General features: G+C 40.1%; 3 protein-coding genes across 6 annotated transcripts; 1 reads left to right on the top strand and 2 right to left on the bottom strand.

Moving 5' to 3' along the window:
- Window positions 1-24,642: 24,642 nt before the first annotated feature.
- On the bottom strand, window positions 24,643-31,006 carry CRIPT (CXXC repeat containing interactor of PDZ3 domain). The gene is made up of 5 exons (XM_082047961.1): window positions 30,955-31,006; window positions 30,664-30,729; window positions 30,221-30,275; window positions 29,314-29,417; window positions 24,643-26,564 (listed from the first exon to the last, which is right to left on the bottom strand). The coding sequence occupies exons 1-5, from the start codon at window positions 30,968-30,970 to the stop codon at window positions 26,500-26,502; spliced, it is 306 nt and encodes a 101-aa protein (XP_081904087.1). The 5' UTR covers window positions 30,971-31,006; the 3' UTR covers window positions 24,643-26,499.
- A 10-nt stretch (window positions 31,007-31,016) lies between these two features.
- On the top strand, window positions 31,017-53,599 carry PIGF (phosphatidylinositol glycan anchor biosynthesis class F). 3 transcript variants are annotated; one of them, XM_082047952.1, is made up of 7 exons: window positions 31,017-31,087; window positions 31,763-32,013; window positions 33,623-33,714; window positions 35,135-35,251; window positions 40,622-40,730; window positions 51,924-52,057; window positions 53,400-53,599. In XM_082047952.1, the coding sequence occupies exons 2-6, from the start codon at window positions 31,786-31,788 to the stop codon at window positions 52,035-52,037; spliced, it is 660 nt and encodes a 219-aa protein (XP_081904078.1). In that variant the 5' UTR covers window positions 31,017-31,087; window positions 31,763-31,785; the 3' UTR covers window positions 52,038-52,057; window positions 53,400-53,599. The 3 variants fall into 3 exon arrangements, with proteins under 3 accessions (XP_081904078.1, XP_081904076.1, XP_081904077.1); XM_082047950.1 differs by lacking the exon at window positions 53,400-53,599 and having other exon boundaries at window positions 51,924-52,219; XM_082047951.1 differs by lacking the exons at window positions 31,017-31,087; window positions 53,400-53,599 and adding an exon at window positions 31,368-31,660 and having other exon boundaries at window positions 51,924-52,219.
- On the bottom strand, window positions 45,661-70,425 carry RHOQ (ras homolog family member Q). 2 transcript variants are annotated; one of them, XM_082047953.1, is made up of 5 exons: window positions 70,171-70,425; window positions 69,958-70,016; window positions 54,194-54,358; window positions 53,368-53,463; window positions 45,661-52,638 (listed from the first exon to the last, which is right to left on the bottom strand). In XM_082047953.1, exons 1-5 carry the CDS (start codon window positions 70,310-70,312, stop codon window positions 52,483-52,485), a joined length of 618 nt encoding a protein of 205 aa, XP_081904079.1. In that variant the 5' UTR covers window positions 70,313-70,425; the 3' UTR covers window positions 45,661-52,482. The 2 variants fall into 2 exon arrangements, with proteins under 2 accessions (XP_081904079.1, XP_081904080.1); XM_082047954.1 differs by having other exon boundaries at window positions 45,661-52,634.
- Between the last annotated feature and the right edge of the window lie 1,311 nt (window positions 70,426-71,736).

The following is a 71,736-nucleotide window of genomic DNA, read 5'->3' as shown; positions in this document are numbered from 1 at the left end:
CACGTAGAAGGAAGTGTAATTTGCTATCACAGCAATTTTTTCCCATTCACACTTGGCTAACCACACTGTATATTTCACACAGATCTTTTCACTCAGCTGCTGCAAGTAGCGGTCCTGAGGTACCAGAAATCAGAGACTATGCTGTCTCAGCCTTTTCAGAAGCCATAGAAATCTATGCTAAAACTATACCTGCTTTACTTATCTTATTAAAACAAATGTTTTGGTAGCAAGCTCACGAAATATAAACTGTTGACAGAACAGCTTTGCTGGTAGATTTTTTTGCAGAGTAGCATATGCAATTATACAGTACATATATATATATATGTAATTATTGTTCTGTTTCTGCAGAACTCCATGCAAGAACTGGAAGATCAACATCATTCCCTCAAAAGGGGAATGTTCAGCAGCTACATCTGGGATGCAAACAGCTGCTCTTATGGTTTGGGTCAGAAGATGTCATTATCTAGACCAGGAACAGAAAGCTATTTTCTCCATCCAAGCCATGCTTGACAATTTATCTAACACCACCCTTATTTCCATGAAAAGTACTGTACTTTTGCTACTAGTGGACACACAGTTGTCCATTTCTGACACTGAATTGATCTATTAGTTCCAGTGTAACATCATGGGAGAGACAACGGATTGGAAATCATAAGCATGGAAAGGCTTTTGCGTATCTTGCTCTGGTATATTTGTATTTTGTAACTGGAAAAACTAAATTGTGTGAAATTCATTAGGTGATGGCTCCCAGCACCACTAGCTTTTATTACGGCTGAAACCTTTTTGTAGGGAAGTTCTGTGCTCAGTGGTCTAGATTTGGTCTACATTTTCAAACACTAGATGGAGCCAAGGGTCCACACATGAAGAAAAGCTGTCTTTAAAAGGAAAAAATGTTCTATGTACTGGCAATACCGGCATAGCTTGGTCTTTGTGCAGTTCTGTGAATTAGTTGAAACGTCTCATTTCTAAGGAAGTGATGGAAAAATATCTGTACAAGAAGACAGTAACCCAAGTAAACTCAGAGGTAATTTGGTAGTGGAGTCCATGGAGAGGATAACAATTCAGAAAAGAACTTTCAATACAGAGATGTTACCAGCATGGGCAGGTCCAGATTCCTTTAGTTCAAAACCATTTCTCTGACAATGACTGGTACAAAGTGCTTCAAAGAAACCTCCAAGAGCCCCGTGGCAAGCAGATTGTACCCTTGGCCTTAGCCTCGTGTCTAACACCTAGAGGTTGGCTTAAGCTCTAACATACAAAGCCAAACTTTCAAAATATGTGTTTCTAATTCAAAAATGAGTTGAGATATAAAAATACTAGTTGACCTATTTTAACAAATGCAAATGGCTGCAAACTGTATCTGTGCCCACATCATAAGAAAGATGCTAAAAATCTTTAACTTTTTCTAGATTTAGTGCTTGCTAGAATAGAAAATATGTTTGTCCATGTGATAGTCTTACTGATCTCACTATATGACCAAATTCTAGGGAATGAAAACCAAATTAGCATAACTGTAAATGAGAAATGCATAATATCCACTGTGTTCTGCTTTACAGCAATATTTGCAGAAAAAATCTGTAGCTATTCTGCAAGCCCGTATCATACTTTCCAGAGGCAGTTTGTATGAGACTGTTATCTGTGAGATACTGATCTTGATAGCTTGCAGGAAGACTGTTATTAAATTACTAGCAAGAAAGGGAAGAAAAAGAAGGGATACTTGACAACTCATTATCATTCCTATTCTGATACTCTTATTGTTTCAAGTTATTGATGTTGTTCTCTTTTCCCCATCCAGACTCTTCTGTTTGCACACAGTTGGAGTTCTGTGGGTAGAGGAATTTCTGCCTGTCAAGGATATGCAAGAGGGTACAATTATCTTTTTCAAAATCTTGGGGGAAGGGCTCAGTTCATGTAGTTATTTGTCAGTACCGATGCTAGATGCTGGTCCTGCTATCAGAAGGGTTATTATAGGGAACTTCTCATACATGTCAGTGTAGCTGGACAGAGAGTCTCTTTCCTCAGTGGAGAAGTAAATACCAATTCTTAAATCCTTCTGACATGAGTGTTTAAGAAGGTTTCTTGGATCCACTCTTGATATAAAATTGTTCTCTGAGAACTGGGCTGTGATGCCCACACAGTTCTGTGTCTCTGTGTCTTTTGTGTCAGCAGCATGTGTGTAAATAAATCAAGTTACTTTCAGGTGACTGGTCTGCAAGACTACATGTATCTCTTACCAGCACGCTTACAGAGTGAGGCTCAGTCCATAGGCAACAGAAATGATGTGATGTAGCCCACCGTAAAGCAGACTGAGCAAACAGAAGGTACCATGTCCCTGTTGTTTTTACATCTTGCATTTACCAGAACTACGCTGCCTCAGGAAAATAGTGTGCAGAAGCTGTGGTGGGAGGATGCATAGGACAGACAAACATACCGAACGGAAAGCACAGGATACCTATGCCTAACTGATTTACTGATTAACATGATTAACATTTAGAGACACCACAAAAATTACAGGAGTTGTGAAGAATGAAGAAAGGTCACTAATACAGAATAATCTGGGTGGCATGGTCAACTGGAAACAAGCAGAAGATACAATCAAACATAAAGTTACAGATCTAAGATTAAAGGATGCGGATAATATTCAGACAACAGGTGAAGGCTGGAAGATTTGTCCTCTGAAGATGTGACATTGGAAAGAATTTGGCAAGGAGTAAGGCAGATTGTCTGCTGAGCATTCAGCTTCTGATCTGATTCTGTAGCCAAGAGCACTAATGCAATCCATAAATGTACTTATAAATCAAAAGTGAAGAGGCCTATTTGACATTTGTGTGATTGAACTCCATTAAGTTCAGTGTTGAGACACTGAGCATGTTTAGAAAAGACAATTGCCTTTAAAAATTGGAAAATATTTTATAGTGAGTATTTCAGGAATTTGCTTTGTTTTGCTTATGAAACCAATGTAACTCCATAACCTTCAGTGCAGTTCCTCTGCAGATTAACATTACTTCACATGCCCACTGTGTGCACATTTTCAATATCATTTTGACACCGTTACATTTTGCAAAGTTAAGTTAAATATTCTTAAAGAGAGAGAGGGCCAGTGGCAGGAGGTGAACCTATTACACGTTCATTAGGGATCTAATGGAAATAAGGACTTTGATTAAAAAACCCATTGTGAGAATCAGCTGCCTCAAGGCTCAGGTCACACCTGCCTGAGCAGCCAATTGCTGTGACATGACTCCCCAAAATCCGGGGAAGCCCTGAGTACACAGGCAAGTACTGCTGACACATGACTACGATACATGTGGTCTGGGGATGAGCACAAGCTGGAGGGTCGTACTGCATTTGTGGGCCCAGTGCATCCTTGATGCCCAGACATGGAGCAGTCCTCCCTTAAGCCCTCCTTCACAGACAGAGTCTCATTTCCTAACATTGTAACTGGAGATCATCTGCCAAAAACTGATTAGCCTCAAAAGGCTAACTTCAATTTCTAGGTGTCCTTACAAAACCACCTACGCAGAATCAACTCAAGCCCAAAGACAAGAATCTGCAAACTAAATGACACTGCTGCAATGCTCAATAAGCAAAACCTGCCCACTAGAAAGCAAAACATCAAATAAATGGTTTTAATTTAACCCTTTTACACTGGAGACAAAAGGTAAAATAACTACATATCCACTAGATATGCCTGAATAGTACATAATGCACAGGTCAACCACATCACTCCCAATATGAGGCTGGAAATAGATTCATCAAAATTCTCCTCCAAAAGCTATCAGGAATGGCTGAGGTAGACAGCGACTGCTCACAGTTCCATGTTCAAGCTCACAAGGGATGAACTGATGGGTGCATCTATGAGCAGCCTGTAAAAAGGATGTTCATTCTCTAGACTTGGCAAGCAGCTTACAAAAATCAAGCATTTTGTGATACAGACCACATGAGTATTTTCAACCTACAATACAGAACTATTATAGAGCATTAAAATGGCTATGAGTGTCAGAACTGTGTTTCCTAACTTTCCCAAATTAAAATTAAACCTGTTATGTGATACAGATCATGCTGAATTTTCATCTCCAAAAGTGTGAGTTTTACACACATGTTCACCTAGGAAACTTTGCTTATGTGCTAGTAAGTAGGAGTTAAGCTCAAATTAAGGAATAATGAGATACTGAATCAGATCACATCTCATTTACCAGTTTATAACTATTGAGACATTTTAAAAGTTATCCACATCTGAATTTTTTATTTGAAAAAAACCCTAGAGATCTTAGTATTTACATGCTTTATAAGTGAAGTTATAAGGTCTAACCTATTAAACTGTAAAGTGTGATGAGATCCTCAGCTAGAAGATATTAGAAACAAATAAGATTTATTTGCAAGTAGAGAAAATTATCTGAACAAAAAACAGATTCGGGTAAATTAATAGGAGGAAAATATACTCATTTTCACTCTATTAGGATGAATGGCATTCTGCCTGGAATATGAGTCATGGAGAACACTATATTCTGAGTGTAAGAGATAGCTAGGCAAGAAGGAAAGGGGAATAATAATCTGGAGGATGAATTGCGGGAAGAAATAAGTGGGAATACACAGTAGTGATATCAATACTGCATAAAGAACTACTTTAAGATGAAAAGCTAAATTGTATGTTATCACATTGAAAGCCATGGAAGTTATAAAAGGTTCAAGGCTTCTGCTGATGGAACGAACCAGATCTCAAAGGCTGGCTACAATGCATGAAAGCGCAGGATGAAGCGTCCTCAGTCTGGGACACCTGGCTCTGGAAAGAATTTTCAGTAGAGGTTAGATGAATCACGGTCTGAGCTCTCATGAGTCATTGCAAAACCTTCATTAACACTTGTAAACACGAATAAACATTTACAATACTAACTGAAACTCCCAGCTCTCCCACAGAACAATGAAGGATTAGCAAAACAGCCTGGCCCAAAACAAAGCTTTGAAGAAAGTGAAATGTGAGGAAAGCCAGAGACTCCAAATTGAAACACTATTCATTGATTCTATAAAGAATCCCCCAGAATTAGTGATGCCATTTCCATCTTCTCTGGTCACATGTAGACATTTTATTGGTACTCAGACATTTTGGCAAAATGACAGTAGCAATGCCGGCATCTATCCCCACACACAGCAGTATCTCAGCTTGTGGTGGCAGCAGTTTCCTTTGGCACTATTTTTGTGGACTATGGTCACTTAGACCTCATCTGCACTCGAACCGTGTGGCATTACTGTCATCATCACCAGCAACTCTACTCAAAAGTAAGTACACCAGAAAGGCAAAAGCATGGCAGGACTGAAATGAGGAAAGATGTGGGGATATCTGAGTGACAGCAGGACAAAGCAGACAAACTGCCAATGAACAATTACGATAGTACATTTTATCTGTACTGCTTGCCAAATGCAGTCCTATGCAGTGTCATTAACAGAATTCAGTCTTAATAAATGTCATTTGTGTAGAGCATTCGCAGGCCATGATTTGACACATCTATTACTGATTCTACACAAGTCCTGCTTTGAGTCATCTTTGATTGAATGTGCTCATACAGGCTGCAGTCAGAGCTCCAGATTGTTACTTCCATAGGATTTTTGGAAAAATATTTCTTGCAGCAATAACCCGGTCAAAAGATCTATCTAGTACTTTTACACATTATATAGCCTAAAAATATGTTTGATAATGTAAGTTTGATTTGCTGCTATATTTAAATCTGTTCACTTATGATTTCAGCAACAAAGCGATTCCCCTACAAACTTCGATGCACTTTGCCTAAATTTTTTGTATCGCAGTGCACATGCTCTCTGAATTTTGGCTTGGCAATGTATGAAGCTTATTACTTAGCACCTCTCTTGAGGCTATCAATTTTATTTAGATACCATTCAGATTTTAAATTTATGGCTAGGCTTTGATTTATGTGGCTTGATTCAATGCCCAATGAAGTCAATGAAAAGTTCCTATAGATCTAAAAGGACGCTGATTCAGGTACTTTCGTGTGCCTGGTTTGATCTGATATTGAAGTTCTTTTCTTCTGTTTGGTTGTCCGTCTTTAAAATGGATTAGGAACTGTCACAGAGTACTGAAATATTTTCTAAATGCAGAGATGTGAAAAAACGCATTGCTCGGGAAGGTCTGCCCCAGCTCTCATTGAAATCAGCAGAAGCTGTTTCATTTACTGTGGTGGATGCTGAGCTAGAGCTGAACATCAGAACTACATTTACTCCAGGATTTATTCCAGAAAGTGAAAACCTAATGTAAAAAACAGATGGTTTTGCCCTTTCTGGGTCTTTATTGAGTTGGACAGAGGGTAGGATCCCGGTGCTGTTCACAATTGCATTGATTTTGTGAAACGCAATTTGTTGATTTAGGTTTCCAGAGTTCTGTGAAACTCTCAGATTTCATCCTAAAATAGAATGAAAGGAAAAAAGTAAGTTAACTCCTTTTAAGACTACAGGAAAAGGTGGAAAACCACAAATCCTAAAAGCTCAAAAATAAGAAGGCCAAGTCCCTCTTCCCAAAATGATTTGTGGTAAAATGCTCTGATTTTTGAATCAGCTTCTTAGTTTTGAGGTCTAGTCCACTTTGAAATACTTAGTATTGTTAATGGCTTTGTTTCACTGGATAATTAATTTTTGTGCCATGACATTTCCCGAAGACTTTAAACAGAGTCAGCACTCCCATCATGCCAGAGGCTGTCCAAAAAGCCAAAATTTAAAAAGGGGAAAAGTTATATAGCATGTCAGCAAAATTAATTTTACCATGAACTATTGTGCAAATGAATTTTAAAATGCTGTTTAAACTACAGCATTATTGTCTGCCTCAATCCTTGTATAAAATCAAACTGGAATTGATGTTAGAAGACCTCCTGCAAAAATATCTAAGAATGCATCAGGTTATTTTTTTTCTAGAGGGAACCCTGTGTCAAATACAGAACATAAAATAGCTTTGGCAAACATTTGTATATGCAAATGCTTATGCATATATGAATAGTTATTTGAAATTCCAAGGGTTTGTTACTGGTACAAAAATTATTATTAACAGCACTATCAAATTCTATATATGATCTGTTGATCATCTGCTGCACCCACGTTTCTTCAACACTGAAACTATTGCAAGAACAACTACATAATACAGACTCCTCACCAAATCAGAGGAGCACGGATGAAATTTCAAGGAACTTCTTGCACGTTATTTATTATTCTTTATTTGTCTGATTAACACCTAAGTCTGAAAGTCGTAATACAATATTTTAGGTTCATGTTTGCTGGAAAATCTTGATACAAAACTAGTAGGAAAAGGAACTTTTGTTTATGGCACCTAGCCTGTTTTGTGATTAGGGGGTTTTCATTAATATTTTCAGCTCTGAAGTTCAGAGGAGGTAACAGTCAACATATTAGAAATCCATGTCTACAGCCCACTGCCAGCTGATTTCACTTGCTACACAACTGATACATACATTAAGTATGGCAGTACTATCTGAATTTCCATCCATGACTTACTTTCATTTTCTGTACATCTTTACCTACCATCTACAATCTAAAAGGCATCTGGTTTTATTTCTCAAGATTTTTATGGAGATCTGTGAAAGCTGGTGCAAGTTCCATGCTGTGGAATAACTCTATTCTCGTTTTGTAAGTTTTATGAGACAGGAAAATTTTCTGTGCCCAGCTTGAATCGTAAGTGGATGGATGAAAGGTTGTAGGGAAACTTTGTGAGAATTAGAACAATTTTGTTTTCCATAGCATGCCAACCAGTTAAAACCAGACCTTTGCAAAAACGTTGTTAATACTATTGCATTAGCTAAATTATTATAAAGCATCACATGCCAAAAAACAAAAAAAGTATACAGATTAAGATAGTGTAATATAGAGAAGATCTGTAGCTGTATACATCTATACCAGAAAATACAAACAAATTAACATAAATACATATCTTACTTCGATAACCATCCTAGGTATATTTCCCTTATCTTTTCCAGTGTATTACTTGTCATGACATTAGTTTTTGTGATCTGCAGCATTAATTCCTGACCACTCTCTAGATAATTGTGCAGATGTTCTATATATGACACGGCCATTTCAGACATCACACAAACACAATGCTGACATACCTCAAGAGTCTTCTGTCTGAAAGAAACCTTGGTGTTTTATGCCAAAACTTGCAAGGGCATGAAGTTTAAGCTGATGAGTCTATCATTTCTGACTTCTCTTTGGAGCTGAATGCAAACCATTTCTCTTTTCCAAACCTTGTAGGTATCTATGAGATGATTGCAAATGGTTCAGAGATTAAGTTCAGCTAATTGCTTGAGTAAAAGGAAAATCAATAATGTCATATTTCAGGCGAGTGGCAAAATCAGAGAGCAATTGCCAATTACCTGCTGTTCGATCCAGAACAGCCACTGCTGTTCATGAAGATGTTGTCTCAGATTTATAGATATGAACAGATTTTACCTTGTTCTAATTTGGCCAGTAAAGAGCCTGACAGGTTTCCCTGTACACACCAAGCAAGGCGAGCCTGCCTTGTGCTAATTGCTGTGAACGCAACTCATGCTGGTGCTGAGAACCCTACGCCAGTTCTGCTAGCTTTACAATTTTCTCTGTAATGAACATTTTCCAAACACAGTACAAGATTAATTTCATAATAGCATGGGTTAAAGTGCCAATGTGTCATTAGAGAAACCCTGGATGCTTGATGTGGCCAGATACATAATCAAGACTCAGGAAAATGAGCTGTTTAGCATTGCTCAAAGGCACCTTCATTTGGACAAAGGATGTAGGGAGGGGCAGCTGGGCCAGGACTGGACCGGGCAAGGACGGGGTCTGTGAGTGCCAGGCAGCGTGCAGCCAAGCTGAGGGGCAGATGGCTTTGCCGTGCCACATCAAGCCATGCTGTGCTGGGCCACAATGGCCCAGCCCATGCCATACCAGACTGTGCCATGCCATACTGTGCTGGTCATGCCATACCGGCTCATTCTGGGCTATACTGGGCTGATAGCCCCTGCCACCTCACTAGTAGGAGGCGGGGTCACTGGGGGAGGCAGGGCTGCCCCAGGAGTGGCAAACTGCTTCAGGCAAGGCACCTATGGGGCAGCATGGCCATTTCTCAGCTGCAGGCAAGTCCATCTGGCTGGCACCACACTGCTCGTACCTCTGCTACTTTTTGCTCTCCCACTGGTGATTAAGTACTCCTTCCCTAGATTTCCCTCTTCCTAATTTCTCCATCCTAGACAGTATTGGAAGAAAGTGTTATCTGTAATGGGAAATTAGTTGTTGAGATCAAGGGTGTTTGGATTTTCCTGGCTCAAATCGCTGCATAGAGCCAGGTTTCGTTCAGTAAGTTCCACACCTTCTGATGGAAAGTTTTGAGAGAGTTGTGTATAGACAGCCTTTCCTCGAAAGAGATAAATTTCAATACCAGTCATCTACAAGAAAACTGCGATAATAGGATTATTTTCTACCTGCTCTCTTGCTAGTCAAGTTGCTCTAAACAGAGGCCCTTTTCCCTGTCAGAAGGTCCTAAACCTAAGGACATCCTGTTCCAGCAGGGCAGCGGAAGAGGACTCTCAGAGCCTCCTCTTGTGCTGGTTTTAATGTCAGACGCAAAGAGGAGGGAGCCATCTGGGCTGCTGGTGCCACTGTCCTGGGGCTGCTCTAAGGCCCAGCAGGATCTTCAGGCCAGTTGTATCCCCATCCTGCGATGGGGCAGGAGGGCCCCTGGGCAGTAACCGTTATTTCCTACCTATGAACCTCTTCAGCACCTTCTCTGCCCACTGTCTCCTGCAATATGTGAAATATGCCCTACACATCTGAGCTGTAAGAATTTAGCATATGCCTCCCAAGGTCAGGAAAACCAGCCATTCCTGACACACAGGATGCAGCCAGGGGTTGGCTTATCTCCTCTTTTTTGAACAGTACCCTATTTCGACTTCTTGAGAAATCATTTTTACTTGTTGAGGTACTCTCTTGCTATAATGGCTTATAATAACTCGTGGGTCTGCCACATCAGATGCATAAAGAATCTATTTAATGGAAAAAAAAATGTTTATTTTAAAAAACATCCTACTTCCAAAACTGCCCAGGCTTTTACTTACTTTCATCCATTTTTAACAACATGGATCATAAATAATCTGAACTTTACTTCCACAGATTACATTTGAATGCTTTAAAATCTTAATTTGCCTTTGGAAATCCATTCCACACATTAGTTCCACCATTGCTATTGCTAGTTTTTAAATTCTGGATATTCACATAGTAGCAGGTGAGAATTCCTCCTGTTACTTCTTTTGTTGAAAGTATGTCAAGGATAAGCTTTTTAGTAGGGGTCCTTTATGAGTCATTATTTAAAGACCAACTAAAAAAGCTAAAAAGCTATCTCCATGCAGAGAGAAAAATCAGCAAGTAGTTACAAACTTATTTGTCATTAATGAAATGAAAATAAGAACTCCAACATAGATAATTTTGTTTATCCTCCATTCTGAGAATCTGTTCCAGAGCCACCTTTTAAGATGCTTCCCTTCTACTATGTATGATAACTTGATACTATAAACAAAGGCCAGATCTTGAAAGTGTTTATATGTATGTGTTATCTCTGTTCACATGGAATTTGCCTGGGCTAACATGATTAAAGTGATGCTGGTGACAAAGTGTTCACTGAACCGGGTTATATGTCAGGTCAGAAAGTACTCACAAACAGAGCTCTTGAGACCAAAAAACCACCTACGAGTAGTTTTAAAAAAGGAAGATTCAGCACGTGATAAGAAGAGAGATTTGCAGAGCGCATCCTTTGTACTTAGTCTGACTGTGTTTTCCCTTTCTTTTGCTAAAGTCGTCTGGCATTTACCTCTGTTTTTCCCCGGCAAGCTGCTCAGTTCTTTGGCCAGTTTAAGGCTATGATAATACTAGAACATTGTTAATAATTGGTAAAGGCATTTTTAGGCAGTACTGCAGTGATGACTTAAGGGAAGGATTTGAATGAAGACAAAAGGAGATAAAATGCAGGGAAGAAGTACATACAAAAGAAAGGTATATTATGTAAAACATGAGAACTGCTTTACTCAAATAATCTCCTTTAATAAATTGCATCTTCTGCTCAGTTTCTGTCATCCAGGAAAATTTTCTTCCTCTCACATAAATGCTCATTCTTTTTCATCGCTGCTTTCTGGGCTGTAGCCTTTTATTTGTGAAAGTAAAAATAGTGATTTATCTAGTGCTTTTACTGTGACTCACATTTCATTCAGGGATCATGGCTTCTGTGTGTCAACTTGATTTTGCTCTCATTGTAATTCATAAATTTGGGAAGAGGTTCCTCTACTGCTGGATTGGAGTCCTATTTTCTCATCCCCTCACCTCAGCACACTCATTACTTGTAAACTTGGGATTCTAGTTTGATTTTTCTGTTTATTTGATTTGCTTTCTGTATAACAGATCCATGTCATTTATCAAAATATTGAAAAATTACCTTACAAGTACTGTTAGACTTCACATTTAGAAGGGCAAATCACTGTGCTTTGATTTGCAATCAGTAAAACAGTTGAACAAATCAAGCTTAATCCTAGAAATCCATCACATTGTGACTGGGACTGAAAATGGTCAGAACTCAAAATCGTTGAAATCTCAGCAACATTCAGATCCAGGTGAACAGTTCAAGACTGGAAATGTACCTGAGTCACAGATCTGAACCAAGGGTAAAAACCTTGCTTTCTTGACTGGATGGAAAAAGTAAAGTGCAGGTATGGACTCAAGCCCCCACCTCCTCCTACTGAGTCTTCTAAGTAACCCCACATTTACTGCAGGTTTTTCATTAAAGCCATTTTCAAGGGTTGGAATGCACACATGCATTTCCCATTCAGCAATTTTCTCTTTAGCTCTTCGGACTGTGCAGCTCATTTGCTGCATCATAACCGTAAATCCCTTGAGACCAGAGTTTTCTGCTCTAAAGTAATATATTTCCTTTCCAGTCTAAGCTCATCTCTGTCCTTTTAAGTACACTTAGCGATGCTGTCTTGATGAAGGTCATGATGAGATGATAACCACCAAGGATACTGGCAGGTCTTCCCTTTACAAGCACCACTTCTTACCCTTCTTTTGTTAGTTATTCTCCAGCTGTCTTATGGAAAAGATCTGTTTTTCAGAGTCTTGGATGTTGTGTTGAATAAAAGCAAATAAAATGGGAGATAATAGTAGAGCAAAGAAGGAAAAAAATGCTGTGAGCTTTTAATGCCCAGCAAGGTAAACCAGAATAGCAAATACTCATCCTTCAAGGGGTATGTAAAACAGTGGCTTCTTAAGAAGGTAGTTTGAGGAGTACAAAATGTGAAAATAGGTGTATCTGTGGCATAAAGTAATCCAGAGCTGGTCACTCTTGATATCCACCACAAATGACAGAGTCATGTTTATTTCTGTAGCTGAAAGCCGATGGCTTACTAAGGGGTAAAGCCGCTGCTCTCCTTCAGGCATTCAGAATTCCCACTGAGGTGAACGACTACAGCAGGAGTATTGCTTCTGTAAACACTCTGCAAGTGACACCAGGGAAGTCAGACAAGCTACCCAAACTCAGACAAGCTTGATCCAAATTTTACATTCACTGGCTTAATCTTGAAATCCTTCCACAACTGAAACATTTAAACAAACCAGATGATTTTTTTCGCTTCAGTAGAACATCCTTATTTTTTTTCTTTTTTTCTTTTTTCTTCTTTCTTTTTTCTTTTTTCTTTTTTTTTCCTTCAGCCACACACTTTGTCTATACACATGCTGCTTAGCTAAAGTTCTGTCCTAGTGCACTTATTCCATATGTGAATCCTTGGCAGCTTGAATCATTTGGAATGTGCAAAAATATACCTGCCTGCATTCCTCCTCACCAAAAATCCTATTTGTGATCCAGACATGCATAAACTGTGTCTCCAAGTAGACTGATTGACAATAATTTGAATCACTGTTTTAATTACGATTGAATTTGACAAATGGAAATTTCTGACACAAAGTGTTTATAATTTTCCATTCCCATGTTTTTGTTGCTTCCCCAAAAAAGTTGGATTCTTATTGATTAGTAATCTAGTGTTCATTCATAGCAGAATGTAGTATCTACATCAAGTTGGGTCTTCTTTTTGCTAATTAGTGACACATGTTCTCTACATACACAAGCACTTATTTAATGTGATGTATTTATTCAGAATTCTAATGTTTATATTTTATGATGCTAGAAAAAGGTAGCTGATATTTCTTAGAGCTGATTTCTTTTTCATTCCTGATTAGTGTTAAGCTATATTTAGGTGCAAATTTGAATGAAAATATAATAAGGGCATTTAGAGTATTAAAGTAGTGTTTTATTAGCTGAATAAAATCAGGTTAAATTCCTAGCTATAGCAATAAAAAGGCTTGTCAAAACAAAATTTCCATTTAAAATGTCACCTTATCTTCACAAACTGAACAATTGTTCCTGGGCATCTCATCCTTCACAATGTTAAAGGTAATTTTATTCTGAAACTGGAAGAAACAGTGTTTCTCATCCTCTTAGTATCTCAGCTCTAAAGCACCTACATGCACAGTATTTGATCCACAACTACCATGCTTTGTGCATCTGACTTACCAACCTTTTCAGAATTTCAGAGGCAGTATTGAATTTCCTACTGGTATTTACAGGCAGACATCCAGGCTTGAAGATCACAGCTCAAGAGCACAGTGTCTACAGTTTCTGACTGTAGTCTACACTATACTGCTGTGACCATGGGCAACCCCGTAGAGTTGGCACAGAAATCCTCTTCAGTCCTTACTTTATTTAGACTTCACCTTTCCTTCTAGGATCATGCCTACTTGTCATTCAGCACTTGCACCCTTTATTTTTGCAGGTATGCATCAGATACTTATGAAGAAAGTGGTTGCATTATGCAAACTTGCAAGGGAACTAGATGTACAACCAAATCTGTGGAATGTTATACTTCAGGTGCAAGAGGCAAGTCTCATTTTCAGGACTGAGACTGCATGGTGGTGAACCACCCAAAGGCTCAGACTCACAGCCAGCAGTGAAGTCTTGATACTGTGGTAGTGCTGTGCCTCTGCTGAACCATGAAAGAATGGCAGATAGCTCTGCAGTGTCTCCCAGCCTGAAGAAGTGGAAAGACCTCCTGGTAGCAGCTGCAAGGTAGATACGTGAAACTCCATCTCCATCCCAAGTTCTGGGAATACCTTCCCCATCTCTTCAAATTGGAACACAAAAGGTTCCACTTAAATTTGAGAAGAAACAACTTCTCAGTGAGGGCAGCAGAACACTGGAACAGGCTGCCCAGGGAGTTGTGGAGACATTCAAACCCACCTGGACACATTCCTGTGTAACCTCATCTGGGTGTTTCTGCTCCAGCGGAGGGATTGGACTGGATGATGTTTCGAGGTTCCTTTCAATCCCTGACATTCTGTGATTCTGTGACCTCATAGCAGGCAAGGGTCTCTTACAGACAACAGGAATAGTGCCAGTGATTGATTGCCTGGAGTTTGTTTATACCAGTAACAAAGATTATGACAGTGATTGCAAAATAGTATTTTTTTCAGTAGGAAATTAGGGTTTACATAGTATGATTTTATTATAGTTTATATAGTTATTTGCAGCTTTTTCATGGCAGGGTTGTTTCATGCCACAGAAATGCTATATTTTCTGTCACCATTTCCCAATCAGACTTCTTAAAAGCTTGCACACTAAACCACTTACCACAATCTACAAGCAGAAAGAGATTGGTAGGAGGGTGTTCTCTGTGAGAGGTGCTTAATTGAGGAGCTGGCACCTCACCCTGAACTGAAATAGCCTCATGGGCATGCTGCAAATATTTTCCTATTGCCCAGACTTCTCAGTGGGGAGGGACTTGGCAGGAAGCTAAGGTCTGCATGAAGGGTAGATTCTGTGACCTGTTTAATTAAGATCTAACCACCAAGCACACACATTCTACTGGCAGCTGCTGATGGCACTGCTGGTCATCTGCTGGGTTTGCCAGATCAATTGTGTAAGCAAATCAGGGATACCTGTAACTTTCAGACTGGTGTCTCCTTCTGGAGAGAAAACAAGATTTCCCACAAGTGAGGAGATATTCTTTCTGTTGCAGGGGCTGAGACTATCAAATAATGAGCATACTCACTACTTGAAAAAATGGTCCACATACCAAAGAACCAAAAATAATAAGAATGTTTGGCAGTGACCCTACTATATTCCTACTGTATTCTGAACTGCAACAAATACACTGTGATACTGGGAATTGCTTTGTAATTGTCATAGCAAGGCTAATAATGCACGGGAAATGGATCACACGGTAAAATATGATCTGTTTTCATTGACAGAAGTCTCACAGAAAAAGTAGAGTTTTCCATATGCTGACCACAGAAGATTGTAAATACAATTATAAACTACTTGGACTGAAATAAGTGGGTGCTCATGTAACTCTAGACAGATAAAGACTGGGCTGAAGGGGAGGAGCAAATGGGTTCAACAATAGCTGAACTGCAGAACGTGAGGTATGTACTTCACTGGCTTATGGTAATGGGACTGGGAGTCCTTAACGTCTTCTTTGAATTCACCCCAGAACTGCCATAACAGTCACAGCTGAGTATTTAAAAGAAAAAAAAAGAGAGAGAGAGAATTCTACAAAGAAGAATATAGTAATGGTAACTAGGATATAAGATACTATAAATAGCCTGGATGTCTAATTTTTAACCAGATTACATATGGCAGTGTACAATCATTTATATTCACTAATAGTCAGGATAACACCTTTTAAACCCTCAGAGCTCTAGAATTGCTAGCCCAACACTCCTCATTAGCACTACACCTACCGACTTTCCAAAGCACTAAAGAAATGCTTCCAGCTCAAGAGCTCACTTAGTTACTCAGTGTTAGAATTTGACAGCATGTACCTGGAGTGCAGTAGGACCATCTCAGTGTTACTGCACAAGTACTATCAGTAACAGCAGGGTTTGGAAGATCCTACTTTCCTTCCTCTAGTTTAAGAGCAGCTTACAAAACAGATTGCTCTTACAGTCACTGAAGCTCTGAAACCTGCGGGGGTGCCCACAGTTGTAGAAGTAAAATAATTCCTAGTGTTAAATCATAGTGCTTGCTATTAAGAAGTCAGAAACAGCCACACAGTCCCAGAGTATCACTGTCATTTCCCTCTGGGGAGATTTTAGGGGATTTTTTTGAGCCAGCTCCTGAAGCTAATTTTGCTAATAACCCAGATACCATGACCTTGGTGAAGTCACGTGTAGCTAGCCCCACAAAAAAAGACGTCAGTGTTCCAGTGCTTTATTGCTAGGCCAACTCATGTGCAATGGGATCTTGAGCATTAAGATGGGCACTGCGGCTTTCCTGCACAAAAGCCTGTGTGGTGTTGGAGGCCGAAGGACAAGATCCTAAAAAAGCAACAATCTGAGTGAGAAGCTACCTAAGCTGTATTAAGGTCTTAATGCTTAAAAGTTGCTAGGTATCAAATTCCCAAGTCTTCAGTCAGACTTTCACCAGGAACTTGGTTCTAGAGATAAAAGGCAGATCCTTCTTATAGGAAAGAGGAAGACACAGTGGGTGATATATGGGTTTTCTGATTAACTGAAGCATGTTTAAATATTGACTACCGCAAAACAGCAGTTCATTTCAGAGCTGTTCTCAGAAGTAAAGAATGATACCCCTGTAAACTTTTATCCAGACTTATCATATTTTAGAATAATAAACTAAGATAGAACATTTAACAAATCACCTTGCGGACACGTATGTGTGGTATTGCTCATTATTGACAAACAGCAGGACAGTCACCAGCGTCGTTCTTGCAGTCTTGCAAGAAGATCCAAAATCCAAGGAAGAATTTTCTCATGCTGATCAACAATTAAATGGAAGCAGATACTAAATCACAGTTTGATGGCACTAACAGTAAAAAAAATTGCCAGACACTGATTACTGTATTTGTTATGTTCATATTATGTTTGGAAAATCTGTACAAGAGAAACAGCTTTGTTCTCTCTTCTCATTAGTACCTTGCAGTCTCCTAAAATTCTTGCTAAAGGATAAAAGTATTTAATTAATAGCTATCCAACAAAAAACAGACAAGGTGTTCTCTCACTGTTCACAGCATAATGCCACTGTAACATTTTAATAGCTGGAATCTAAAATGACCTACTCATCCCCACATCCCATCCTAATAACAAAGGTTACAGAAAACAAACTTAACTACATGTACCTGAAGACACTCTGGCATTATCCAGATTTCAGTAAGATCTGGATGACCACACACTTTTGAGGATCCAGACCCCTAATCCTTGTTCCCGAGGATTCTGTCCCACTTCATAACATTTTATGGATTACTTTCCAAAAGATACTTTGATTGAAAAAAACAGGTCTCCCCAGCCAGCATCCCTCCTATGAATAGCCAGAAGATACAAGACTGATGTAATCTGCTTCTACACTGTCTTTTTTATCCTTTCTGGCTGGCAGAATTAGGGTGCAAACTAAAATTGCCAGCTGGCAGGCAAGACAAGTATGCGACAGGACTTCAGAAACTGCTGCCTGGTAGGCTGCCCTTTGGAAGTCATAGCCCATTGTAAAAACAGTGAGGCAATTATGTGCCTGTTCCTAAAAGACACTAGCAGAAATTTGGTTAAGTGGACTACAAAGAAATATGGCCAAGTGGCTTCAGAGAGCCATTCATCTCCACAACTGCCCCTTTCCTCCACATGAATGCTTCTACATCCTGAAATTAGGATTCTCAAATACATAATAAAGTTACAGTGCCTTCTGCAGGATTCAAAGAGGACAAAGCTGTATTTGTTCAGCGCTCAAAAAATATTTTTAGTCCTCTCCCTTAACGTGTAAGAATTTCCTAGGACAGATTGGAAAAGAGTTGTATCATACGATTATATATCATGCAATGTGTATATTACAGTAAGTCAGTACTGCACTATCAGCTGATTTTTATATACAGAAAATGCTCAGTCATCAGCTAACAGGCTGCCTCATTTGTACTGTGAAGGTAATTTATTTATCACTGGAAATTCCAGCTCAGAAGTCCTGTTTGCCACTTTCTGAAGGGAATATAACATGATGCTGTTTATTAAGATCTCTGGGATCAAACAGTCTTTCCAGATCCTTAGGCACAGGGAAAAGATCAGCAGCTATTGCATCACTGTTTTCCTGCTAGTGGCAAGATGAATTTTTATTAAAGTTTTATTGGAAATAAACCTGCAGTTACAGTAAATCAGATGGAACAAGTGGCATTTTTTAATATACCATCACTAATATGCCATATTTTGTGCCCTATTTATACAGTGCAGTACCTTATTACACAGTTTGATGTAAGCACCTGTTCTCAATGAAACCAACTCGATGGGAATTAGGTCCCTTGCTCCCTTTAAATATTCGCATCTCTGAACCAAACTAGTGGCAATACTTGGAGAAAAATACACTATTCTACCTCAAGAAGAGTGGTAAAATCTGACAACCTGAATTTGAATCGAAAGTTCATTCTATAGCTGTTTGGGTTTTTCCCTATCAGATTATTGATTTATTTTAATACCTGCTCATTCTTCAGCATTCTTAGTTTTACCAATTTTATAAATATAACATTTTTCACATGCAAATGTACTTTGATATACAGTTGTGTGTTCCTCAATGCACTGTAATCCTGTTGACTCACCTTCTTGAGGAAACATTGTCCTACGACAACCTGGATATGCCTTAATATTTGGCAGAATTGGGATAACATACTGTAACCACAGGTATCCAAATAAGAACAAGTTAAACTGATAGTTTTATATATGATATGTTCAAAAAATATCCCATTTCCTGCCTAAGTTTAATCAACAATGAAACTTGAACAAATTATACAGATTAAGTGTTTACACAAATAAAACAGCTGCATAGCCCAGAGTATTAAGTACTGGTAGTGGAACTTATCTATATACACACACATAAAATGTTATGGAAAACTGTTTGAATGGACCTCAAGGGGAAAAAAATCCCATATGAAAACTGCGGTCTACTTATTTTCTGAATTAACTAATTCCTTCATTAAAGGGGTTCTTGCATCAAACTCTTGTCTTAGTCTGCCCTGGTCATACACGTTCTGAAAATATTGCAGAGACAAAAGACACACAGAGGCAATCCATCTCCCAGCAATCTACATATGCCAGAGGTTTTTTAAATGAGCTCTACCCCTAATCGGACATCAACCTCCTCAGTAGCCTGAGCAAAATCAGCTGGATGGTTCTTAATTATCTACCTTGCATGGCGTTGTGCAGGAAAATGAATGCTTACTGAGTGCTCAATGACAGAAGACTGCGCTTGCGCTCCACACACTTACTGTTGCTAGTACTACAATTTCCTCCCTCAATCTAAGCATTGATTTTTCATTACAAAGGCAAGAATAAAGCCAGAGAATACGGCACTTTATGGTAGAGCAGCCTTTATAAAATTGCATTTCACAGCTAGCATGTGACAGGCGCACTTGTCAAAACCTGGCTAACCTATATATTCACCTCCAAATAATCTTCATAACCTTGCCATTTATAGCCTTACATTGGAAAGGATACAAAACTTTTAATTATTCGCTTAAATAAACTTAACCCTTAAAAAAATTGTCCCTGGCATCCAGCTGTTTCTGGAAAAAAAATTATCCAATCTTCAGAAATCTTTTATAGAATAAAAAGGCATGGAAATTGCAAGCTAGTTTATATCCTTCATATTTGCACGATCATTTGTTTTTAATTTAGCTAAGATAAATAATTTCTAAAGTCTTGTCTTTTATAATGAATATATGTGACTGTCATTAAAAACTTTGATTTTTTTTTTTCCATGTACTATGTATTGTTGTCTATTTTTTCCTCAGTGCAACTACCGGTCCTCAAAGTTCAGCAGTAACCTATGTATGTTAGCCAGGTGCAGAGAGGTATTTATAATAGGAAATTTGGATAAAACAGAAAGAATTGAGGGCAAATATGATCAGCAAAATTTTAAGAAATCAATTGCTTTCACTATTCTCTACAGTTTTTCTAGAAGCTTCAAAGATTCATTCACATAGTTCACTATTTATAATGTTGTAGAATCTGTGATGGACATTAGATTTGAACACCTTGACTCCTAAAGCTTGAATTCTGCTGCCTTCACTAGCAAACACTTTTTTCTTAGCTAAGGAAAAAGGGCAGGCACATGGAGCATCTGTGCCCAGAGCCTCCACAAGGGCACTGCAGGACACCACAAGAGTGGGTGCACAATGCTCCCTTCTTCCTCTTCACTGCCACACTACCAAATCTATGTGAATCCATATTGATCTACTCACCTTCCACGATTCCTAATCTAGGCTGGGAAATGAGCCTGCTTGGCAAGTTTCTGAATGTAGATTTGACATGTTCTGATCAGAATGGCAGCAATTAACATTGCTAATATCTCATTATCCAAAAAATGATATATTTTAAGCTGAGAGCAACTTATCTTTCAGTCACTGTCTATGGCACTCTTTGAATTCAGGCTGACACCACTGAATACACAAAACATACCTGACCTTTTAAAGATATCTGTGAAACCCTAATAAATAAGGACTACCTGAAAACAAAAACAAATCTCAAAATCCATCCAACTCTTCCCTTGTATCACTTTCGCTTACTTCCCATCCTTTAGGAAGCAATGATTTTGGAAGCCATAAAAGGAAGCTACTCATCACTGATATGTCATAACTTTCTCAAAAGTCTTCCATAGAGAGACCGAGATTTAAGACGGTGGAGTAAGGTCTTTGCTCAATCCAATTATGATTCAAATATCTTAATAAAATATGACAACTGGACTGGGCTAGATGCCAACTCACTGACAGCCATGGCTTTTGTCACACATAGTTGTAGTTACACTGATGTGTTACTGAACAGTAGTAAACAGAACAGTAAATGTCCATGACTCAGTCTGGGAGCTGGATGAACTTTAAATCTTTACCTTCTATGGCAGCAAAAGGAGTAACAGAACATTAACAGCAAGGAATGATTTTCTGAAGACTCAACTGATAAATGATATATTTAAGATGTCTGTGATGAGAAACATTAACCAGTAAGCAATTGTGTGTTCTGTGCATTTGCATGTGACCTGAAACAGTTAATAATACTGATATTTAACCATTACAATCATGATGAGGCAGAAAAAGAAAACCTTCAACATTTGTTTTCCCAGTACCACTTGGCAGACAAGCATATAATAAGTGCATTTGCTGGAAGTGCTTATTCTTAATGAATCACTAGCATTGCTAAGTTCAGTCTGCATCTTTCAGCGCAAAGAGAGACAGAACAGAAAGAGAAGTAATTTCTAGAGGTTTTCTACTGGAAATAAATATCTGCTTAATTAGGTGGTTATTTGGCCTCAAAAATCTACTTGCTGGTTATTGCAAATGAATGGTAGCACTGCAAAAAAAACCCCAAGTGTCAGAAGTGTCTTTATGAACCATGTGAGAAAGTAATCTTTAGCAACAATACCCACATGGAGAATAGTCCATCCAGCTCCTCCTTCAGTTTCCTGGCAAGGTTTCAAACAAATTCTTCCAGGTTACTTCAATACATGTGTTCCTGTTGCCCTTCAATAGGTGAAGTAAACACTCCTTGTCAACAGAGAACTCAGGTTTTTCTGCAGGCGTGTACATCTCACGCAAGTTCTGTGAAGTGAACTATGGACCACACCCATAAAAGTGGACGAAAAATCAATTTCTGATGAATTTCAGATGGTAACTTCTTCCACAAAAGCACAAGTCTTGGAGGAAGACACATTTATAATTCTCACTAAAAGAAACATTTGGCTCTGTTATTTGTAAGGGCTGCCATCATGCCCTATCAGATTGTCCAGCCAGTTCTGCTGATGGGGAAAGCAAAAATATTTTTGCCTAATAGCAAACCTCAGCTGTGATACAGCAATGTGTCCATTCTCTCATGATACTCAGGATGATATTTCCTGTCACCAGTATTCTGTCTTGTACCCTGCCACATTTTTTTTTGTTTTTTCTAAACCAGTGATCTGGTAAGATACTGTAAGCAAAAGAGATACCTGCATGATCCCATGCTGACTCAGCACTCACTGAGCAGACAGTTCTCTTAAGCAACTAGTAAGTCAGCGACGGGGTGGCACCATCCCAAAAACCACTCTTTGATTCTCCAACATTCAAAGCAGACAGAAACGGGCCCATCCTTAGGCCACATATACTTACAGGAGATCAGGAAGCCCTGTTTCAATACAGCAAAGACTTTATTAGCCCCAGAAGGCCCTATCACAAACTAAGTTTTGCCATACCCAATGTAAAGAGCAACAACTCCTGCTCTTGGCTTACTGTCTTCCAATGAATAATTAATCTCTCATGCTGGGGATTCTTTCTGCGGCTGGGAAACTTACAGCTTTGTGTTAAGAAAATACAGCAACATGGCAGTCGTTGCATTACTTTGTGCAGCTGCTTAATTCAATCCATTGTTTTTTAATTTTTGCACATATTTCTTATGTCCACTGATAATACAAAGGCATCAGTCATTCCTGCCCATAATTTGTAATGGTGAAATGGGCAGAGCGTCCTGGCCTAAGTGTCTCTGGGCAGCACGATGTTCCGCTAGTTCAGAACCAGCAGAGCACAGCGTTGCCAGCCAGGCAGGGAGGTGATTGTCCTGCTCTGCTCTGCACTGGTACGGCCTCACCTGGAACACTGTGTGCAGTTCTGGGCACCACACAGTATAAAAAGGATATAAAGTTACTGCAGAGCATCCAGAAGAGAGCTACAAAGTTGGTGAAGGGTTTGGAGAGGAACCCATATGAGGAGCAGCTAAAGTCACTTGATTTCTTCAGCCTGGAGGAGACTAAGAGGAGACCTCATAGCAGTTTGCACCTTCCTCAGAACAGGAGGAGGAGGGGCAGGCACCGAACTCTTCTCTTTAGTGACCAACGACAGAACCCGAGGGAATTGCAGGAAGATGTGCCAGGGGAGGCTTAGGTTGGTCATTAGGAAAAGGTTTTTCACCCAGAGGGTGGTGGACACTGGAACAGGCTCCCCAGGGAGGTGTCACGGCCCCAAGCCTGACAGTGCTCAATAAGAGACTGGACAAGCCCTCAGACACATGGTGTGAACTGTGGGGTTGTCACATGCAGGGACAGGAGTTGGACTCGATGATCCTTGTGGGTCCCTTCCAATTCAGGACATTCTATGATTCTATAACTGGAGTATCTGTGCAATCTGAGGCGCTGCGGATAGACGGGCTGATGATAGCAGTGATACCACAACAAGCTTGTAGGTGCAACGGATTTACAATCTGAAACCTGTGCCTCTCTTATTTTGCTAAATAATAGATTTTAGAGCAAGTCTGGGCCATACTCAAGAAAAACTGAATCCAAAGTGTCCGGTGACATCCCTGTATATAAGACAAAGACTTTCTCGCTATCCTTCTGATAATGAAGGAACAGAATAAACCTAAAAGGGGAAAAAATCCAGCACATTCCCACAGGTAGACAATTAAAATAGCCCTCATGCTTTGGAACAGTATTGCCCAATAACTCTCCCGGATGGTCCTTCCTCCAGCTTCTGCAGCAGAAAGAAGAGGGTCAAAAAAAAAAAAAAAATCACAGTGACAAATGGTAAGGATGGGGAAGAACGTGAGAATACCTTGATACAACAAGGACCCTTCAACTGTTCCTGTTCAGTTTTCATCTGACTGGCTGCCACAGGTACAGTACCATTTTTACAGCTAATCTGTTATTTTCTCTCAATAATCTGCATCAAAATGCTGCCTATACTTAGCTCAGTAATAGCTCTAGCCAATAAACTTGCAGAGACAGCAAGGACAGTATAGGAATTCAGCAATACTGAGGAAAATTCTAACCCTACTAAATTTGGCAGCACAAATCTCTTATGTAACCTGTGATTTAGAGGACAGTCTGATCATCTGGGAACATTAAAGTGTACTTCTCAGTACATTAAACAAAAAGGGCAACTTCCCATGATAGAATTTCCTTTGTTTTTCACTGCATATGTCTCAGGAAAGGTGTCCCATGCTCACAAGACATTTGTAGTATCAACAAAAATGCTTTTATATGCCAAGTCAGTTATACAGAAGGTATATTTAAGTTTAAAATCTAACTTTAAGTGCTTCTTTTTAAGATTGCCTTGAAATGTGGTGCATCTCAGACATGCAGAAGAGGGCTTGTGATCTAAATTCAAAGCAATGGTTCTCCAAAACAACACTTGGAAAACGGGATTTTCTGAAAGTTGACCGTTATATCAGCAAATTTTACAGATCTCAGGAACTGAAACTCTCACGAGGCTAAGGAGGTTTGAAAGCTACAGATGGAAGATCCTAAGCACGTACAAACCACTAGAACAACAAACTGCTGTTTGTATCAACTGTTAAAAAAAAAAAAAGTCCTCCTTTTCCAACAAAATTACATTCTAACATGCAAAAGCAGCTGCCCGTTAATAGCATGCAGGTGCATGAAAGCTCTATTCACAAAAAAATTATGAACAAAGGATCATATTATTTAAATCCCTGTTGTTCTTAAATCAGTTACAAAATGAGGTAAGAGTTCATTCAGTGCCAATATTTACGGAGTGCAGCAAACATTCAATTCATACCATGTATTCAAGAATTACAAACAGTAATGCTTTTGAAACAGACTTACTGGAAGACAAGAAAATAAGTTTTATTCACAGAACAGCAAATATCAACCTTATAGAAAACACCCATAAAGGGTGAAGAGTTCAGAGAACACTGGAGAATCTGTCACCTGAAATCACCACACAGTCTCCTGACAAACACTTGCTGCCAAGCTTGAAGCCAATTATATACATTCCCTTTTCATCTATACAAAGGACATGCCATAGAGATGTACACTAATATTAGAATTCGTTGATGTGTTTGGAAAGAAGTGGCCACCACCATGTGGAAATAACTTTGTAGGCTGCCAGCTGTCACCCACTAGCAAATCCACCTACCTCCATTCAGTTGTTAAGGTAGGTGAAGCTTTTAAAACAAAAAGCAGCAGCATTCCTTTCTTCTTTTGGGGGGCCCAGCTCATTCCACTACCCTGACAAAGCTTTTTAGTAGATCCAAAATGCTGTAAAGAATTACCATTTTAGCAATTGCAGGATGTCAACACATTTCAAACAAGAAACTCCGGTGACAAATGCTCCATAATGGATAGTTAAGGGTGACAGGAAATGTCAAACAGCTCCCTCTAGAGGGTTACACAACTAGCACAACCACACCATGGCAAGAGCTAAGAGAGTAACTATATCCCCAGTATTCTTCATTTGCTGCCACAAACACATAGAAAGAACAGCGATTTTTCAGTCTCCATTAGTCATGCAGTTGTCTCAGTAATAAGGTATGAGAATAAAAGGAAATCTAAACCAGAGTATCTATTCATAGGGAAATTCTCATTGATAGTCCTTCTGTTACAGTTGAAAGAAAGTTGCAAAAGCAACTGCCAAGAGGAGATTGCTGGAAGGAGTAAACACTTAAATAGGTCTAGTTAATACCCCACCATGGATTAAGAGTATGATTCTTGTGCCTTAGAATGCATGCACAGTGAACACTTTGTAATTGCTTTCTTATGTAGAAATGAACCAAAGGACAAAAGAAATGCAGAGCCACCGCTCAGCCTCTGATGTTCAGAGAGGCTCACTTCGAGTTGTATATCAAACCAACACTGAAGAGAAGGCAGCCTCTTTTGATCTTTCAAATTCAACACACATATAAAGCAATTACATCATAGAATTCAAGAGCCAGTTTCAAACCAAGTATTTAAAAGCCAGACTAACTTAGCAAATGATGAGACTGAAACCTAGCATTAGAAATTGATGCTCATTATTTTATTGCCTTGGGCCACCACATGCCGTATGTTAAGTCTCCTCAGAGGCTCACAGGGGAGCAGCTCATCAGTCTTAACGCCAAAGAGAGAACTGGCAGAGTAACGCTCCAGGTTTCCATAGTTGAACAATTTGTGATTTAACCAAATCTACTGGAGACAGAAACAAAATCTAACAGGACAATTGCATTAAAATTTGAAGAGCAATATTTAGATGGGAGGGCGTAATAGTTTGGGGTGAGAGTAATTATAAATACCTATAAGCATAGAACTAAAAGAAGGTACTACTTTAATAAGATGATACAAGCTCATATTTTATACATCAGACAAGCAGAAGACTCAAGATACAGCAAAAGAATAAAAGTGTTAGTATCAAAGATATGTGTTATGATGGTAACATACTTTCAACCTGTCCACTAGGATCTTCTCATCCACTTTGAACTGTATCAGTTGCTACAAACCATTGGCTTTAAATATCAATTAACCTTAGTGACAAAACAACAAAAATATTATGTACATTTCTAGGCAAACAATCAGGCTGTTTTTACCTCCCCTGTCATTCCAAGTAAATGTATTATCTTCCAGAAAGTAATATTCACAAATTATTTTAGAGAAAAGTTACTGTACAAAGACACAGAAGTTCATAAGAAGACTAGTCAATACAATTAGACAGAAGTTTGCTTGTAGTTCTTTGTATCCAAGACCTTCTTGCCACACATTGAGCAGATGCCTGTAAGCACACAAAGAGTGTATAAATTATTTTCAAAACAACAAAAGGTTTTCTTCAAAAACATAGTTTCTATGTTTTTGTAGAGATCATTTTCAAAAAATTCTTCAAATGAGCTCTCAGTGACAATCTGAGCATTTTCTCACCAGATATTGCAAATTCAGACGTAATGACTCCTAATGCAAATTAGCATTTGCAGCACATGCGTAATACTGCCACTTAAAAAAAACAAAACAAAAACCAAACCCACAACAACAAAAAACCCCACACCTCTATTTTGAGAGCATTATGACTCACAACATTGCCCAAAGCCTCTGCAATTTGCTGGAATATTGGAAGAGAGTCAGGGAAGGCTCCCATGTAGCAAACAGGTAAATATGTGATATTATTAAACTTTGTAAATCCTGTAGCCAAACTGAGGCCCAAGAAGGACACAAAATTGCTAGGCTAAGAAAACAGTCATCAACAAACTGTCTGTTAAATAGAAGATTAACAGGTCAGCAGCTTCGGACAATTGAGAAAGTTGAGACTAAATACAGTTTCATAGAATTAAGCTATTCATAGACCAGTAGAAGTGAGAAACAATGGAAACCAAGAATACTTGAGAGCTGATGTGAAAATGACCACAGATGTCCCAGAGAACTTTGACCTAAACCCAAAGAGTGGCAAGTCAGAAAACTAGAGCAGCAAAAAGAACACAAGTTTGGTAAGGGCAGAGGGGTTTGTCTCAAGGTTTCCCTCTCCTCCTGAAGCAGAAAGGTGCTAAATCTTCTGTTTGGTAGGGCCACATCTCTTTTTACAAGATCATTCATCAGCAGATAATAAAACTGTCAAGTGGCAACTATTCCTGTTAACTATATCATGTGCTGTCATATATTGACATCAGAACTGGACACATATCTAAGAATCCATTAGGAAAGGGAACAGCAGGGAACATGTCACACGAGTTACTTTGGAGAGCAAAATCCAGCTCACAGGCTGTTCACTTCAGGTCTAAATTGAGAAGTATTAACTTTAGATTGCCTCTCAATTTCAAACATGCAACAGTGGAAGCACTAAGCCATATGGTTGCATTTGCTTCAAGAAACGTGCCCCAACCACATCTTTGGCGGCCAGAATTAGAGTCTAAAGGACTTAAAATTCTGAGTTTTACGAAGAAAGCAGATTCAATCTGCAAGGATACACAAACAGACAAAGATGAAATTCTGAAGCCCACCCAAACCAACCATAAGTTTGAGAACAAGATTCTACCATCTGGGATTCAGGCAGCCATCTGGTGAGCATGTAGCAGCTAGAAAAGGCCACCCTCCTACAGCGGGCTGCTAAATAGCTGGCTCAGTGACATGGTGCGCATTTATAGAACAATTAAAAGACATTTCATAAACAAAACTTACTACTGGTTAGCTGTAGCTCTACATGTAGCAATTGCTCCGCCCCATGTGTGGGTGCTATGTGGATTCCTTGGTATCAACAATGTAACCGAGTTCGTGTTACTTTTTCCTCCCTGCCCCAGGAATTACAAATTTGAGTCCTTTTGTTTATCTGCTCAAAACCACAAGACTATTAATAAAGTTTTATATCCTTAAGGCTCTTCATGAAATTTGCTTGAAATTGATTCTTTTTTTCCCCTCCAAAATTTTTGAACAGTTTTTAACAATACTGAAGACTATTACGAATATGGGAAGATAGAAAGCTTCCACATAAAATCAGAATTTCAGTGCAGTCATTCATATATAACTCATGTACAGGAACATTTTATATATTATGTGCTGCACAGTGCAATATCTTGCTTTCTAGGGACAATTGTATCTTTTTCATTTGTCAGTTTCAACTTAAGACAGGCTTGACTTACAAGGCATCAAGTACTTCATAACTGGACCAGAGACTCTTTTTAAAGAAATTAACCTTTCAATGGCTTATGTTAAGATACTGGATGCATAAGAATAGATGCAGGCACAAAGACAACCATGAGCACGATTTCCCTTCAGTGACTGTTTCTTAATTGCTTTTAAAACTCTGTTTATCTTTTTCTGTTTGCCTTTTATTCTGCGGGTATTCTTCTTTCCTTAAGCTAGCCTTTGTGGGCAGGTGGTGGTGGTGAATTTTTGTTTTGTTTTTTTCTTTTTTGGGGGGAGGGGCGCAGAAGAGGGATTGCAACAAGCAACTGAGTTTTCCAAAATCTCATTAAAAAAACCAAAAACAACAGAAATATCAAACTTGCTAGATAACATTTTTCTACGCAATTGCAAGGATTAAGCTTACAATTATCCTTCCAGTCCTATGACTTTAAATACTAGATACATTTTAAAAGCAGCAGAATCATAGATGACTTCGGTTGGAGGGTATCTCCAGCAGCCTCTAGCCCTCTCCCTGCCACACTCAAAACCACAGCCAACTTGGATGGGGGTGGCTCAGGGCTTTTCAAGTCAAGCTCTGAATACCCCCTATAGACACTCCACAACCTCTCCGGGTCCCTGTTACTACATTTGACCACCCTCATGGTAAAAACTGCTTTCCTTGTATGCAGTTAGAATTTTCCATGTTCTAACCTGTGTGCATTTCCTCTTATTCTATTACTGTGCACCTCAGAAGAGTCTGACTCCATCTTCTCTATGCTTTCCCATTAGTAGTTAAGGATAGCAACTAAAATTCATCTTAGCCTTCTCTTTGCAAGGCAAAACAAATTCAAGAGTTCCACTTGCTCTTTAATTTCAAACCAAACTGGGGTAATTTGGTACTCAGTGAAACTCACCTTTTTTATAGGCACATCCTTGACAATAGTGGGAGCCTGGCTGATGGACAGAACTCTTACAAATCCGACATATTGCAAATTTGTTCTTTCCATAAGGATCAAACCTGGGAAAAAATAAAAGTATTTTATTTATGCACCTTGAAATAAAGTATTTCCTCTGCCTTGCCTTAAAAAGTCTGAGCCAGAGGGCACAGGCAGAAACCCCAGCAAAAACTATAACTGAGAAAAGAGACGTACAAAGATTATTTCTAATAATCTTTCTACAAAGTCTACAAAGTCTACAGAAAAGCTCCCACTTTCTCCATTAAGAGAGATTTCTTGCATTACGGAGAAAAACTTAACAAAAGCAGAACTAAAAATGTGTCTTTTTATTAAGATACTAGAACTTAAACATCTTCCAGCAGCACCATGCCCCCTTGTATAACGGAACATCCCCTGGAGATTAAGGAAATGCTCAAGAGATTGTACTGGCAACCTTAGCACAAAAAATAAGCCTTTCTGGCTCACCTTGGAATAGTTAAGGTTGGAGGGGACCTCTGGACATCATCTAGTCCAATTCACCTGCTAAAGCAGGTTCACCCAGAGCAGATGGCACAGGATTGTGTCCAGGTGGGGTCTGAATGTCTCCAGAGAAGGAGACTCCTAACAAAAGCATCAACCTCTAGCAGTTTTGGTAAGAGTTGCAGTAAAATAGTTGCCCACGCTTACAATTCAGCAAAAAGTACCCATTAAATATGTTTTGACATACTTTTACCAACTAAACAAATGTCATAACCACACCAGAATTATCTCTTTTTTAAAAACGAGTATTTTGGACAAGTTCTGAGTAGATGCCCAGATATGCAGGAAACAGGCCTCAGTTACAGCAAACTAACTTTTTTAGCCAAAATCAGTACTAAATGCTAACCTTGCTTTCTTTGAGGTCAACGCCTTGTTTTCATTTAACTTGCGACCACCGCTTTCTACAACAAGAACAGAATCACAAACCAGTAAGCTTCCCAGTTCCAAGCATACTTTAAAAAGCTCAGTTTACAGTTTTTATAAGTGTGCAAATAAAGTCACAAAGAGAGATAAAACATACAGCACAGAAGCACAAGACAACAGAATACTTTACACTGCACTCTGTTTGTGTATCATTCCACACAAGGAGAAAAAAAACAGGCAAGTTCAATACTGAAGAGCTCAGGGTAAATAAATTCCCAATGCGTGGAATTAGCATGGGAAGGAAAATACAAGGTTAAAAATGAACCTGAGTAACTATTTCAAATTTTAGCCTCAATATCATAAGACAGGTCAGGTGACCACCTTTAAAACACCTGAAAAGCGAGTGTTAAACCTCCCCAAGATCACCTGTCGTGTTTCTTGCACCATCTTTCCACGTATCGGGAGTGATGACCGTCCCGAGCTTCTTCTCACCTACGTAAGCAGACATTGCAAAGGCAAAAAATTAAATCTACGCGGCCTTAACACTCGCGACGAGCGCGGCCCCCGGGAGAACGCCAGCCCTCACACGGGCCTTCCCGGACCCGCCACCCACCGCCCGCCCCACACGGCCCAGGCCCGGGCCCGGGCTCCGGGGCTGCTGCTCAGCTCAGGAGACGCCCGATACCCCCCGGAGCAGAGGACCCTCAGCCCACTCACATTTCTCGCACACCATGGCGGCCCCAACCACAACAAACAGCCGCTTCCGGGACCGCCCCGGAACTGACCGCTGGGCGCCGCCGGTTTCCGTTGCCGGGCGGCCCCGCGCGCGCACCGCGGCGGCGACGCTGCGGTAAGAGACGGAACCGGCCCCTCATCCACCCTCCGCCCTCCCAACCTCACACCCGCCACCCAACCCGCGACAGGTGTCAGGAGGCCGCCCCGCCGCTGTCCCCGGGCTGCGGAGGGAGCGGCTGGGAAGGCCCGGGCCCGGCGGGGGCTGAGTCGGGCAGCGCCCCCGCTGCTGTGAGGGGGCCGGGGCCCAGTGCTCGGAGCGTACCGCTGCTGCGTCCCTGGGTTTGGGGCTGATTTATAAAAGAATGACGTTTTTCTGCGGTCTACAGCTTCCTCACAAGGGGAGGAGGAAGAGCAGGCGCCGAACTCCTCTCTTTCCTGACTAATGACAGAACCCGAGGGAATGGCAGGAGGATACGCCGGGGAGGGGCAGTAACAGGCTCCCCAGGGCGGTGTCACGGCCCCAAGCCTGACAGTGTTCAATAAGAGACTGGACAAGCCCTCAGACACATGGTGTGAACTGTGGGGTTGTCCTGTGCAGGGACAGGAGTTGGACTCGATGATCCTTGTGGGTCCCTTCCAACTCAGGACATTCTATGATTCTATGAAAATAATCACTTTCACCCCCAAAGTAAGCTCAGAGCTCTGTGTGTTGTGTCTAGGAAAAAAAAAAAAATCTTCTCCTGTAGCATTTGTACTGTTCTAGTAACAGGCACGACTCGCTGTCTTGCAGGTGGCTGGTGAAGAGGGAACACCATGAAAGAAGCAGAAATAAGGAGGCTGTCGGCTGCCAACCTCCTCTGTGTTTTTTCAGTTATTCTGACAGCAGTTGTTCCACCTTTCTTCTGGGATGGATTCACAGTTCTGGGCACACACCTCGCGTGGCTGTGTGTTTGTTCTGTTTGTGTTAGTACCCTGAATATAATCTTGCACTTAGTCCTTAAACCAAATCTGTCTCCTAAGAGAATTTCGTTTGCTCACAAGGTAAGAATTTTATTCTTAAATTGCTACCAGACAATACAGAAGGGAAGCAAATTATTTCACTGAAATAATCAAATAAGAAAGAAAGCAGACAATTTTTGGTGGTTAATTCTTGTTTTTTATGAATGAGCTGTATGTAGCACCTTTTGAAATAAGTTTTCCAATATTTTTGTGACGTTAAACTTCCTCTACCTGTAAATAACTTGTTCAGTGAGCAATTCTGAGTGTTTGCTTTTTCCTGTCAATATATTGTTGTTTGTAGTACCAACTATTGATCTTCCAACAATTTGCACGGTGGCAAAAAAATCAGCAAAATTGAATGGGCAAAGAACTCATTTAATAGTCCAGACCTGACTTTCAGTGTTATGAAGAAACATTTTTCTCACATGTAATTATAAGTTTCTAATAACTTTAAAGGAAGATAAATATTTTTTAGAATTTGAGACATAAGAGAGAGACAAGCTCATTAAAATTTAAACCAAGTTTATAAATCTTAAAAAATGACATGAAAAGTATTTAAATGGTCACATTTCCTTGAATGATGAAATTTGCATACAGAACTATCTAAATCTGAGATAAATCTTTGTAGTTTCAGTTTGTAACACATTAAAGGTATGAATCCAAATGAATTATGTTTGAAAACAGCAAATTTGGAGTGGCGCACAACTTGTTCAGAAGCAGCGTTCTGAAGTCAGGGGGATAGTTTTACATTCCCAGCTTGCTGAGTCAGGCAAGATTTAGTGCTCTGATGTGGCGATTCTTAAACATCCAAGCAAACATCCCTGAAAGCAGTATCTTAGTCTACAAAGCTTTTACGTGTTTTACTGACTGAGTGGGATGTAAAATACACAAAGTCATTATGGAAAACAGGTATCATCTGTGCTTTAAAAATGAAGCAGGCTTTGTGTTCTGTGTGAGATTTCATCCCAACCTAGCATGAGAAATAAATATTAAAAAAGTACCCAAGTGAAATTATGAATTTCCATTGGTGACCTGATCAGAACAGATCTAACCAGAACTGTTATCAAGTGGCTATACTTCTACGTGGTATAGTGAGTACCCAGAAACAGTTATTTAAATTCAGAGAAAACTGTATGTGTTTTGCAGATTTATAGAAAGTCATGGACATTTCTCAAATGGATTTAGAATTTAAGGTGCCAAGTTCAAAATGTGTTTTTTATTTAATGTAATTTTAAGTGTTACCTTTGTTTCTGAATGTCTTTTCATATTTCATTTTTTCTTGCTTTAAATATTTTTTTACTTTCTGTGAATGTTGCCTTTTAAAGAATGGACATAACACTCAGATGTAAAACAGAAATGTACAAATACACAATAAAATTATCTCTATTTATCTTGTCATTTCCAGTTGTATCTTTTGTATGTTTGCTTTACTATACTGGAATGCATGAAAAAAATGATGGTTAATTATTTAAAGTATTAAGCATAGGGATAACTGTTTTGAAATATGCCATGCTATTATCATACTGTGCTGTAGCTGAGATTAAAGAAATAGGTAGACTACAATGCTACTGATAAGGTATAGACTATGTATGTTACTTATGTTCTCTTTTATTTTGAAAAAATATTCTGATATTTTATTGCTCTTTTTTAGATATCCAGATTTCTAAAATGCTGTGTATACTTTTTCATGTCTTGCATACTGTTTCATGCGATTATTGTTCTTTATGGAGCACCTCTCATAGAGTAAGTCAGAAGACCCTTCTTTCCCTAAACATTTTAAGGGGCAGTTCTCCTTACAGATATTGGTATAAGTACTAATACATCTCCCGGCACATTGAAAGTTAAAGGATAAGCTCCTGGCTGGGGGAAGAAGGGTGGCTGTGCTGGGGTTTGGGGTTTGTTTGTTTGTTTGTTGTGTGTTTATTGGTTGTTTGGTTTCAGGTTGTTTTTTTGGGGGGGGTTGTTGTTCTTTTCTGGACGCTGGCTCTTAAAATTTCACAGAATCACACACAGAATCACAGAATGTCAGGGGTTGGAAGGGACCTTGAAAGATCATCTAGTCCAATCCCCCTGCCAGAGCAGGAACACCCAGATGAGGTTACACAGGAATGTGTCCCGGCGTGTTTTGAATGTCTCCAGAGAAGGAGACTCCACAACCCCTCTGGGCAGCCTGTTCCAGTGTCTGTCACCCTCACTGAGAAGAAGTTTCTTCTCAAATTTAAGTGGAACCTCCTGTGTTCCAGTTCGCACCTTTGCCCCTTGTCCCATCATTGGTTGTCACCGAGAAGAGCCTGGCTCCATCCTCATGACACTCACCCTTTACATATTTATAAACATTAATGAGGTCACCCCTCAGTCTCCTCCAAGCTAAAGAGCCCCAGCTCCCTCAGCCTTTCCTCATAAGGGAGATGCTCCACTCCTTTATCATCTTTGTTGCCCTGCACTGGACTCTCTCCAGCAGTTCCCTGTCCTTGAACTGAGGGGCCTGGAAATGGACACAGTATTTGGACATGTGTTGTTCAAGACAGTTACAAACAACTCCTTTTACTTCAATATCTATGTTAAACATATGGGTACAAACATTTTTCCAAGTTTCATTTAGTCATTTCCCCTGTAAGATTCTAAGAGACACATCTTGCATATTTTTCATCCTTCTTATATTAGCATTTTAAATTTTAGGAATGATTAAAAAAGAAAAAAAAAATAAAAAGGAGAGGCATGAATCAGCCAGATATCTCTGAGAGAGATACTAAGTTACCAAATAACAATGGCACCATGTAGTTTGATTTCATGGTTGCTTTCACAACATCAAACCAGAAAAACAAATGGAATAATGCAGTAAATATATTCAGGCAAACTTCAGTTCAGAACTAATGTTCTGTATGAGGTGCACCTGTGTTTTTAAAAATGCTACCGGTATCAGGCATTTAAAATAATTACTGCATTTTGGTCTTTGAGATAACAGACACCAGAATTCTTTCTGTCTTTATTATTCTGCAGAGTAAGAGGAAAATACTTTTTTCTTATGTGTGAGGTTTAAGAAAGCATGCGTGCGTTCACAAGTTGACTTAGAGGTGTTGTTTGGGGTTTTTTTCCTAAATCTTGGAACTCTTACAAAATTAGTAACTACCTCATTTAATTTTGTAATTTTCCTTCTTTGTAGGTCAGTGACTGAGACATTTTTGTTTGCAGTTCTCCTGTCTACCTTTACTACTTTACAATGCTTGTGTATGCTGGGACCAAACATACAAGCGTGGATACGGGTATTTAGTAAAAATGGGTAAGTTCTATTCTGAAGTTTCTTATTTGACCAGAATAGAAATTGATGGAATTGATGTAAACAATATATCATGGAATTTTTTGTAAAGAAAGGAAAACTTCCTGAATTATGGGTGTTTTTCATATTTGTAATTGGAAGCTTATGAAAGCTTTTCTGACAAAGAAAATTGTTCTTTATTTTAGAGACATTGATTCAGAAAACTGGCTTTTTATTTTTGGTGTCCAGACACTAAATCTCACTTTATATGTGTTTGAAGAAAGTAAAGTTTCAAATGCACATTTTACTGCGTAAAACCATTGTAGTAAAACCAGTATAGTGGTTGTCAAGCAAAGAGGAGACCTGAGACTGCACTGTACAGGGAGAATCTCACACATCACCCAATAGTACCTTCGTAAATACAGTTTTAAAAGTAGGAATAACGAGCCAAAAGAAGCACTATTTTAACAGTACTTTTAACTGGAACATAATGGTGAAAATTATATATAATTTACTGTGGTCTTAAGTATATAATCTTTACCCATGCTCTTTTTCAAATTTCAAAGAAAGCTGGTTTCAAGCATTATTTTTTTCAAGAGTACGTTTAAAGTAAAATGAGCCTTTTAACCTCATTTTCACCTCAGTGACAGCCATGACATCAGCCTATATCAGGGATAATGTACTTTTCAGAAGTTTTCTCTCTCTTCTGCCTTTTTTCCACTCACTAAATAACAGGATTGTTGAAGGACTGGGATGCTGAAACATAAAGAAGCCCCAAATATCTTTGAGATTTAATAAAAAGATGTTAGCATTCATTTGCTTTTAATGGTTCATATGGATAAAGTCTTATCTCAAAAGAGAGAAGTCGTATAACGCTGCTAACCTATAGAGTTACTATAGGTTTAAACACCTAAAAGTTTAAACTTCTGTCTAGAAGGAGAAAAGTAGACTTTTTGTAGTAGTTCCAGGTATTGACTTTTGGTTTATCTCAGTTCTCAGCTTACTGAAAGATATCTTGAATCCTTATTCTAGCCAGTTATGCTTGTTTGGTTTTTGTTTGTTTGTTTGTTTTTTATTTGCAGTGGAAGGGTTGAATAGACTTTAATAAAAGCACAGAATTGTTTAGCCAAAACAGATCATTGCTGATTCACTTAGTCATCGTTGGAGGCTTTGCAACTGGAAATAATAGTTGAATTGAAGAAACAGATGCTTGACAACAGATGTCTTTGTGCCAGGTTAGGTTTTGAATGCCTGTCAATTTCTTTCCCAGACTAGATCTTAATGTTATTTCAGCAGGAAAGAGAGTTGTCTTGTTTTGGCATTTTTGCTGTGACAACTTGTACATATTTCTTACTAGGGAGCCATGTGACGTTATCTGAATAAAATGTCTATTTAATAATGATGTTTATTTAGACTGGCTTTTAAATGAAAGAGAAATATGGTAGCAAAATTTTTAATGGATTTTAGCAAGCTGCTCTTTTAAAAATAATCCTGTGCTTTTTCATTTGACCTCATGACTGAGTTGGAACGTCTCACATGTAGGTGTGAGCTGAGTGTAGACATGATGTATTGAAATGTTGTCTCAACTATGTGGAATGAGGTGGGACTGGTTGAGTGGAGGAAAAGGATGGTTAGGTAAGATTGACACAGCTGTTTGCCTTGAAAGAAGGTTTTAGCAAATTGAATTGTACTGGAACAGCAAGCTGGAAAGTCTGATTAAGTGTATAGCTTAGAATGAAAAAGGAATGTGTTTTAAAAATAGCTGAATACAATTTAGACTTCAGTAACCGCTGGCATTTAATTTTCTTACTCTTATTTGCCTGCACAATATTTATATGACCAAAATGTGCTTGTGTTATTGTTTTTGCAGAAAGAGAAATACATTTAGAAAAAAATGTTTATCTTGATATATCAAATGTAAATAAGTAACAGATACTAATTACATAGCTATTAATCTCAATAACTTTTTACTGTTTTAGGTGGTCTAATGTGAAAATACTGATGCACATAATATCTTGTCACAGGACTATTCATAAAGTCACATTCAAACAAATTGTGTCTGATCTATTTCATCGTAATAGCTATGGTACAACTGAGTCAGTCTGACAAATATTTGGGGGATAATCTTGCAAAGTGTTTATTTTTTTCTGCAGAGATGCTTCTCTTTCTGCTTCTACTTGCAGCACTAGGAAGTGAAGTCACTGCTAGTAAAATCAATTTTGAAAGGGTTACTGCAAGATCAATCTTTAAGTGCCCGTGCCTCTAGGAGGTAGATTATATGTGCTGTCTCGTGGTAACATGTAAGCTGTGACACTGCAGGTTTATTGTTGGTATTATAAAGCTTGAGTTGTTGGTGGGGGAGAGGGGAGGTGTTTGGTTGGGTGTTTTTTTCTGTATACGTGAAACAATTGCATGAAACACAAGACAGAAAATTGCCCATGCTCCACATTTTCAAACTGAGTGCACTTTTGAATTAGAAATGTCAACTTAATGGGCCAAATAGAGGTTTTTTTTAATTACTTTAAGAAATCTGAACAATATTTTCATACCCGCACATTTATAGTCTATGTACACACAGAATGTTTGAGAAAAGTAAGTATGTGTATTCTACATCACAAAAACTTCGGTTCTAAGTCAGGCTGTGAACAGGGCTCTTTTCACTAATTCTGGCTTTGGGAAGAGGGGGGGCATGCCAGCTATCTCTGGACTCTGACATCTGGTGTTGTGACCAATGTCGTGACACTGATCGTATGCTATCATGTGCTGCCCTAAGCAGACAGAGGGAAATAAAAGCTACAGGAGGGGTTATTGGAAACAGGTGACATTCTTTAAATGACTTTTCAGTAATTGTTGGCTAAAATAGCCTCCTTTATAAAAGCCTTTAAAAATCAGCTTTCAGTTGCTGATTTTTATTGCTCCTTCTGGAGACTGTTTATTTCAAATCACTAATCTGAATAATGGTGGTGAAATTTTTGGTATAACAGTAATTAGGTCACCTGGGTAGGAAATAGATTTTATTTGGACCTTGCAAAAAAATAGCATAAAACCATAACTTTAGGGCTCTTTCCAGTTTTAATTTCACCAATTTTATCACTTGTTTGTGAACTGTGTACTCTTACAGACTTGGAAATGTCCTTTGTAAAGGTAGGTGTCATCAAATACTAAGTGCTGTTTACTATTTCAGTCCTGCCACAGCCCGAAATTCCAGATCTTGTCTATCCAGGAGCTGCCTTAGTAAATTCTTTAATGTTAGCTTAACCTCTTAATTCAAACATAATTTAAAGCAGCACTTAATTTATTGTATTATTTAAAGGGGTAAATAATTACTTTGGGCTTTAAAAGGCCTTTGTGCCACTAGAGAACGTTTATTATTGTAGAATCATTTCAGTTGGAAGAGACCCTCAAGATCATCGACTCCAACCTTAACCTGTCTTAAATATTACTAGTTTTTCCTGCAGAATGATCTTAGTTGTAGTTTGTTTGTAGTTTAAAAATAAAGAAACTTATAAAACTCAAAGTTTATAAATGTTCCTGCAGTTGTTAGCCTCATATAAACGAGGGGTTTATGTGATCGTTTAATGGGCTAAATTATACCTACAAGAATTCCAATGGGTGACATTCCATGAAGAGAATAATCAAAACGTTTTTCCTTCAGAATGATGTTGGAGGACAAGTCAGGTTGTACTTGCGTAGCCAGTATCCGTGCTCTGGAGTGGCTGAATGTGAAGCTCAAATGGTTGCAAAACTGCCAGTGGCTGTTCTTCACTTGGGCGCTGTGCCTTGCTAATTCTGTTGTTTTGGTTTGGGTTCAGTCTGATACCTCCATATGGTGCAGCAGTATGTGTGTAGATTTACCAGACAAGATGTCTTGTGGAGTGCGAATGTACCTCAGTCAGTCCTTGGCATATTCTGCTGGCTCTTTTGCTGCTTTGAGGCTGGTGTGAGTGTTCTCTTCCCTGTGCTGCTCAGTTATTCAGCTTCTGAAAATAGTTTACAAGCATTTTGTATGTGCAGACTCCTGAACAGTTCCAGAATTAAATCAGGACCTTTCCCTTTAAAAAATATATCAAGCTGTTAAGATTGTGAATTGAAATGGAGTGTTGTAAGTTAAAGGGATGGCGTTATTGTAAAATAAATAGTTCTGCTCAAAATGTCAATGTTGCACCATAAATACTATAATCTTTATGATCTTTATTTTGCAAACAATGGAAAATACTTGCTTTACGCTTGTGAGCTGTTTGGTCAATAGCAAATGCAGCAGTGAGTTAGGTGTACTCAGAAATAAAGTCAGAAACTTTAGACTCTTCAAAACAAGGTGTAGGCTTAAAGCTTTCATGTCATGCAACATAAACAGCACATGTGAGGCTCAGAGTTTACCATCCTTCTAGTTTTAGCCATAAAAATGCACATCTTTTTTTCTTCTGTTAGCTAAAGCTAGGCTTGTGTTTATAATCTGAGATGTAGCAAACTGAAGATTGAGATCTCTTACTTTATGGATTTGGGGAGGGGATTTCTACCTGGTTCTTCTGTCTCAGAGTTGTCCCCTACTGTGTTCTGAACTTCTGCTGCTCTTGTTTTTCAATTGGTACCAAGTACTCAGATGTTCATGGCTTGAGAATATAAAAGCAATCACTTGGTAGGCTGATGATGGACAATGAATGCTTGTCTGTTAAAAAGAAACCAAACTTTTCCAAAACTTTTGAAGTCAGTAGTGGTAGAAGGCCATAAACTGAGAACTGAAGTCATTAACATCTCTTATGATACGATGAGTGTCATGATTGGCAATGTCAGAGTTCTTCAGCGTGCAATAGGTTTATGCTGCAGCCAGTGTACTTGAACTTTGATGCAATGTTGCTGAAGGGCTGCAACATGCAGGTTACATTTATTTGCAATGTTTCTTTTCAGTTGATGGAAATTTGCATTGGAATATTCACATAGTGGACTTCTATTTTAAATTTCAAGTTGTTGTAGTCATCAAATAGCAACGTGTCTACACTATAGAATACTTTGTGACTGTACATGTGTTTTGATGTCTGCTTCTCCCTGCAATGCACACAGTATCGTGATACTTTAATTTGCTCAGTCAAGTAGTAGTTCAAGCTCATTAGGAGCATTTCCAGGTAAATAAATTAGCTTTTGCAGTAAACGTCTCAGGGGAAAAAAAAAAAAAACCAAACTGAATGTGTGGTATAGAAAGATTGTGATTGTAACTGGAATATGCAACTTACATTTTAGTTACAGTTCGTATCTTTTATGAGAAACCTGCATGCTACTTATCAAATAAATGGATGTTTGTATCTATTTGTAGTCTCAAAAATCTTGGGAGAAACTGGTTGTGACATTCTGACATGGCAACTTCTGCTGTTGAAATCTTGTAACATACTGTTTTTACAGAGCTACTTCCATCTGGGAAAGCAATCTACAAATTACTACCATCTGCAGTATATTTGGAGCTTGGTTTGGAGCATTTCCTATTCCTCTTGATTGGGATCGGCCTTGGCAGGTTAGTATGTACACCTTTATCATAAATATGAAAATATTTATTTTCTAGAAATGTATGCTACACAAAATTGCTCTGAGACTGTACAGGTATATTGGATTTACTCATAAGCTGTTCCTACACGGTTATGCCAAACATTTTAAAAGTCATTGAAAGCATCTGTGCTTACAGTGTTAGGCCGTGAAATGCAAAATTTTTACCTCCATTTTTAATAAGTTCTTTGTTATAGATTTATGAGTGTCTGTTGCATGGAAATTTTATCGTGAAATAGAGCTGTAAGTTCTGTGATAAGAAGAAGCTAGAGAAGCAGGAAGGGAAATGTGAAATAAAGATGGCTCCAAGATTGTCTGCCTTCAGTCTGGTAGCTTTTATTGTTTATGGGTAGGGAAGAAAAGATGCTTTCCTAGTGTTTTAGTTACCTTCTGTCTTCCTTAAAAGCACTTAACAGAATGCATTTTAAATGGATTTGGATTGATTTGTGGAAATGGTGTGGCCAAAGCACAGTACTAAAAACTTACCTTCTGATTTCAGAGGAAGGCAAGCCTTAGCTTTGTAGTTGCACAATAAAAAATGGGAAGCTGGCATTGCAGATTCTGTCTTTATAAATTCAAGTGTCAGTGCCGTGTTCTTAATCTTTTTGTTGGCATGGATAAATGATTCCATTAAACAGTCTGCAGTTGCCATAAAATTATGACACTAGGTTTTATTTGCAGTGGAAGGGTTGAATAGACTTTAATAAAAGCACAGAGGTGTTTAGCCAAAGCAAATGCCTTCAGTGGAGGTTTTCTTTCCTCAGGTTACCAAACTCATACACTCTCAGGTGAGTAGTCTCTACCAGGCCTGTTCTTAAGCAGATGGTTTCAAAGGTTTTTTTTCAGGAATCATTGTAACAGGTAATACACTTTTCTCTCTGATATTGCAGAGATGTTGTGGCTTACAATTGCAATGGAAGTTTGTCACAGAATCACACAGAATCACAGAATGTTAGGGATTGGAAGGGACCTTGAAAGATCATCTAGTCCAATCCCCCTGCCAGAGCAGGAACACCCAGATGAGGTTACACAGGAAGGCGTCCATGTGGGTTTTGAATGTCTCCAGAGAAGGAGACTCCACAACCTCCCTGGGCAGCCTATTCCAGTGTTCTGTCACCCTTACTGAGAAGTTTCTTCTCATCCATAAGTAGCTAACAGCTTGCTTTTATGCCACCAGCCTTTCTTTCCAACAGTGTAATGAGATACTAAAATTTCTATTTAAAAATAATAGAGGAGTAGGTTAATACTTTAACTAAAGAAATCAGGTTTTCTTCCCTAAAACCCCTTGGTTTTACTCTTGCAAGAAGTTTCACCATCAATCGGTCATAGGTTTGTATTGGCACTGGTTAATTTTTGAGGGACATGAATGTAACCCCAAATTCAAGGGATTCATTGAAATGCAATCTTGTATCTTCTTGCGAAGTCTTACTCACTTTTCCTGTTCCAATGGGAGGCAAGCACTTTTTTCTTGCTCAGCTGGGATTGTAGGATGGCTCATCACATCTGGCAGGTTTTATTTGATTTCCAAAATCTGGAAGTTTGCTGATATGCTGTGTATAAAACTTTCACCTTGTATGCACCAATGATATAAGGAAAAAATCTGTAGACTCTGATGAACAAAACAAAGACACTACTAGATTAAGACAGATACTTTAAGTACAGTTAATTTTTTACTTTATTTGTTCATTCACCCATCTTCCCATAGTAGGACACACAAGTTGGGTAATTTACTGGCTGCTTTTTCTGTTTGAAAACTCTTCCAGGTTAATAGAAACCAAACAAGACTGACAAAGTTAAGCTCTATAATCTATACTTAGACATCTAAAAAGATACTATATGACTCCTCAGATCAGCAAAGCATCTGCAAAAACTTCAGATACCATAACTTGTCACTAGCTGTTCCTGGGCATGAATGCGCCCCAGAGAATTCAGGCAGCAGCAAAAACTGTATGTCTGCATTTCCTTTTTCCTTCACCATCTCCACCCTCATTTCTGACATACTGCTGATACCAGAGTTGGCAGGGAAGAGCTTCTGACTATCGATTCCTGCATCAAAGCAATTTTCCTCTGCCTAGAGCCAGAGCATTTGCTGCTATGTTCTTTCCCTTAAGTTCCCTTCATTTTTCCATATCCCCATGTCTCCATCTTTTACCTTGTAGTATTTAAAATAGTGGGGTGGGGGAAGAATCTTGCTTTCCATTTTGGGTCTGAACTGCTCAGTTGTTACTTTAATCATCATGTGACCCATTCAAGAGCAACCACAGAGAAGTTTACTTACGAGTCCTGCAGGCTGCCACTTCAATTATCTTTGAAAACTGCAGTTTTAAGTGATAATTTTTAAAGATCTGCTGTATAAGGAGATGGAAGAAGTTCTTGTTAAAACGTAATGCAGTTTTAAAAGTCAAATTATCTCGGCAAAGCAACACAGTGAAACACCAAAATGGTAACAAATCTTCAAAGCGGAAATGAACCTCTTTAAAGTAGCTTCTTAGAGACCCTGTTCCCAAGTCTCAGAAGTTTCTGATCACCTATTGATAATTTAATATTTTTGTGAAGATGATCTCTTAAATATCAGTCATGAAGGCATAAAAGAAGGGGGAAGGGAGGGGAAAAAGTGTCCTGGCCAGGCATTTTCAGTAGGTGCCCAGGAAACACTGCTTCCCAATTTAGCCAAGCTGAGATATGTACGAATCAGGTTCTCTGGAAACACTGAACTTCATGCAATAGTTGACATGAATATTTTGCCTTTCTATCCCCAATGAGCAGTATGGATTCAACAACACAGGTGTTGAGCTGCACATAGTAGCTCTGCATTGCTCTCTCAGAAATCTTCAGAGCCAAGAGATGTTTCTGGTGTTCTTCAGAAGTTCGCTGGAGACTAGCAATGAAACCCCTTTTTGCAAGAGTGGTCCTTTTGCTACCTGACATCAGGTGATTACAGAAACTCATAGCAGATTCTTCCACTGTAGCAGTCAAAGAGGAGAGGTGCTTTCTGTGGTGTCTTCAGCCAAAGGCAGGGGAAAGAAGAATGGCCCTCATAAAGGATTCTGCTGTTGTTGCAGATCTGCTCAGTTTGGGAAGAAAATCTTTACTGCAGATTGCCTATCTCCTGAGTGACTGAACTAACCACCGATTTATTGAACATAAAAATACCTTTACATAATGCAGTTGCAGGAAGAGGTTATTTAAAAAAAAAAAAAAAAAAATATATATATATATATATATATATATATCCCCAAAAGACATGGCCTGTCAGTGTTTTGTATAGAACCTAACCCAGCTGGTATGTTTATGGGAACACTGATGGATTAAGTCTCAAGCAAGGTCTGAAAAAAAATCATGTAGATCTTAATGTAGGCTTAAAAGTAATCAGAGCCCAGTCAAAACCCAGTTACTTCTAGGCATCTGCATGAATAACGTATTAAGTTGTCATGCTTTTGACATCAGCTGTTTCTACTATTAGCCTGAAAGCGGAGAGTTTGGGAATTACAGTTTTGGATTTACCCTTCTCAGATCCAAAAAGGGATTCAAATGGAATAGTTTAGTGTTTGGACTCAAGACCAGGTTTTGAGATAAGAACAGGTTTTATTAGTGTTTAGACTTCTTGTTGAAAGAAAAAGAATTAAACTCTGTAGTGGAAATGGTTCTGCTCTAGAACAGAAAATGTGGTTTAACTCTTACTATTATAATTTTAGAGAACAGTGTTAAGGCCTTTAAGCCCATTTGTTGCAAAATCTGGCTCTGATGTTTCTATTGGTTATGGTTAGTATTTGTGGTATAACAACGTGTTACGGAAACACAGATGCATTTGTAGCTTTAGCTTCAGATGGTGCTTTAAAGAGTGTTGTAGACAAGGTGAAATTTGTACTACAAGACTTGGATGCGTCAACAATAGCTGAGAAATATCACTTAATAGAGGACACCAAAGGGTCCCTTGTGCTGCCCTTGTGCTCTGTTTGTGGCCCTGAAATGTCAGAACTTAGCAAAAACATCTGACATCTAGCAGGTGCAGAAATGCACTACAAGTTTGGAATTAAAAATGCTATTGCTGTTGATTTAGCTCTGTTAGAACAATCTAATATAAAGTGAGGTTCACACAAAAAGTAAAGCACTGTCTTGGTTTATTTTTCCACTTCATCAGGACTTAGCACTTCTTTAAACTGTTGACAATTTCAGAGTGTCCACAGTCTACTTTTAAATTGACTGTAGTCCAGTTCAGAGAGTGCAGTATGTAAAGCCACTTTTGTGAAGTCTGTTTATAGCAATGGCTTCAAATGTAAATGGCCTGTTGTCACTCACCTGAAGCAAACAAGAGGTTGAAGGAAGGGACAACTGAGGATGCTGGAATTCCATTAGAGTATTGAATGAAGCAGCCCGCACTTTTCTGTAAGGCACCTGTTGTCCGAATTGCCACGCTGATACATATAGGAGTTCTTCTGATGTCACTTTGTTGCTACTTAAAAGAAAAAGCAATTGAGGGCAACACTAGGTTCATTTTTTGCTAATCTATTTCCCAGTCCTTAGCTGTTGTATTTGGATTAGCATCTTTTCGTGCAGTGTTAATTGAATTGAAAAACTCTATAGTAGTCATCACTTTACATCATGGTTGAGATTAATTGGCAGAAGCTGAGAAGTTTGTAGTACCATTACCTATATCTTACCTGGTCAGAAAATCATGTCAATATGTCTTGCATATCTTTCACTACAATTTGCTTTTACTGTTAAGTACTTCAGACTTCTGTGGAGTAAACTTAGTGTGGAATCATCAGGAGGTTCCAATTCGTGTGCTAATGGCTAAAATGAAAATGCTACTTCATCCTGGAGTATCATAAACCAAAGAAAACCTGGTTCTTTACATATACCTCTTGTGACACGCAACAAAACTGAGATAAATACAGATGTCTCAGAAAATCTTAACTTTATTTTCCATGTTTATGTTTGAAAAATATTGCATACAGGGATACTCAGATTAGTGGGCCTGTCTACACTTAAAATAATGTAAAATGCATTTTTTAGCATACAACAATTTTTACGCTAAGTAAATATTACTTAATAGGAACAGAATGTTGGTTTGGAAATAAAATGACATTAATTATCTGAATAATGTTTCAGAATGGAAATGAAAAATACATAAAGCATTTCTGTTAGAAGTATAAAATGTATTGCTGAAAGTCAGTTGGTATCTTGATGATTGTTTTTCATTATTCTGTTGTTCTTAAAGTAACTTTTTAACATAATTTGGCCATGCCTATTGCCACTCTGCTAGTCTTCAGAAAAATTTATTTTGTAACTATGCAGAACAGTTGGTCTGGGATGCCTGCTCTGTGCTTGTTCCTGGCTATAGGTCTGCAGAGTTAAGCTTAAATCAAAGGTTAAGGAAGTTGCCTTACAGGAATGCAGGTTAGTCCCTACAGTATTTAAATTGCTGTCTTTAGAAACAAACAAACGCACCCAAACTTTTCAAGACTTACTCTGTAAGATATTAATATCTTATCTGCAAGATATTAATGTTTTTCAAGTGTCAGACTGGTAGAATAAATTTGCCAATGTTTTGAGATTACTATCTAATTCTTAAACAATTTTTAAAATAGTTTTCAGCACTTAATTATGACCATTTCAATAAGGCTATTCTAGGTGATGTTCAAAAGACGAAGGAATTGCACATCCACTTCTTGTTGCCTCTAGCCCTCTGATGTGCAGTGGGTATGCAAGGATTATGGTGAGTTATGGCAGTTGTAGCAAAAAAATAGAAACTAACTTCCTTTGTCACGGTTGCTCGATTTTTTTCAGAGTGCCTATTTCAAGTTGGCGGTGTACTTTTAATCACTGCATGTGATTAGGATCCTGGCTTCATGTGTCATCTGAGAAGTGGCACCTTAAAGCACATCCCCACTGAAACAGAACAGGATCGCTAGGGTGTTACTAGACACATTGTGACACATCCTTTCTCGGCTTAGCCTGAGGTACCTGAGTTGCAGAACAAGATGGTATAATTAAAGAGCAAAACCTTATCAGCATGCTTTCTAGGTGGTGGAACTAGTATTCCAGACACCCCATTCACCTTTGACAGCAATGACGTTTGGATATTGTGAAGTTCCTGGGTTTATTCCATGTTTTGATAATAGACTTTTCAAACACGTTCCTGGGTTTACTGTGTGCATGCCTGCCCATCTGTTTGTTTTGGGGTATTTTGTAGCATAATTTTGATCTGTAGTACCTGTAACTAACGATAAACAGTAACTTTGAAACAATATTCTGCTTACGTTGTTTTCATATCATTAGGGAAAAGTGAAATTGATGTATTCCCACTTTATACTGGATGCTGCAAACATAATAGATAGTGCTGATATAACTCAAATGAGCAGATTGACTGCCATGTGATTTAGCCAATATGACTGTAAATATTAGCAGAGATACCTCTCAGACTTTTGTAACCTGAAAAATAATCTGGATAATCTTGGGTGTAGTTCTTGGTAGTTACTCAAGTAAGTTGAAATAGGACTATAAACTTTCACACTATTTATTCTTCACACACCTCAGAGTGTTTCCTTCTTTCTGGTATTTGCTTTCGGATCTACTACCTACTGTGAAAGTTCTGCTGTAAAAGAAGTTGCTTTACATGAGTAGAAGGGATAGTATCTAGTGTTTGAGTCTTTTTCAACAGAGGTAGAAGCTTGTTCCACGTTAGTGTGGTTATCATCGTTTATTTAATGATATGTTTTCTTAATGTAAACCTTCATGGTGAGATCAAAGGCAGTTATGCTTGCTATAACTTTAGATCACAAATCCACAAAACCAACTTCTAGTTACAAATGCCAGCCTGAAAAACTCACACTTTCTTCTCCTCAGCATGTGCTTGTCAACACACACATTCTGTACAATGTGATAAGACACTTTTAGTTAACATGTGCATGCAACCAAAATAGATTAAAGGCATGTACTGAAATTTTTAACACAGTACAGACTAAACAGGAATTTAAGGCATGTTAGAAACAGGGAGGGAAAGTAATTGTGCTCATTTATTCAGTTTTAAAGTGAAACCAAAACTATTACATAGCTTTCTAATCGACAGTCAGAAATGGGTCTTTTGAAATAGTAAGCATACAAAAAAAATCAGGTTTAGAAATATGAGAAAAGCACTAATCTAAAGGAGGAGACCAGTTTACTAGAAAAAAAGTAAATACAGGAGATTGCCTCACTGTACTTGCGTTTGTATAATTAAACTTCCAGCAGTCAGCTGCTAACTTAATAGTATCCTTAAAACCTTTATTAGGGTGTTGCTCCTTTGACCTATAAGAATCTGGCCTTTATGTCCTTATCAATGTCTATGTAATTCCCACTGCATGGGATGCAAGTTACAGACTTGTAATAAATGACAAAACTGTCATGCAATCAGAATTCTGGTTTAACGAGCTACATGCATAGTACAGCAGAGCCAGATGCCTTGCTGGGATCCTGCAACATGCTCTGCTTTCTGTGCAACATGCTAATAAGCATTCTCACATCACTTCATAGGTGTTCTAAAGAGCGCTGAGGAAACTAGCTCCTCTGTGTCCTGAAAGGTTAGCAATTCCTATTTCGAGTCCTTATTCTTAAAATGAGTTCTAATATATACTAGAAAACTTGCAGTTCTGCAGTGACTGTTCAGCAAGCCTAAAGAAATCTCTCTTAAGTCCTAACAACTGCTGCCAGATGAAAAGGCAAAAAGAAAATTAAAACAAATAGCAGAAGTCAGGATCATTTTGCATTACACTGGTCATGCTCTGTCCCTTAAAATACCATTTTTGTGCTTATTAAGCATGTAGGGGGAGATTTGTTTTTGCCAAGCTGCTGTTCAGATTCCTAGTAATCATATACAGGTTGTTAGAAGTGCCTTTTTCTGCATGCTTTTGATACGTAAGCTAACTCTTCTTGTATTAGGGTGTGAGGATGGTACCTGATGCTTCCCAGCTGCTGGGAAAAACAGGGCATTTCATGACAGTTTCCTGAAGAATGTTCTGTCCTGTCTCCTGCACTCCCCACACTTTTCTCTCCAGATCCTTCTTCCCCCTCAATAAAAGTGCAGTTAAATGATGTTGCCCAACATCTTATTCCTCTGCTGCTGACCCAGCCTAGACATGACATCAGTACTGGGGTAGGATATGTCAGCTTCCTCAGCATAAAGTAGGAGAAACTGCGCTAAATAGTTCTCAGGGGACGAGGAGTATATTACAAGTTGCATACTTCAGACAAGCAGAATGCAATCTCTTAGAACAGGCAGACAATTGATATTAGCTGCTTAGATTTTTATCACTTAGGGGCAGTTCATACCAAGTCAGGGAAGGTAAACCAAGTTTAAGAGATGACATAAAAGACAGGGCAAAAGCAGATCAATCAAGCAAGTCAAATTCATTTAAAAAGGTCCAGTGGAAAGTGATTTGGTCTCAGAAAAATGAGGCCAGCAGCTAATGCAAAATAAAGCAACCCACTTTCATAGACAGACAAAAAGCATATGCAAGGGCTGTTATTTTAGTGGAGCTGATGTGCTTAAGAGCCACATCTTAATCTGTAATCTTTGATAACTTGCAGCTTTAGATATACCCATGGGTGCATCTGGCTGTATGTAGCTTAAAGGCCAGCAGTCAAGAATAAAAGGTGCAGAACTAGTCTAATTACTCATTTGTTAGAGGTTTTTTTTGCCCTGCCTTGAGGGTTAGAGAAAATAGCATAAGGACAGCAACGCTCTTAAGTCCAGGCTTTTAACTCCTGTAGTTATGGAGTTTTCAAAAGGCCAATCAAACTGCCTTCAGAACTGTTTTGGGCCATCTGACCAGCATAACAAGAACGAGTACCTGGCCTACTTCTATGCCACTAGAAGGGATGAGGTGGTGCTTATTTTCTGTCTCATTCATAGAGTGTTTTACAGTTTCTTCCCTTTGCCCCGTCTTGGCCAGCTGCCGCTGGTGAGGGTTAGATTTCAGAGGTCAGAGACTCATGTGTTTGAGACAGCCTGAAATTTCTGTAAGGTAACAACGATTTTTAAAAAGCAAAGCAAAAATTGAATATTTGAAAGACGGACAGAGGCATAATTAATACTAAAATTTACAGAACTGTTGAAAAATCATGTTCCAAGTTGTAGTTCAATCAGGTAACAGAAGCTACAACAGTCAGAGATCATTTTAATCGTACCAACAATTGCCCACTATACACAAAATAGCAAAGGATACAGGGTCAATGGGTCATCAGGGATATTGGCTCTCTAGTTAAGAGAACATGAAAAATTTGGCATCCGATGTCTACCTATACTTCTGAAAAGCAAATAGGCAACTACAGCTTTACCTAATGTAGGTAAGGTTTAATGAAGGATAATTGATCACTCAGAGAATTCAATGTAAAAAGACCACTGAGTTATGAAGTCTCTGCCCATAGTTTTGTGGGTATTAGAGTGGTATTTGACTTCATCAGTGGATAAGAAAGTAGGACTCCTGTTGCAACTGAATGTTACTGAGTGAACAGCTGGGGTTGCAGGAGCTTTTTTATTGTTTTGTCCTTTAGACATGTGTAATAAGCAAAATGCTAGAAATAACTTAATTACATTTCATTGAAAAGCTGAAAAAATCCACCTGAAGTGTAAGTTTAGCCAAGGCCACAAACTCATGTGAGTTTTAAATATACATAATATCTTACCATACCAAAGCATCTCAAGGCTTTTTTTAGAAGATCTATAATACCACTGTTAAATGAATGAAAACAAGCAAGTCTTTGGTTTGAGAGGCAACAGCCAAAATATTCAGCAACAAAAAGAAATCACAGAGACAGAATGTCCAGAAATGGAAGAATGAAACAAGGTCAATAAAGAGTACCTAAGGCACCTTGTTTACAGTCATCTTTGCTACACTCCTTAAGACCTCCAAATAATATATAAAACTGCAAATGCTAAGGAATGTGAAGATGAAACAGCTGAGGATAAAATACATTACTCTTATTCCTAGTTAAAATTCCTGTGATCAAAGGATGTGAATAAATATATTTTTTCCAAGCGATAATGAAGTACAGAGAATCAGAGCTAGAATAATGAATGAAAGGAGGAATTAGTGCCATTAAGTTCATTTGATATCCATGAATTGCAAACCAAAATGAAGTAGAAAAGAAGGCTGGACACTGAGAAGTGGATATTTTCTTTAATAATGTCTAGTGCATTTCTCAGTCTCAAGTACTATAGAAGGTGGAAATACCCCCTTAATTTAAAAATTAAAAAAAAAAAAAAGGAACATTTTGAAGGGGAATGGGAATTCAGTTTATTCTACAATAAATATTTTTAATCACCAGCACAACTGAGACTTCCATCAAATGCCATATGTAGTTGACTGGTAATGTAAGCTACATCTGAGGACAGACTGGTTATGTTTTGACCACTCCTCCCTGCAAATCAATACCAATTAAAAAAAAAAGGAGGGGGGGGAAATCCCATTACTTCTTTGCCTCAGTACTAGATGGTTTGTGAAAGTGAGTCAGCTGTATTGAGTCGGTTTCCCTGTTCTTATACTAGGAAGTAGAGTTTATCATTAAAGCTCTCTTTAACATAACTGGCTTACTACATGTTTGCTGAACTGGGGGCAAGATGTTCAGTAAGTTTCAAAATTTATGTTCCCTCCCTACTCCCAGCCAGAGGGAAATTGATCCCTTTGCCTACTTTTCAAGACAAAAAAAAAGAAAAACCTTCTATCCATCTCAGTCTCTGGCCTTATTTGAATATTAGTTCATTTATACACACCTCTAAAAGTTTCAGAACACCATGAGAGACTGGAAGGAGAAATCACCATCTGTAGGCTTCCAAATGTGTGCAGCGGAACAGAAAGTCAGCTTAGCTGAACACTTCAGGGGATATAAATACTGTAATGTTTTTCACGTAGTTTTGGGAATATCAAACTGAAGTCTGCAATAGCCAGAAGCCTGGTTACATTTTAATGCATATTAATTTAAAACTGTACAACAGCATTTAGTGTCCACAAAGATGATTGTTACACTTTTTGGCATTATTTGGAAAGCATGTCAAGCTTTAAAGTAGAATAAGACGCTACTGTCTTTCAGTACCTAGCTTACACTGAGAATTTGTGCTCACAACGTACAAAAAACCACAAAGGCTCTCCTTGTCGTCTGCTTTTACCTTGTGTTCTCCCCTCAGGTATGGCCCATCTCCTGTTCCCTCGGAGCGACCTTTGGCTATGTGGCTGGTCTGATTATTGCACCTCTGTGGATACACTGGAACCGGAAGCAGCTTACATATAAAAGCAGATAACTGGAGCAAAGAGAGACAAGGTATTTCTTTGTGCAGATTCCATACAGACTGTGCAAAAGTTGTTGTTTTTATAAGAGAGATATATATATATGTATAGTCAAAGCAGAAGACTATCCAAATTAAATCAGAGTATTTCAGGCCAAGCATCTCCACTCAATAAAATCATATAGATGCCATTTCAACATGGTGCAGTTTTTGCTTCCTCTAGACTATGTAACCCTGAGAGACTGTACCTTCCAGTCTGAATAAAATATTTCTAACAGATGTGGTGGCTTCTTATTACAAGTTCGTTGCGTTTGATTTTATTCCTGTGGAATTCACCAGCTGTAGAAGGCAGAATCATGGTTTCAGCTTTCAAACTTGTAACAAGTTCGCTGTGTACTTAATGCATTGTATTTAAATTCCGTAGAATTTCACAGTAAGCCTGGCCATTGTCAAATGTATCTCATGTGATCAAACAGCAGTTTATGCATCTTGAGCCTATTCTTTTCTTCACTGTGTGTTTCTTTGGAGTTAGAATGGCTATAATAGCTTCATCAAAAACGGTCTTCAGTCCTTTCTGTGTTAAAGCTGAACATTCCACATAGCAGTAGGCTCCTATCTGTCAAGAAAAAAGTTCATTCAGTAGCAATATTTTTCAGTTGCTCAGTTCTATCTGCATTATTTTTTTTCTATAGTGACACCACAATGTTTGGCTGCAGTCTAGAAAAGTCATCTGAGTGTACTTCCCCCTATAGGATAAAAGATTTGTGTTTTGGCCAAAGATCTGGAATGTACTTAAGTTGGTTTGGTTTATAAAGGGAGCATACTAAATAAGCTCTTTAGATTAGCAGTGGGGTCCTAAGGTATTTTTGATAGCTAAACAGCAAAAAATAATTACAGAATTACATGACTGATTTATGTTTCAAAAATAAGGCTCTATGAATAAGTGCTCTGATAAGCATTATCCATGCAGTGTGTTAAAATGCTAGTATATTATTCTCAAATAATGTCTTAAAGATGCTGCCAACTTTTTCCTAGAGTAGGAGAGGCCACTTCCAACTTCAACCACTCTGTCATTTTAATTCTCTCTGACTAATGCTCATGTAGTTTTTATCAGTGTCTACACAGAAAGTTAGAACTATTACTAACAGGGAAGTGCTGTTGCACAGGTCTACTTGTTAGCTGTATTCAACAGTATAAGCAAATACTGTTAACTGGTAACCAGACATAAAGTTTCTATATGTTGACTGGTAAAAGAAATGGGTGAAGTGGTAAAGGAAGAAGTCAACTGGAAATAGGCTTTTCTGCTTCTTTGCTACTTGGTTTCATGTAGGAGTATCCAGTTTACCTCTTTCGCTAACTTCTGTCCTTGCTCCACAGATATGGGCTTCTCTTTCATATCATTCAGTCTTGCCAGAGTTTTTGGGTCATCGCGAAGATCAATCTAGTAAGAAAGATTGCAGTCACGTTGGATTGCTTTTTCTAAACAAAAGTCAGCAGACTATATGATACCCTCTTTGTAAAGCAGAATTATTTATTTAATGGAGTATTACGTTTGCAAAAATGGATTTATGTCATGATTCAGATTGCGAATCCTTCCTGATCCAAAAGCCCTGGCAATTTAAGCTGTGAACTACTACATTTAATCCAGAAAGAACAAACATTTATCCTGTAATTCAGCTCTTCAATTACATGTGATCATCTCAGAACACCAGAAAGTATATCCAGCAGTGGAAGAAAGATTAACCCAAACATAATACCAACATGTGGGTCACTTTGTAATTTAAGGCCAGTCCACTGCCCACAAGAAGAAATTGTCTCACTTTTCCTCTTGCATCTTTGCTTCAGCAAATATTGGATATGACTAATAGCTGCAGACCCAAGTAATTCCAGTAACATGAGTATGAACAGACAGTTTTATTTCATAAGTCCCATAACTTTACAGAAAGTCACAGAGAGATGCAGCCCATCTTGCATATATTTTAACAAAATGGAGGTAGCTCATTAGAGGACAACACATATCCAGGTTCTTCTGCCACTTGTTAGGATTGTTCCTCCAGAGCCAGAAGGAGATGCTGCTCAGGTCCTGTTGGGCCTGAACTTCCAGCACACAGAAAAGACACCATACAATGATCTGGGTTGTTTAAATTAAAGTAGAACAGAACCAGATGTACCTGTGTTCCTACTAGTAAAAAGGGAACATTAGGTGCATATTCCTTCAACTCCGGTACCCACTCTTCCTTCACATTTTGAAATGAAGCAGGGTTTACCACTGAGAAGCAGATAAGGAAGACATCGGTCATAGGATAAGATAAAGGTCTCAGACGGTCATAGTCTTCCTGAGAAAGAAAAATTCTGTTATCTGAAATATTAAATTGTTGCTTACATTTTGTTAATTTTAACAGTTATATTCAGAAACTGTATGCATATTTCAGGAATTCTGATGAAGCAAACTTTCTGAATGTTTACAGCTATTCCAGGTTAGTTAGTATGGCAGAGCCAAAATCTGCATATAAAGGTAATTACGTGTGAATATAAATAACAAAAAATGCTGTGTGTTAATACTGGTGGAAAGTTACTTCTGTATGAGAGTATGCAGAAGACTACCCTTTAAAAAGTTTTCACTTCAAGAAAAAAAAGGCTTATGATTCAAACATACTTGTAGATCAAAGATTCCCATTTGTTTGACCAAAGAGAAATACACAGATGTGACTGCTATAGGGCCATCCAGGTTATACAAAGCCAGGCTAAGTTGAAGCTATTTAATGCACTTAAATTAGGTGTTCTCTTTTGAATCATATGTAGAGATGATATTTAAGTCCCTCCTTAGAATTTTCTGTCTGTCTCTTAGAAACCTTACCGTCCTGTTGCTAATGATGACGGCAGACAAAGTAACAATCAGAAAAGACTCTTGTCCAGAGTGCTTTCTGTAAGCAAGCCCAGCACAGAGTGGGGAAGGAACAGAAATTAAAGATCAAGAACGCTGTCAGGTGAACAGTAATGCCCTCTGGGGCAAAGGGGAGAGGGAGGTAGCATGAAAAGATTATTATTTGGGTTATTCAGAGCCATAGCATTTAAAGCCACCAGTCCTACAGCCAGGGCATACAATATCCTGGCCACAGAGGCACACAGGAACATTGTCTCTACTGTAAAACAGACAGAATCTCTCTAACAAGAGAGAAAGTGGATTTTGCCATGGTTTTTAGCTAAGAGCAGGAGGGAGCATTCCCCAGCTTTTCTCTGCAAGGCTTCCTTTTGTCTATGGCAGTGAACCAATGCCCTACCATTCCTACCTTAGGCTTTGTGGTTTGTGGGTTTTTTTAAAAGAAGAGAAAAAACAACAACAACAAGAAACATAGATAACCAAGACTGAGCCCAGGCATTGCAGAGACAGCGAAGAATGCTGGTTTTATGCCTTCTTTTCCACGATAAACACCACTTCAGTATGGCTGCTGCAGCAGCCTCCCTCTTGCCTGTGCAAGGCCCCCATCTTAATTAAATCTCACAAATATTGGAACAATCTGTTCATTAAGTGTAGAAACAGAAATGTAATTCAACTCTACGTTTGAAACAAGACAGAAAATTACATTTTCGTTTCCTTGGCAACTGTCACATAAGCAGATTATTAACCTATAGTTACACCCTCAAAAAAGTCCTTCCTTGATTGTTACATTTTAAAGATGGCATCACTAGAATTTCAGAAAATGTGTGAGACCTCCCTTGGAGCAGGTTCTGCTAGACCCGTCTTTTCATTTGGAAGTCAACAGCTGCGGGAAGAGGCTGCTGCCCTCATCGTGACATGGACAAAAGAACAAGCACTGTGAGGAGATTCTGCATTAGCAGGGAGGCCAGTTGGCCAGTTCTCTTCAGTGTTTATTTACACAATATTCTGTTTTGTAACCAGCATTCTCGTGTGCCTTTTTGATTATCCTCTCTACTGCCAGTTGAGCATGTTTAGCTGTAAACATGGGCTCCCAATTTCACAACCACAGTAACTGATACTACTGTGAAATCACAACATTTGACAGGCCTTTCTGAAGCTCAGTTGTCTCCCTGCTGGTGTCAGGCTCCTATCCTGTTTCAAAAAAAACAACAGTAACCATGTCTTTTCCATATCTGTGGATGTTCATCATAGAAGGCAGAAATGACTTTAAAAAAAACCACAACAGCAACTTGAAACTAGTTAACACTATTTTTTAAAGCATGTATTTTATGTTTCACTTCTACTACTGAATGTAGTTAGATCCTGCTGAGGGTTGCCACTCCATTTTCTAGGGTGGAGACCAAAATCCTAAAAGAAGCTTCCCAACTGCAAATTAGACTAGTCCCTGGAGTACAAAATGTGCATGCAAGAACACACAGGCAGATCTGTCAGTTGCTTTCAAATTCAGCTCTACTAAATCCTATGCAAGGTATTACTGAAAAGATTTTCTTAAAAAAAAAAAAAATCTAGTTTGAAGTCATAATTTATTCCTACTACCAAAAAGTTGCCTTCACTATATACAACATTTTCCAAAAACCTCACACCTGGGTTACAATAATTAGAGCACTGTCTGCACGGAATACTGGAAAACATTTCATTGTCACCAGGAATTACTGTTCGTCCACTGACCTTAAGATACCTCTTAGATTATCCATTTCAAATTACAGATGGACCTTTTATTTATATCAAATTCTAATAATTTTCTGATCTTGAAGACAAGCTACATTTGCATAGTTTACTTCAAAACCTTCATATTTAGTTTATCTTTTTAAATCCCAGTGGATACAAACCCCTGTGCATTTGGGACTGCACCTCGCTTCCCACGTGCTCCTCAGCACTCATCTGGGAGGGAGCAACGTTACCATGTTTTAAGGCATGCAAGTTGCTGAACTGATTCCTGCCCCTGCATCTACTTATAAGCTTTTTGATCTACACCCTGTCCCATCGGCACTGCACAAGCTGTGGGCCCATCCTGTGTAATTAAGAAGTTAAACTGAAGGCAAGTACAATGTGATTGGACGCATCGTGTACCACGGCCAAAGATGTACGTGGTGTTCACTACAGCGACTTCACTGCATTTACACTTACTTAAATTAACAGAGAATTTGGCTATACCCGCCAATCCTGCTGCCTGACACAAGTCAGTGCTGTCAGGCTCTCCTTTAAACCTTGTCTGTGCTACAAAAATTGGGATTGTATTGATACTCATAATGGTAAATAATTCTAATAAAGCCTCCTTCCACATGATTAGACTGGTCCTGGGTCCTCCTAAGAGACAACGTGGCTTAAATGTTGCCTGCATCTAGCAGGCCATCTGTGCTTAAAGACTTCTGCTCCCCAACAGTCCTTCCAAAATAACAATTGAACCTGAAAACTTTCTCTGATGTATTTGGTTTAAGGAACTGCTGTGCTTGGTAGAAGAATCTGAAACACCAAATGAATTTAGACTGAATATTAGAGAAGCCTGGAAAAATATGATTGCTTCAACTATAATTTATTTCCTGAATCCAGTGTAAGGGAAATAAATGTGGCTTATTCTAAAATTAAATGCAACGGCAAAATCTAATTATACTAGCCAGTCAACATAAATTCCAATTTGAGTGCATGTACACACCACGCTGTACAGCAATTAGACTTCCAGTCTAATTGGGGGAGGCACTGCATGTATATTTAGGCACTAAAAGTATTTTAAAAATTTAAGTGGAATATTTTAAGAGTGTGAATAAGATGGGCAAGGAAGCCACTAAGGATCAAAATATGCAGTACAACTCTCAAAAACTCCAGGCTATAGTGAAATGGCTCATTCTCCATCACACTATGATCTTTAAAACAAAATTGTTTGCCGTTTGCTGAAGCAAATGAATACAGATAGAAAAACATGCTGAAAATGTGAGAGTTAAAATAACTTTAAATAAATTTGACACGAGTACATTGGTTTAATTAATGATCCCTATAAAAGATATTACATTGCGGCAGGACCCTCCATCATTTGTGGCAACCCAGGGCAGCTGCCAATAGAGAACAGACACGGGAAAGGACATGAGATGGAGGAACTAACGACTTGGCTTCTCAACTACAAAGTGGGAAGGACTGGTTTTTGTTTTGTTTTGCTTTTAAGAGGGGAGAATGGAGATTCATACCTTTCAATTTTCCTTTCACCCTAGTTTTGATATTATGCGGCTAAGTCTAGCATTGCCTTTATCTCAGCTCCTTAGAATCTCTCCTTTAGGTCTCTTTTTCCATGTTACAGCACCTAATAATCTGCCCTTCTGAGTTTTCCTGCTGCCTTGTACTTGAATACTGAATCACTGATTTTCACTGTCTTTTGGGTGTTCAGGTGAATTTGTTTTAGCATGTCCAAAATTTGGCTATTTCTTTTCCTGACATTTACCTGCTAAAATCAGAGGTCTTGAGGAGCTTTTTATATGCAGACTGGAGAATGGTATTGCAATTCTGCAGAATGATATTCATTTCAAGGGTTTGCTCAGACTGAAAGTAGAATGCAATGCTGTACTTCAAGTTGTACAATTGATTTTGAACTAATATTTTTTTCCCCAGTCCATGGGTATCAGCTGAGAGACACAGCTAAAACCACACAAACTGTATTCCTACCTCTGCCACTGCCACTGAGCAAATTATTATGCTCTCTCCACTTGCATCTTCCCATCCATAGAGGTTTGCTATCTTAATAATGCATTAGTCTTTGCAAAGCACTCCAAAAGCCTTTGATGTACATAGCTTATGTGCAGTGGGATGTTTTTTAAAAAAATAAACTAAGGCAAAGAGAAGTCTAATAATTTCTGGACAACCTTCCTGACCCACAAAAAGCATTCTTTCCTTGTATTTCTTAGAAATGTGAAGAGGTGGAGGCACATTTGAGATCACATAGTACTAGAGGCCCTGCAGCTCCCATTTTATGGTATCACGGTCTTCCCTGCTCAAGTTAAAGTGATGGGGACAGAGACCCTCACCCTCTCTCAGAAATGTGAGACGACAGGCCTGCTTCTCCTCTAGAGTGGCATGGGGGTCTCTCTATACAGTTTGGAGACATGAAAGGCAATTAGAGGGGTCAGCTTTGCAGTCAATACCTTCCCATGCCTTGACCAAGACTTTTGAGGAAATTCACACCTCTCAGATCTGCTGTTACAAGAATCGAAGATGTTAATCTAGATCTGTTTGGGTTTTGGGCTTGGGTTTTTTCTTCCTTGCAAATATGAGGGCTTGTGTCTTTAAGAAAATGAGAGAAATCAAATTCAGGTATGTCATTAACATTGTGGCAGGGGCCCCGAGCAATGTATGTCATGCTTATGTTTTAATCCAGGCCCAGTGTTTTGTCCACTGATGGAGCCGAAGTAGTTAATGATTTTATGTGTTTCGCAGCTTAGGAACGCAATTTTAACGATACATCTCCAGTTATACCGACATACTCTTATAAACAAAAGGATGTGCCTATTTTTTTTATATTCTGAGAAAGTATAAAGTAGATGGGAGGGAACAACATAAACCTTGTACAACTGGAAGAAAAACTGGAGCTTAACAACTCTAGGTTTGTGATCTCTGTGTTAGCAACCATGTGTTGCTTTCATAACTTACAACAGCAGTCGTAAGAGGAGGTTCTCACTCCCAGCCATCTGTTTTTAGAGGGGAAGCCAAAAATAGACATCAGGCAGAGTTGCCAGAGGAATCCAACCTTCATACAGTGAAGGGTAATCACTGCTGCTCCTCAGAAGGTCTCACTGAGCCACACATACGTAACGTGCTGGTGTCCGCAAAGCCAAGTCCCAACCAGAAGTTCAAATTTTAACCCATTTCATAGTAGGGCTTGGTAATGACAGTCAAAAGTCCTCTCTCGATATGTATTTCCATGCTTTAATTTTCAAAGTGCATTTCAAAGCTGTCATTCAAGACTGCTTTTTCTATAGCTTTCCTCCCTGAAAATGAATTTCCGTTTCAGAAGGCCTCCTGTAATATTTCAGAACACATAACAAGTGAGCCATAATAACTGTTGTATCTAATATGTGCCCCGGGGACTGAGTAGCAGCCCATAGTTACCCCAGTGGGCACATCCTGCCATCTCCCCCAGATTATTTGGAATTCAAGGCGGACGTGCAGCTCTGCCATAAGCACCAGGCAAAGCCTCCGACAACAACCGCCTACAGACCAGGAAACGGAGTTCACCCCGCAGCATCGCCCTGTGGTTTCTGATCCTGCGAGAGAGAGCCTTGGGTGGGGGAGGAGAGAGAGGGAAGTGGTCTGTACTGCCCCATGCCAGGCACAAATTGCCTCCCTGGCTAAAAAAATCTCTGTTGGTTTGTTAGGGCTTTTTTTTACCATAAGCCTTTGGAGTGTCCCCAGGACAGTGGCTTCCCGGCACTGCCACTCACCAGGCACCACTAACGCAGGAGCATTTGGCAAGCGGCAATTTGCCCTGACGCAGCATTGCCACAAAACGACTGCTTGTCCGATTCTGCAACCCAAGGCCTGTTACGCTGATCGCTACATTTGATTTTTCAGTCACCTACAGCTGTAGCCATCAGGTTCTGAACACGCAAAGCGAGATGTGGTGATTATTCCCTGGCTGCAGGGGAAAAGTGCCTTACAGACCCTCTGTCTCTTCACAGGCTTCTGGGGATGCAGCTTGCATTGCTAAAGAAAGCAGAATTGTCCAAGTGTGGCTTCTTCGCACACGTTTCCCAGGGAGTGCAAAAAGCTGCCAATTTGGGCCCAGCATCTATTTTTAATTTATAGAAATGGCTGCAAGAATGCAGGGTAAGTGCTCTCCCATTGTATTCTAAAAATGAAGTAAGCTGATCTAAATCCATCTCTCAGTTCCTGTGAGGAGGACTGTTCAAAGGCAGTATGAATTATACATTGAAAAAGCCTAGGGTTTGTGAATTACAATTTTTTTTTTTTCTTTTGACAAAACTTTCCTTCTGGCATACTTGAGGACTATGCAGCTGCTTACATGTCAGAAAAGCTTTTCTGTATAGAGAGAAATAACTACCTGGAAGATGGAGCCTAGTAAGATGGATTATAGAGCATTAGAGAAAAGAGGACAGAATATTCCTTTAATTATACATACAATTGCTTTTAAGTGATCAGAATGGATCCCAGTCTTAATGTGGGATTAAATACTGTTCAAATCCTACATTTTGCCATGTGGTGATGCTAAACTATTAGCCTAGACAGTCTCAACAGAACGCTCCCTCTGTCACCACAGGAACTTCAGCTTGCTGGCTTCTTTGTGGTTTTCTAAAAGTAGAAGTCCTCGAATTTTTTTCTAGTAGTCATTATTTTAGCATCTGTAACAAAAGAACATGGATTCATCTGACTGCAAACAGTATTGGCAAGCACAGTTTCTCTTAAACGCCTTATACCAGTTGCTTATCCACTATGGAGCTCCTAAGAAGTGGCAAAGCACCTGCCGTGGGCAAAGCGCTTTCATCCCTTTCCCATGAGAAATCACGAGGCTGTGGGGCATTTCAGCATTTCAGTGCCAGCTCCCTTCTCACTGTCAGTAACTTTACAAACACTGCTCTTCCCATACAGCATTTCCACTTTCTCCAGGAAAGCAACTCACCCCAGTTTTGTTAACTGCAGCCACGAACAATCAGGATTTTCCACTCTTTCAGATATGGGCAATCAAAGGAAAAAAAGCAGAATTCACCCTTGGCGCAAGGGATCCGGTTGGACCCTCTGCTGAACCTGCTCTTTGGAAAGATGGGTTCTTTCACTCTGTTTTCTACAGAAGAATATGACCATCAGTAAATCTGTTCTCACACAGAAAACAGACTATGGAATACAGATGGTTTAATGTGGTTTATCTACATAATATCAGGCATTAGAACAGACTGCCCAGGGAAGTGTTTGAATCACTATCCCTGGAGCTGTGTAAAAGATGCATAGATGAGGTTCTTAGGGACATGGTTTAGTGAGTGTTAACGGTTGGACTCAATGATCTTGGGTGTCTCTTCCAACCAAAATGATTCTATGTCTTTTCATGTACTAACTATATAAATCCTGCTCCAGCAAGAAAGACTTTTCAGTTAGGTATCCCATTCCCTTTCACTTTTTACAAATAAACACCAGAAGCACATTCTTCAGTCCAGTGTTGAGTAACAGCTTTGTAAGACAGAAGACTAAGCCTTCACACTGAGTCTTCAAGATTAATTCCCATCACGCATCTTCTCAAAAGACAAAAGTACCAGAGTACCAGTGTTATCATGTGCACATGGAATAAACACATCACAGTGAAGGAGTTTCTGGAATTAAGGAGTTCCTAAGAGTCTTCTGCACCTTGTTTTATGTCAAGTCCCAATTTATCAGTTCCCATTGAAGAACGTGGTAAAACACTCAACAATTTCACTGCAGCAGATGTTAAGGAAGTTGAAAAACTGCCTATGTTTTGGTTTGGGTTTTTTTCCTAATTGAGGAATATGCAGCCATCTCACTGCCTGTGCCTGGGCTATCTGTTGGTCATAACTAAAGATGCAGCCCAGGTCACGCCTGGCATCCAGCCCTTACTGACTCCACTCCTGCATCCCAACTGGAAACCAGACCAACAAGGAACAAGCATTAAGTCCTACGGATGATCTTTCAGCATTCACAGCTACATCTAATTTAGAGCACAAGCTGCCTAAGGCACTTTCAGTCTGTGTTTTATTCATTTGAAGCAATAAGCTCACCTAGGATGCTGATAGATGTTCCTTTGCTCCAGAGAGTAACGCTGCCACCTGCATTTCAATACACACACCAGCGAGTGTCATCCATGGCAACGAATGATTGCACACGTGCCATGACGTGGGCGCAGCACGGAGCAGGACTAAAACCAGCTGAGGACATTAGCCACTGACAAGTCAAATGACACAACCTCCTCAGAACTGCTGAAAGCGTCATGCAGCGTTCAGACACATTTTTGTTAGCACAGATGATCCAGTCACCAATCCAAACCAATAGACTGCTCATAAAACCACAGAACAGAGCAGTAAAAAGATACAGTTCCACTCCTCTCTACCCTCATTTGGCATTTATTCTAATTAGAGAAGGGGCAGTTCTCTTAGAGATGTAACTGATTATTTGGAAGTTTTTGAAAAACGTCCTGAAGCTCTGTCCCAAAGCATCCATTTTAGTAATGTTGTTTTTTATAATTCACAATAAAACTGCAGGATTTTGAATCGGTGTGCTTTATATTATTTCTTAAAGCCCAAGTTCCTAGAGTCTCATGGTTATATAAAGAAAAATCACATCCTTTTCACCTTTAAATGAAAGATAAATTTCTAGTACCCCACAGATACAGAGAAAACTCAAATACATGAAGCCCAAAAGCTTCAAGAAAACCCACATCCAGCAAAGGGCAAATTCACAAACCATTTTCATTTCCTAGGTTTTTTAGGTATTGGTATTTAGGTATTGTGGATAGCAATAGCTGTCTCATCATTTCAAATGCCTGGGACTGACAAAGCCTCAGTATTCATGAAGTAGGTTTTATGTCCACTTTGTCCATATGTTCTCAATAAAGAACTGGAACAAAGCTACTGAAGTCAGCAACATGGTGCCACTAACACAGTTTTGGTTCAGACCCTCACACATGCTGTACATCCTTCTGCAGTGCAGGTGTGCACTATGGACACAGTACTCCACATTATATTCAGTTTGTTATAAGATGTAGTTTGGAGGCTGAATCAGAAGTAGGCTATACATGAAAAATATGCAAGTTTTATACTTGTGATATTTACCAAAATACAAAGAGCTCTTTGCAAATGAAACTGATTTCAATCAAGAAGTCTGACTATGGACCTGCCAAAAATTCCCAGGGTCTCATATGTTCTCTATCAGAGAAACTGCCAGCTCATGCCACCTTACCCAGTTGTCCCACTCCATCACTCTCACCTCCTGCAGTACAGCTGTAGATTATGTGTTACTCAACCGAGTGCAGGTGCAAACTCCATCTTAAAATGAAGTCAAGAAGTAAGAGGATACATGATAAAATTGTACTGAAAGAGCAATAATTGCCACTTATGTTCAGTGTTGCCTTTTTAGCTGGTGATGTTTGTTTAGCATCAAAAGATGTCACCGTACCTTGAAGAAATTATAAATTAGTAAAATCTAGAGAGAACTCTGTCACAATCTAAAGGGTATCTACTAACTCTTAACCCAAGAAAAAGGGATTTTTACTTGACCACATAATCAATGTTTAGCAAGAGTGTCTCCATAAAAATGTGCTTAAAAATTGAAGTTTCAGAGAACCTCTCAAACATAGTTTGCTTTGCCATTAATGTACCGTTAAGTGGGTGAAGACATTCTGGATTGACATTTTTTTAACACAACCCTTACATTTGATTTTAACATAACTCAGTGCCACTATTCAGAAGTGCTGTGGGGCTTTTGACAGTAAAACCAAAATATAATTGTCTTGAGTTTGCCACATATTTAGTGAATGCTTTTGGAACTAAGAGAGCCTGAGACTCCCCATCTGGTGATAACAATACCTATCTTTCTAGGAGAGACACAACACTTTCAAAGTGTGAGTCCCAGCTCACAATGAGGTGTCTGAATGTAAGCTTTGCACTGGGATTATTATTGTCAGAAGGCCATTTTTAAAAGTCAATCTGAAGGTAAGAGTCCCTTTCCTTTTAAAGGGAAAGCCTGTCTTTGCTTAAACACTTCTCAAAGAGAACTCTTGACATGGAGGTGGTAAGCCGAGGCACTTCACCTCCTTCTTTTGCCTTGAAAAACTTCAATGCCAGAGAGGGAATCTAGGCACTTTTAAATTTTATCTGCAAATATCCAGTTGTGGCTGCAGAGTTTTTGAATTGTCATGGCTGGCGCATCCTTCGGCAGGGAGCAGCTCGGGCTGAGCCATCCCCAGGCCAGCCGGGAGCGAGCCCACAGCTACCAATGCAGCTGGGACCATGGCAAGGGAGAACGCACGTGAGACGACGGAGGCACAGGGGACAACAGAAAGGGGACAAGATGTTAATTGCTAACGTGTCATTTTTAGATCTGCCAAAATGATGCTATAGGTTTACAGCTGTACAATAAAGTGAGGCAGGCTTTGCATTGTGCGAGACCATCCTCGCTTGTTCCAGGCTTGCATTTGGCATGACGGGTGCATGGTAGGTGCACCTCAGAAGAAGTAATGGGGTCCAAGGAGGGACATTTCTATTTCACAACAGACCAGCCAAAATGACCAGCAGCTGCCTCTTCTTTCAGTAGGAGACTGAAGTGGTACCTGCTAGAGCAGGGCTACCAACCAAAGCTGAGACAAACGGCCAGCAAGGAGTACAAGGATTACTGCTATTTCTTGTTTTATTTATAGCAACCACCACAAGTTTGGTGACCATCCATTTTAATAACCTCACCTCCACCCCTCTTTCCCACAGGCACATTCACAGTTATAACCATTTGTTTTTACACCTGGCCTTAACGCAGACAATGGTCTCACTAATACCTGACTTAGCTTTACGCACTTGGGCAGCCCAACCAATTTTAATATAAAATTGCTTTTAATATCAGAGCCTCTGTTACAACAAGAAAAATCAGTGTATCTGAATTAAGATGGCTGTGGCTACAACCAGAGTAGCCATCAGTATCTGAGTTGAGAGAAACTAAGAAGTGACTTGTTCTGCTCTTGTGCTTAGCATGTTTTGCAGCTACTGTTTTGGTGACAGTTTAGCAGGTACTGAGAGCTTTACTGTTATCAGACCTACAGCTTGTCCTACACGTATTAGGGCCTTTAAGGCAGAGAAATAAAAATGGAAAGCAGAGGAATGCAGTTTGCCTCAGCTCTGTCCAACCAGGCCACGCTAGTATCACAGCAGTAAGAAACGCTGAGGGATATAAATGTTATTATTAGGCATTGCACCATTGCAAGATTCACTCTGCTCCTTCTGTACCCTGATCTGCGCTGCCCAGCTAGTGGCTTGGTGCCAAACCTGCACCAGCCAGCCACGCTGTGCCTCAGCGTCTCTCTTCCAGGGGCAGCAGGAGCAGCACAGGCTCTGCTCCTGCATCCTCCCTCCAGGTCCTGGCAATCCTTCACAGCAAAGACACATGAGCAGAGCACCTGTATGTGGTCAGGACATACTGGAGGACAGGGACCACACCATAAATGAAAACCCCTCAGCAAAAGAGACTGAAAGGAGGATGGATCCTGACTACCATTTTAAGCAGCAGCCTTCAGTATGGAGTGAAATCCCCAAGAGGTAACTCCTGTGTGTCCTCCCACTTACTCCGATCACTTAGGACATGGCAAGGGGACATGGCAAGGGGACACACAGCACACCTCTTCATTAGTGTTTACAGACATCTCTCTAAAAGTTTTAATATCAAGTGAAGTGGCAGTATTACTTATGATAATCACTTGTCACTAGTTGAAAAGCACATGGTGAAGTTGACAAACCCCTGATGAAGCCACAGCTCCCTTTCTCAGGCTGATTTTGCCACGTACCCCTGCTCCACAAAGAGCAGTACTGACGTAGTTATTCTCTGAGAGCAAGAGACACTACTGCAAAGCCAAAGGCATCCAAGCATCAGCATCATGAGCACGTCACCTTTAAACTTCAGTGCATTAATGCACCCAGCTCCGGGTGATGTAGTTCCATGTTCCGCAGTTCTCACCTTCCTGGGGAAACCACAACCCACACCCAAGCCACCCAGTCTCAGAGCATGGCTATGTGCAGCAGCCAGGCGACAAGAAGCTGCGGGCTCCACCTCTGGGAGGAATTGCCAGAGGAATGTCCTCTCGGCCACCACCTGCACCGAAGTCCCCTCCACCTCCCTGGCACGGGAGCCTGCCTCCACAGCTGCAAACCCAAATGGGCTCCAAGAGCCTCGACTTCACAGCAGCTGAACTGGCTATTTTCTGCTAAACCAGGGCCTCGATATTTTCAGCCAGAGAAAAGCCTGCCTGAATTCACATACACAGAAAGGGGGGAAAGGAAGGTCTGTCTGCCTATAGACCGAAGTTTGTGAACTGCTAGTGTCATTTTTCCCTGCTATATACAACCTGGAAAAAAATGGGATTTTAATAGATTTATTCTCAACCCTCTTAAAACTCGCAAAGATATGAGGCATTATGTCATCAGTATAATTGCCACATCTGATCCTGTGTGTGTTGTGAAGAAGTGAGCTAGAAATGAGTACTGGATGACATGACTCCAAAGCTTGCAACTCCTCTGCCAAAGCGAAGTCTGTCACAAGTTGCTAAATACATAACCACGCAAGTTAAAGAGATGCACAGGCTGGTATTTCAGGGAGTTGAGCCTGCTGTGCACCAGCTAGAAATAAAAAGGTTGTACTGCTTCATGCATGGATTTGGAGTAGGTCACTGTCTGAACCTACACTGACCCCCCCACTCCTCTTGCCCCCAAAATGAGATCTGTAGATTGCACCTATGCACCCGATCCAGAGCTGGGAGTATAAACATGCTGCGGATCGTGAACTGCTGAGATACCACAGCAATCACACACTGCCAAGTTTAGATAAAATGATACTGTCAGGCCAGTATTTTACAGTATAACTACTTGGGAGTGATAGAATTAGAAACAAAAGCACTGATGCATGCTGGCACAGAAATCCCGACTTTGAGCAGCAAAGAATGTGAGCCATACAAAACTCTGTGCAAACAGTAGGCATGTACAGATGCAGAGAAGACACCATCAACTCGTCTCTTTTCTGCTCTTTACTATATGTATTTAAGCTTTAAAATAAGCTTTCTGTTACCACATAGCTCTGGGAAGGCAGGCTTGTCAGCATGCCTTCTGACGAAGTAGCTGAAAGAATTAAATTGCTGGATTGGTGTCTTCACACAGACACCCCATGAGCATCTCCTCAGTTGTGCTGGATGTTGGGATGGGGGTCCCATCAGCAGCCCCAGAGGTCTGCCAGTTCCCCCAGTACACTGAAGTGGTAAAGATTTTATCAGCACCGCAGGTCTGACTAAAAGGGGAGTTTTGCCAAGAACAGCTCTATTTGTAAAGGTAGCCCCACTAAAACAGCCTACGTGAGCTGAGGCTGAACTAGGCCAGCTAGATCTGGTCCTGGGTACATCAGAAACTGCTCTATAATTCAAACTTAAGATTTCAGCTTCTCAGAATCTGGGGGGAAAAAAAAAAAGCTTACCTCAAGTTTTTACACATCTGGATATACAATTTCACACTGAAAAGTTTTTCTTAGTATAACAAGAACACCTTCGCTTGCTGTTTGCTGCAAACTGCCCAGTTTACCCTACTAGCTTTTGAGAAGGCCAAAGGTCACTTGGTTTTGTACACAGCACATTCAGGCAGAGTGGGATACCACAAAACCACCTTAGTTACAGTTACACAGAGTTAACAACACACACTCCCATTTATAGCGACCAGCCAGCACAAGCAGTTTGAAACAGCATGCACAAATAAGCTATGCATATGTGCAGTAGTGCTAGGGTTGCTTTTGCGTTTTCCAATGCTTACTATTAAAAAAAAAAAAATAGTTGCATCTTATCTAAATGCTTTATTTGCCTGAGCACTAGATCCTCATTTTGTAGCATACTTAAGCAATATTTAAAACAAGTCGTGTTTTGAACCATTTACTACTAAAAAAAGAGGACTATGACGGTAATAAGAAATGCACTTAGCTTGTTTTAAATTTGACTAGTTTGTGTTTACGTCAGTGAGATGACAATCATGAAGTCAGTCTTTTTGGGAAGAGTCCCAGCCTTCAGGTATCAGGTTTCTGGAAACAGGGCTGTTTCCTACAATTCTCCCGGAATTAACTTTATTGCTGATTTCAGTTTAACAAAGACATCAAAGATGGGTTAAATGCTGGCTCCCTTACTTAAGGCTGTATGCAGACGTAAAAAGGTACACTAATTTAGGCAGCAGTTGTTCAATTAAGTATAGGAATAACATGGTTAAAAATTATAGCTTCAGTCTATGTGAACCCAGTGGGATTATCTTACTGGTTGCTCTTTACAACAAGGAAGCACGTCTGAGGTCATGTGAGACCAAAACACATGCTCACATTGCAACAAGAAGTTTTAATACAAGGAATACACAACTTTACAAAAACCCACGCAGCATTTCTGTATATGCTCTGCACCACCCGAGGTCGGGCCCTTCACAAACTATTTTGTTTCGGATAAGGCACCTCCAGAGAGGTGGGAGTACTTGAACCCAGGAGACCGTGCTCAGCCCCGCAGTTGGTGCCGTGCAAGTTGAGCCAACCAAGGAATAACTTGAATAATGGAGCCCTTTAGAACCTGCTACACCAGTGACCCCTCTGAAACATCAAGCATTTTATCCATCATTAAAGTTACTTAAGATACGTGCTGACATAACATCTTTCACAACCGGCTGTAGTCATCTTAACCAAATGAATCACTTGAGTTGTCTGGGATAGCGGAAGAAACCCAGGTAGCTGCAAAGGCAGCAGCTGAGAATTACATTTTATTATTTTCCACCTTTAAGTTGAACGACTCTCTCTAGCTATTTAAGAGCTGCTAAGCATAAACCAAGCAAGCTGTGGCAGTCTGGGTCTCTATCCGACCTGAGGCGTTTGAGGCAGCAAGTTCCCTCCGTGCTGCAAGAGGCACATTTCCCCACACCCAAAAGCCGGCGGGAGGGTCCCCGCTCCGGAGGGTCCGACCCGGGGTGATGCCCGGCCCGGAGCACTGCGGGCGCTGGCACAGCCTGGGCCGGGCACACCGCTCCCCCAGCGCCGGGCCACGCTCCCACGGAGCCCGGCCACGCACCGCTAAAAATAAAGCCCTGACCGCCCTCGGGAATAAGGGCTGGATCGATGTTTTTCTTTTAAAGCTGTTTTTCTATCAATCGCCGTCCCCCCTCCCCCATCCAACCCGCCTCTGAATCACCCAGCCCGGACCGCAGCCCTGCAAATAACTTCAGCGCCGGGAGCGCCGCGGGGACGGGGAAGGGGCTGGCGCCGGGGGGACCGCGGGTAGCGCTCGGCACTCACCTGGCCGGCGGTGTCGTACAGCCCCAGCAGGTACTGCTTGCCCCCGACGGTAACGCTGACTGCGAGGGGGGAGAAACACAGCGGGTGAAGGGGGGCAAACGGCGGCCGAGACCCCCCCGCCCGCCGGCAGGGTAAGGCCGGGGATGGAAGGAGGGAGGGAGGACGGCGGCTGCTGCTGCCGCCGCCGCCGGCCGTGCCCCCCCGCCCGCTCACCTGCGTAGTGGTCGAAGACGGTGGGCACGTACTCCTCGGGGAAGGCGTCGTTGGCGTAGCTCATCAGCAGGCACGTCTTACCCACGGCGCCGTCCCCCACCACCACGCACTTCAGCATGACCGCCGCGCTGCCATGGGCCATGGCCGGAGCCCGCCCTCATGGCCCCGCAGGCGCGCCCCGCCGCGCCGGGGCCCCCGGCATCGCCGCTGCCGCCGCCGCTCAGCGGGCGCCCCCGCCGGCCCCCGCCGGGCGCGGCCCCCCCGCCATCCGCCGCCGCGCTGGGCCCGGCGGGAGCCGCCTTCCCCCGGCCGCGGCCGCGCCGCGCAGGGGAAGCGCCCGCCCGGGCGCGGGGGCCGAGCGGAGGCGGGGAGCGGCCCCCCGCGGGGCGGGGAGGAGCGCCCCACGCGTGGGCCGGCGGCGGAGAGAGGGGGCCGGGTGGGCGCCGGCGCTGCAGGGCTGGGACCGGCGTGCGTCAGCGGCCGCTCGCCCCGGCCCCGCCGGCGCACACACGGCGGGTCCCAGCTCTGCCCGGGGAGCGGGCAAGTCACCTGGGCGCTGCGAGCAGCTGCTGCCCCGCGAAAGCAGCAGGGGCTCGGTAATTCTCCGGTGCTGGCCCCCTTGTCCGCCCGGCGCCATCGCCCTGTACGTGCAAAGGAAACTTTGGTCGCGTCCTGTGGGGTTAGCCCGTAACTGAGTCGGTAAGTATGAAAATAATTAACGGGACGAGAAAGGATTTTTTTTCTATGCTGAGTTTTATTGTCTTTGGGTCTGAAATTCAGCAGTGGGCGTGTGTATAAAAACACGTATGTCTATGGTTTAAATAGCCCTGCGCACCCATTTGAAAGGGTAAAGGACCAGAGGACAAGATCTAGAGAGATACTGCATGAAAAATGAGTGAGATCATGCTCCCACTAATGTCAATGGCAAAAATTCCACCATTCAGTGACACTCGGATTTCACCCTAGCAAGCTGTTTCCAACTTCACATTTTCAAATGGTGTGAAATACACTTCCAGTCAGACAGAGGACAATTGCCTTTTCTAGTCTGTATTTGTTGCACATTTATGCTATAAGCCCTACCCAATTATGACAAAAGCTGGCATGCAACGGCGCAAACCACAAGAAGACCTCTGTGTGATATAGTTTGTGTTTTTATTTCATCTGACATGCTTGAGGGAGAAAATAAATGCAAATCCCACATTGCACAAAGCTTGTCTGAACGTTCAATAAACCATGTTTTCAAATCAGGGCAAAATAGAAAAGTTATTATTTTGCAAGTTTTTCAGTTTAGTCAATGAAACATTTCATGCCTTCTGAACACATAAGGGGAAAGTGAGACATCCAGGACTGTTCTGCTGCTGTCTCCTCCTAATTTATCCAGAGAGTGTCAGCCCAAACCCAGGAGCAGACAGAGGCTGCCCCAGGAGGTATTTCCTCAGCCCTTAGGAAAACACCAGCTATAAAAGAAAGCTGGTTTTACCAAGAAGTCTGCTGGCAGCCAGCGCAGGACTCAGCGCACAGGTATCCTGGAGAGCAAATTTTCCCTGAGCAGGTATGTCCTGCACG

The sequence above is a fragment of the Streptopelia decaocto genome (assembly GCF_964273445.1).
Source record: "Streptopelia decaocto genome assembly, chromosome: 3".
In the NCBI taxonomy this organism is placed as follows: domain Eukaryota; kingdom Metazoa; phylum Chordata; class Aves; order Columbiformes; family Columbidae; genus Streptopelia; species Streptopelia decaocto.
This window is presented reverse-complemented; position numbering and strand designations above follow the sequence as displayed.

Coding starts and splice junctions, on each gene's coding strand:
- CRIPT (XM_082047961.1), bottom strand. Junction 29,418..30,220: donor TTGACCTCAAAGAAAGCAAG/GTTAGCATTTAG, acceptor ATTTTTTCCCAG/GTTTGATCCTTATGGAAAGA. Junction 26,565..29,313: donor AGGATGTGCCTATAAAAAAG/GTGAGTTTCACT, acceptor GTGTGCTTACAG/GCATCTGCTCAATGTGTGGC.
- PIGF (XM_082047952.1), top strand. CDS start 31,786: ATGAAAGAAGCAGAAATAAGGAGGCTGTCGGCTGCCAACCTCCTCTGT. Junction 33,715..35,134: donor TATGGAGCACCTCTCATAGA/GTAAGTCAGAAG, acceptor CCTTCTTTGTAG/GTCAGTGACTGAGACATTTT. Junction 40,731..51,923: donor ATTGGGATCGGCCTTGGCAG/GTTAGTATGTAC, acceptor TTCTCCCCTCAG/GTATGGCCCATCTCCTGTTC.
- RHOQ (XM_082047953.1), bottom strand. CDS start 70,312: ATGGCCCATGGCAGCGCGGCGGTCATGCTGAAGTGCGTGGTGGTGGGG. Junction 54,359..69,957: donor TGTACGACACCGCCGGCCAG/GTGAGTGCCGAG, acceptor TTTCTTTCTCAG/GAAGACTATGACCGTCTGAG. Junction 53,464..54,193: donor TTTTACTAGTAGGAACACAG/GTACATCTGGTT, acceptor CTTTCTTACTAG/ATTGATCTTCGCGATGACCC.